This window comes from Sturnus vulgaris, chromosome 5 (assembly GCF_052056855.1).
Source record: "Sturnus vulgaris isolate bStuVul1 chromosome 5, bStuVul1.hap1, whole genome shotgun sequence".
NCBI classification, from domain to species: domain Eukaryota; kingdom Metazoa; phylum Chordata; class Aves; order Passeriformes; family Sturnidae; genus Sturnus; species Sturnus vulgaris.
Genome location: NC_142247.1, coordinates 28,947,475 through 29,017,425, shown reverse-complemented (window position 1 = coordinate 29,017,425; position 69,951 = coordinate 28,947,475). Strand labels below are relative to the sequence as shown.

The window sequence follows — 69,951 nt, the reverse complement described above, 5'->3', positions numbered from 1 at the left end:
ACTGCCCATGTTTCATACTGACCACAACTATCTGATGCCTCCACCTTTCACCAGCAAGGGATCCTAAGCTGCTACTGATAACTCATATACCATGAAATTCAGGAAGGCTTAAGCCTCATTCTGGAACCTGCTAAAAATCTGCTCTCACCCTACACAGCACATGGTGCACACTGAGCCAGCCACCAAGGTCCAAACAGATGTCAGGACTCTGCTCTTCTGCCTAAAGTGACATTCTTGGGCTGTTTCTCCTCTGACTGTTGAACAGTAGTATGCAACTCTATTGCAAATCCATTTGGTGGGTTTTTTCCCTTAAATCTCAGTGCTGAAGTTGATACTGATTTAATTCAGGAGACATATTGTTTCCATAGCCATTAAATACATTAAAAAAGCCAAAGCTGGTGGGTTGGTTCTATAGCTATAGTGGAAGTAACAATAAGTACAGGCAGTCAGTAAAAGCAGCTTCTTCAGTACTTATGCTCCACATTTAGTGATTTTTCTGAGAACTAACTTCGTTGCTGTCACAGTAGGGAGTTCCATTTAAAAGAAATTCAGTCTGCATTTTGCAGTTTTCATGTGCTGGCATTCAGTGTCACACAGCATGACAACTCTGGCAGAGCTCTGCTGACCTGCTTAACTCTGAAGGATGACTTGGAGGGCATTGCCAGACCCGCTGTACCCACAGCTCACTCAAGCAGTGGCCAGAAACTCAGCAGGTTTCCTTAAGCTCAAAACAGCTTTTCTGTGAGAGGCATTAGCAGTCTCTCCTCCAGAGACACTTCCTTGCTAAGCTAACTTCCCACTTTTCCCTCTTTAGGATGTTTTTAAACTCTGAACCTCACATACTGTAAACAAGATAAGAGGCCCATTAAGCTATTAATTCTCAATTTCAGAACAGACATTTGTGGGCTTTCACAACAGCTTACATGTAGCTATTAACCCTCAAACAGTTTCACAAGCTCCCACAGAGAAGTCTGTATGGCAAATACAATACTCACTTTGTAACAAAAGCTGAGAGAACTGGGGCCAGGGATTTAGGGAAATAATCCTGCTGGACCATATGGTTCAAGGTCATAAGAATACCATAAAGGCTTGGAACAGTTTTGATCTTCTCTTCACTCTGAGAAATGGACAAAAAAAAAATTAAAAAAAATCAGACATCAGACAATTGGTATTTGATCTAACCCACTGTAATTTACAGACAAGGAATTCTCTGCTGAATGAAGTGCTCCCACATAGTGCAGCAGCAAAAGCTGGTGACTAGATTAAGTACAAGACAAAGGTGAACAATTCCATGTCTCCCAGCACCTGAAATAGTGTCTCAAGAACATTCTAGTACTTATCAACTGACAGCAGTACTAATAGGGAAAGTAGTGAACCTGCAAGTGAAACAGCCAAATCTTCTCAGAGGCTCTGTGCCAAAGTGTTCCCCTGAGGAATTTCACCAGACTTCAGTCACCTTAATTTTTATTGTATTATTCTGTAGGTCATTTTCATACCACCACCAGCTCTTTGACAGGCTCCCTCCAGAACATGATGCAGTGTTCCCAGAACCAGTCTCACAGTTATGTACAAGATAAAGCCAACAGTCATCCCCTTGCTTACATCATGCATGAATTATTCTTATTCCTAATGTGATGCTATCCTACATGTCCCAGGTCTTACATTGTTTTCATTTATTTCTCTACCGGCATTTCAACAAGACTCCTCATTCTGCAGTCAGGACACAGATCTGTGTTCCTGCTCTATGACCTTGGAGTATTAAGAATCTGTTGCTCACATGCTTCCAGCTCCATAGGACTGAAAATGCAGTATTCTCCTTCTCCACATGTAGGGGACTGGTGATGAATTAGGCACATCACAGATGACAGTCAGCAGGTTGACCCTCCAGGGTTTTATCATCAGTGCCACTTCCTGGCCTGACAGAATTCTTCAGGAGCACAGGTTTGTGCTTTGCGCCTCATGCATATTGCTATTTTCCATAGGGGCAAGAGGTAAGTGTCAGTCCTCAAAACAGGCATTCTGCAGAGCCAAATGCCACCTTGGGTTCCATTGACCTTTCTGGGAAGTGGGAAGCTCAGTGTTGGACCAGTGTACAATGAACACAGGGAGAGGCTAAACTGATTTTTAGGGATTAAGTCATATCCATGCATGTCAACAAGGATCTGGACCCCAAGCTGGATATTACCAGAAGGACATTCATAAACCTGTTTAATAGCAGGCTGCTATAACAGATTATGGCTTTTCTGTAGTTCAGAATTGTCTTAGTCCAAGTGTGTATTGTCAGCTTCCAGTTCTTGAGGCAGTGAGAAACACTAACCCTTGTAGCACAAGCAGGCAAAGGCATTTAAGGCTCTGCAGACAGAACCTCTCCACAGTCACCTCACTGAAAATAAAGCTACTAATTCTATGAAAATCACAGGCTTCCTACTGACCCTCCATCTTCTCACAGTAAGTTTATTCCTTGCAACTAATTACTCAACAGTAGCATCTGGCAAAGTCTCCAAAGCATGAAGTTGAATGCTATTGATCTGGCATGAGTAGCTGATAGACAATTTTGAGACATGCTCTCAAGAAATGCCCTAAAGGACCCCAATAAGAGCCATGTCAGTGTTATTAGACATCATAGTCCAGCAGCAGCATTATTGCCCTACCTGACCCTCCCTACCTTCAGGAAATGACTGAGAATGCACATTAAGCAGGAGATGTGCAAGAAGGTGACATCCTTCATCCTAATGCAACCTTGCAATTTGCAGTTTCTGCTGGACCTGCAGACTTCCATTGTCCCTGGGCATCAAGCATGCACAGGCACCCAGCTGCTTCCATGGCAACCTAATTACCCAAAATCCTGCCAGTCTGGCCTTCAACAGCCTAAACAGACCACAACTTAACTCTTTCCTGCTTCCTCACCTTAAGTAGTCCCATGTGGACCAAGAGGTTTGTGATGAATGCATCTGAATTAAATGTGGCAGAACTGAAGGCTTTTTTCATCAAGGCATCTAAAAAGAGGCAAGCACATTAGTTTAAGCAATACAGAGAAAGGACATTAATTAATTTTAAGATTAAAATGGATCATACAGAAACTCAGCTGTTAAATCAATTTTGTGATATAGTATCTGTTAAGATTTCATTTGCCTCTGTAGCTATAAGCTCTGAAACACTAAGACAGGTAAAACCCCTTAAGTATAAAGGAGAAAAAAAATTTAAGAAATCCAGCAAAACACACAAAGCCCACACGAGAATTCCCACACTGCTAAGCTTCAGATGCAACACACCCCAGACCTATGCACCACCAGATGCTCTGCTCAGTGCATTTGAGCATGCATGCTATGTGTATACATGCATAAAAACATGAGCCAATGAACTAGAGCACCAAGTGGTAGAGCCTTGACTTAAAGGCCAGCAACAATTCACCTTTCATTTGAAGCCACAAGGAACGAGAGAACACAATGAGAAAGTTTGTTCAGCTGTTTTCTGGACTCCCTCAGGACCAATACAGTGCCACAAACAATGGGGAAACCACTGCTTTAACCTCTTATGTGTACAAGGTGGGCAAGGCAACCCATTTTTGACCTCTGACAATTCCCTTTTCCTAGAATGGGCAGAATTCACTAGAGTGGCTGTAGAACAGTGCCAGACATTAAGCAGGGTCCTCACTGATGACTGTCAGCTGGTGGCTGCTTTTACAGAAGAAAGTAATTGCCAGGTTCTACCTTTCCTGAAGAAGCAGGAACGTGTTTGTACACAAACACTTGGGACAACAGTAATAGCCTTTGGTCCATTTTTTACTGGAGAAAATTTGTAACAGGCATGAGCCAAAGTGCACTAGCTCAGTGAGGTGCCAACTGACTATTTTTCACTGACTGGACCCATACCAGCTGCAGAGAACCACTGTGTTACTGCTTGTAAAACAAGTTTCACCATGTCTACAAATTCCAAACAAAGAAATTCCAAGCTAGGGAAATTCCACAGTACACCACCTTAAGTGGTCTTCAAAATAATTGAACCAGTTCTTTTGCACAATAATGATAGGTACTTCATGTATGGGAGAACTGCACTGCTGGAGGATTAGAGAAATATGAAAGGCAGTGTCAAATGCCCAGGGTTGCTTGGAAATTCCTATTTCCAAGCAAAACCATGAAGGGATATACCATTAGTGTACCATTAGTCCACACACTAATCAGACCTAACCTGAACTACTACTCCAACACAGTGTGAGAAATGGTTTCTTGTTTGAACATTGGTTTCTGTGTCCTGCCCCATATGTTAGAAATCTCTGCTTCCTGAAGAAATTAAAGCTAAGAGACATCAACTAGGAGGTCTCTCTTTACAATCTCATAACACTACACTAGGGAGACCACCTCCTACAAAACGCTTTTTAAATCAATAGCCTTGGAAAGGCAACTGACCTTAAAACACAACTACTGGCTATGGACAGCCCAGCATCAAGGAGATGCAGTAAGGGCAGCACCAGCCCACTACAACAGCAGCTACAACAGAGAAAGGCTTTGGCAGCACAAAATATGCCAGGTTCACAATCTTCCACTTCCACAACAGCAGGGCACAGCCTGGTACTTCATCTGCCAGGGAAAAAAAGGCCCAGTGGCCTGGCTCACAGGGGCCTTGTCCCACCTTGCATATGTGTCTGTGGCACTGAACCAGGTCATACCTGTTGTTTCATGCACTGCTGTTTTCACTGGGGCTTCATCTTTGAAGACTGAGGATATCCTTAGGAGGGTTGCAACTACTTTCTCTACATCAGATGTATCTGTCTGAAAGAAAAAAAACCAGATCAGTTAACTGCACAAGCAACACAAACAAAATAACTTAATGTAGAAGCTCTGATGCCAGTTTAAGCATTAGCTGCATCATCTGCTTCCATAAGGTTCTTTGGGATCACTGGAGAAAAGAGACAAATCTAAGTCAAGTCATCACCTCTGGCAATTAAACAATTTTGAGAGAAAAATCAAGCCCAGACAAGCACCAGCTCACCTACCTGCTGAGCTATCAGCACAGAGCACTTTGGTCCTAGTCGCAGCAGCTTCTCTGGTGATGGGAAAGCAAGGAATGTAGCAACATCCACAGGAGGAGATGGCACTGGAGTTGAAGCCTGAAATGGGCAGAATCCATCTCAAGTTTATTCTTGGAAGTAAATAAATTGGTTCAGCAAAAGCAGACGGGACACCTCAAGGGCACAGCTATACCAGGCCAAAATGTGTTCTGTTTGAAAACAGCCTGAGGCTGATCAAAGCCCAGAGCTGGAATGGCCAGGATATGCCAGCATGAGGGCATGGAACTGCATGTACAAGGTCCCCACCACTTTCTGAACATGGAAGACTTTTGCTATCCATGTGTCACTACAAACACTACTCAGCCTTTCTCTCTACACATGTACTTTATGCACACTTTCACAAAACATTTTCCAACGAATCCATTTTATTTCCTGAATGTTACAATAGTGCCACCCCATGCAGGAATGTGACTGCCTGTCAGCACTTCAGACTCCAGAATCCCATTTCCTCCTTTACTCTTCTCCAACTGATGAAAGAAGAATCCATCTGGCAGTAAGCTTACCTGTGAATCAATTATCTTCTTAGGAGTCAGTGACTCCTGTTCTTCCACTCCCCTCTCCTTCAGCTGTTGCTGTTCCTCCTCTTCTTCATCTTCCTCATCTTCTTCCTCCTCATCATCATCCTCATCCCCTTCATCATCACTAAGGTTTGAATAGCACACATCCCATTAATTACACACTTGGAATGCCTGTACACCGGCAATCAAAACTTTTCAAGAACAAAAGAGCAGCCTCTCCTCAAAGTCCTACTGCAAGAAGCACATCTCACCTGCAACACACCAAGAGGACACTCAGACATCAGTCACACAGCTAAGAACAGCAAGAAAAGATCAACAAACAATCATTTACTTATGCTAAGGTAAGTCCATCAATGAAAACAAGACCAGCTTAAGACACATCCTTGGCTGTGCTCCACACTCAGATCAACATCCACCAGCAATGAGAGAACTCTTACTTTAAAATGAGAGAGGTCAATGAAAGTGTTGATGAAAATTGTCAGAAAATTTCTGATTTAACTCTGGTACCATACCTACCTCAAAGATGCCAGCACTGATGCCATGTTGAAGCCTTCAAGGATCTCATGGAGTTGCTCACACACCTCTTCTCCCAGACAGTTACCTAGGTTGATAGAGGAAAGGGAGCAGACTTGACAGATGCACACAAGTTTGTTCTTGAGGACTTAGCTGTATATTCTTGTCTAGCTCTTTTTTCTGAAATCAGTCACATGCCATTTCTGCACAGCACCTTAGAGGCAGCAACATAAGCCGCACTTAATAGACAGAATCAAACAGTTGTTAAACAAGTTTCAGTAGCATTACACAATGGCTGGAGATGAAAACCCCCTAATACTTCAGAATCTGTTATTTCTCTGAATAGCTCTTGTTCTTAGTGACTCTAAAACAAGGACACACAGCACAGCACCAATGAAATGTAGTGACCCAAGGTATGAACAGCAAAAGCCAACAATAGTCAAAGCTCTCACACTCTTCTGCAGAATTGCACACAAAAGGTTTCTGTTTCCAAGTATGAAGTATCTGAGATAGCACTGAATAATTAGTTTTACTGAAAACAGGTATAGATATTAGCTTATCTTTCCACCTTATCAAGTGTATCAAAAATGCTTACCAATTAACTGAGCTCATGGTTTAATAAAACTTTCAGGATCTAACCATTTCCTGTCTCAAGGTCATGCAGGGTTCAGCTACTGAGTAGTTTTTTATATGCTGACAATTGCAAGAATAGAATATATGGTTCTGTCAATATTCTTCCTAGTGGTTTCTCATTGGAATCAAACTAGACATACATGGATCTAACAACCTTACTTACCATTGAGATCCAATTTCTCCAACTCTGTCTTATCTTCAATAGCTTCAGCAATAGTCAGAGCAGCATCTCGTTTGATCTCACAGAAAGACAAATTCAGTTCCTAAAAATGCAGAATAACATTTTGTTTGCAGAATTCCTATTAACACTATCATATCCATAAATTTCATGTCCTCACAAGTGTCCAGGAAAAACTGTCATTTGAAGAGACTCCCAGCAAATAAAAAGTGTTATTAGTTGAAAATAAAGCCTGACATACTCCTACATAATATACTTGAAAGGGGAATTTTGAAATGTACTGGTGGTTAAGAGCAGCACTATTAAAGGTGATAATTTAAAAATATCTACAGATCACTGCTCACCTAAAAGGTAACAGAAATTTCAGTCCTCAGCAATCAGCTGACTGGAGATCTTCACTTATCAAGGGTCAAAAGAGCACTCCAAAACTCACACTCCAGTAAGTCTAACAGAAGGGCAGCTACTGTACTAAACAGATTGCACATTTCCTTTGATACCTCAGATGCAAATTAAGGCCTTCAAAAAACAAGCCATAAGTGGTACTACTTCTGACAGATCCAGTTAACAGAGAAACCATGTGGACTAGTAAAAGTACAGTAATTCAACAGCCAGACACCATCCCCCACCATTCGACATTGTGCTCAATCAATCCCTTCCTGAGAAGGGATTGAATATTAACTACAGAAGGGAAGCAGTCCTTGAACAGAATGAATCAGCTGCAATTGATTCACACTACCTTCCCTTAACCACTTCTGCTCTGGAAAAAATTCTTGAACTTCTGTCTGTTCATCTCAATACCCCATTACCTAAGTTTGCTTGGGAGATTCAGACAAGTTTCAGTGGAACCAGCAGAAGCCCAAGCAAGATATTACACACCACAAAGAATCTACTTCTTTCTGTACCAGGTTCATACACAAATAGATATTAGTTTAATTTTTGTCTCTGACTGCAAGACTAGGAATCATATGTTCAGCATCTGTCTCAGGGCAGTCATGACCCATGGCAGGTGTTTCTGGAGATCCTAGTTTGCTTATGTTATTAATTTGACTTCAGCCTGTCCAGAATATTGCCAGATTGAAGTCCTGTGCAGATACTGATGTAGAAGGCTGTGGTATCACCAAAAAACTAAAAATATTTGGACCTTTGACTGATGCTCTAACAAAGAAAAAGCATTAACTGTATAAGCTATGAAATGCTGAAGAGATACACTGTTCATGAAGTCCTCTTTGTGTCACTCCCCACTCTTGAAGCTCTGGCAAGTTCTAATAGCAGGTACTTCCATTATCAGATTTCTTGAGCAGCATATACTGAATTGAGCCACACAGCTACAAAAACATCAAGCAAAGACTAAACAGATCACTGGTACACCTCCACATAGCACAGCCCTAGCTGGATGGTGGGATGCCACTGATCTATAGCACAGCTTGTTGCTTTTCAGCTGTGAACACAGAGCCTGCATGGAACTGAATCCTATCTTAAAGTAATCAGTAGCAGTAGAAGAAGAAAAAAAATATGATATCGAAAACTTGGCATTTTTCAAGAGAGCTGAACAGCAAGAAGACAATACCTTTAATTTATGAAGCCCTTCTTTAACAGCATCAGCAATAGCAACAGCACCCTTGGAACGCACCAGGCAGTCCCCAAAGTTGATCACTTCAATCTGCCGAAGTGCCTTCAGAGTCTGCAGAGTAAGACAGCACAGATTTGAAAGTGGACATGCAAGTGAACTTCCTATTACTTCTGGAATATCATCTTTCCTATTGCAGCATGACATGGTTCTACCAACCCAACTAGACTTGAGACAAAACCCAAAACAACTCACCTCTGCCATGGCCACAGCTCCTTTCTCTGTGAAGGTATTGTCATTCAAGTTTATAACCTTAAGCAGTGGGTTGATAGCAAAGGCCTGTGCCAGTGCTGTTATGCCAGGATGGTTAATTCCATTCTGTGGCATATGGACCTCTTCTAGAGTCCCAATGATCTGGGAAAGAATGTAGAAAAAAAGGTTTTTAGAAGACATACTTCAGCTGAGGAGCATACTGCTTCACTCTTAGGATTTACTTAAAATTGTTTTGAATTTCAAAGAAGTTCTTCTACAGTGAATTATTTCCCAGCAATTCTGTCACCAATTTAAGTAAAATCACAGACACATAGCAAGTGTCAGATAAATACAAGGCCCTGATTCAAAGAGACAAATATAGTTGTCCTATATGCCTACTCTAAATAACTTAAAACAAGAGTTCTTCGCCTGTGGCTCAACAACACAAATAGACCATACGACATCACTTCAATTTTCTAATTAAAATCTACATTTTGCCCTGACCACAGAAGTCAACATGTAAGAAAGCCAATACATATACTGTTTATGGACTAAACAGCATGCCATATAGCACAGTAATTAACCCCATTTTGGTAATGCCATTCAATCCCAATTCTCCATGAATCACATTGTTATGCAACTCTTTTTTTTTCTCCATGATTACTGATTAATCAAAATCGCATCTAGGCAGTTCTTCATGAAAAAAGTCAACCTACAATATCATTGTCAATATACCTGACAATATGCATTATAATTCAGAAGTCACATCTAGCAGCAATTGGGGTATGAAAAAGGAATTAGGTGGCCCCAATCAGTGAATTCTCTTCGTGCCACAAAAGCACAAGTGGGCCAGTGACAGCTAGAGAAAGCCAGGCAACATTTCAAGCTCTGACCAGATGATCCTAGCAAAAACACCAGACTGCTTTTGCTAGATGACTGAGCAAAGCAGCACTCAAGAAAAAAAGCCGGGATACCTACCCCAGTGTCAGTCAACAGCCATGAGCATAGAGAGAGGAAAAGGAATAGGACTATTAAATTACTCAGGAGATGACTATTTCTCCCTCAGGTAAATACTTTGCATAGCTGCTAGTTATGTGTTTGGAAATTTAGGTCACATAAACACTCCGTCACCAACTCTAATTCCACTTGTTAAAGACTCCAGTTTCAGGAGCAAGAAACATCTCTGGTGAACAGACCATCAGCTCCTGCCTCCAAGTTTAGGCAAACTCTGTGTGCATCATCTTTAACACTAGCACTGAATCATACCTTGCTCCAATTGCTGTCAAAGCAGCTCTGGTTTGATACTCACCCCGAAGGCTTCAGCCAGGGCAGTGGCACCATCATTTTCCAGACGATTTCTGCCAGCCACAAATATTTTTAAAGCAAGAGGCTTGCCTTGGGCGCTTGATTTCCTGTGACATTCTTTCAGAGCAGCTGCCAATATCTAAAGATAAAACAAGCAGCTTATATTCCCCCAGCATATCACTCTACAGGAAATCCTAATGTGTTTTGTAGATCCACCTCTTGGGAACTACTTTGGGCATCACTGAAATATACCTGTTTCTACACCAGGGTATACAATAAAGCTGTCTCTACCTGCAACACTTGCACACTGTGGTCTCAGGCAAGAACTGATAATTTTGCAACACTAAAACTCACTGAGCCGTCAAGAACATTTTGCTTCTAATCAGGCAAGCATATATGGGTAGGAAGTTGACCATGAGCTACCAATACACACTTGAAGTAAAGATTCTACTGAGCTGCCTTGGGGCGGGGGGGAACAAAACAAAAAAAACCTCACAGCAGGTCAGATCCTTCTCTACTTAGCCCTGTGAAATGCATCCCAGCACAGTGTCCAATACCAGGCTTCTACATGGATTTACTGGGGTGAGTCCAGCAAAGGGTGCCAAGGACAACTGAAGAACTGGAGAGTTTTACTCACTAGAATAATACTGACCATCAAGATTATTAAGGCTGGAGAAGAAAAGGCTCTGGGGGAGGTATTAGCCATGTGCAAAAACAGCCAGCACTACAAGATGTGGGGAGAAGGTGGTATAAAGAAGGCAGAGTCAGACAACTGCACAAAGTGCAGAGAAAACACCATTTTAACACAAGCTCCCTTTTTTTACTGTGTGGGTTGTTCAACGCTGGGACACACTATTCCTAGAGCTTGTGAAGTCTCCATATTCAAAACCTGACTAGACCAAGCTTGAAGAACCTGGTATAGCTGCCTTGAGCCAGGGAGTTGGCAATCACCAAAGATTGCTTCCAACTTCATTCCTGAAAAAGAGATAGCCTTTACCTTGCCACCACCAATGCCCATGCCACAGTTATTGAGCTTGAGTTCTTGCAGAGTGTAGCATGCAGGGCTCTTCAGCAGAGCCTCAAAGCCACGCACACCGTCTGGCCCAAAGGCATTGTCACTCAGGTCCAACTCCACCAGCTGGGCTCCAGCAGCAATGAGCGCATCCCCCAAAGAGATCTGTAAGGAAACAGATGGCAGTAGGTGGGAGGGAATGGATTAACTTTTAGTGACAGCATCACTGCAGTGGCTAGGTATGACAGTGATACTGCAAAAAAACTTCAACACTGAAGACATTCTGTAAAGCTGCATGGAGAAATAAAACTTTACTGCTAAATCCAGAGAGGAAGTTGCGCAAATTAAGCTAAAGATAACCATAAAGCAGTTACCAAAACACTATCCCATCCCTTTAGGTCAAATACTTCTCAAAGTGAATTTTCTGCTCTAAGCTGCAGAAAGAAATACTGTTTTCATCAATGTTGAGCTTATGTTTTGGCTTCACAGGACTCAAGTAGATGGGGAGCTGTAATGGTCTTAGAGGACCTAGCCATATGATTTATTTAGAAAGCTTAGCTCTCACTTTATCTGTTGGGTCATGAAGATGTTTTTCCCAGTGAAAAGCTCCTTGACCAGCATGGACTCACATTTAACCTTTAATCAACTCCTCTCCACCTTATACAGGAAGAGGAAAAGAGAACCACACACCTATTCTGAGACATCAGCTCTGTACCAAAACACGGACTCATACAAAAAGCATGACAGTTGAGAAGAGGTTATATTAGTCAGAAGGCTCAGATCCAGTTTTTACTTACCAAAGCAGGAGGGATCTCAGACCTTAGCCTGCCTGTGAACATGTCACTCCAATGACACCTCTAAAATAAGAAGCATACAGATAAAACTCACTAAAATATGTAGGTCAACACAGCTGTAATAAACATTTACATACAAGCTGCTTTACATCACTGGGGACAGCTTAATGCTGTCTCCCTTCCTATGGGTTGTCATTTAATTGTACTGAAGAGCTGCAAGAAGTGTTATAATCACTTCCCTTGCAAGGACAAAGTAACTGAAATGCACACCATAAACATTACACAAGAATTCTTGCTTGTGTTCAAGTTGGAATTCTTTTCTGCTGAGAAAATTACCACAGGAAAAAAGCAACAGGAAACAGAAGAATATATTAGCAATGCAGATTTTACTAAGGTATGAAGTTCAACAATCTGAACTTGAAAAGCCACACTCAGCTGATTAATGTATATCAATGTCTCATACCACTCTCCTTCAGGGGACAGCATAGTGTCTCTAGCAGCACAGCATCCCCTTAACATTAGGCTAGAGCAATAGTAGAAAAACATAGCTTGGGCAAAGTTGCATTTCCTCTATTATTTCCTCCCTACTCAGACATTCTTTGAAGACTCGCTCTCCAGAAGATCCAACTCAGCTTTCCAGGGAACCTCGTGTTTTGTTGCCATGGCTTTGTGTTTACAAATGATGCCTTCAATTATAGGCTCTCCCTCACACAGCTTCTCAGCTTTAAGATTGGAAGCATTCTAAACAGGAAGTTAGGAATGCAGAAGGTGCTTCCATTATCCCAAAGCCTCCAAGTTATGCTGTATTTTCATAAGGTTGCTCTTCCTCCTGGAAGAGCCACCGAGCAATCTTTGGGGATAACTCAAAGCAGGTTCCTGCAGGAAGAGCCTAGACAGGCCTTAAGTATTTCCATATTATTTCTTCCCCTTGACTACTCCCCACCTGAGAATCTCACCTTGAGCTCACTTTTCTTCTCCAAAGCTTTGGCAATAACCTTTGCTGCCTCCACGCCCACCGTGTTGCCTTCCAGGCGCAAGGCTTCCAGGCCATCGAATTCCTCAATTTGCTTGATCACTTCTTCAGCTGCAAGAAGCAGATAATCTAGTTGGTCTTTTAACCATTGCCTTGGTTACTACAGTAACCTTCTGAGATCCAGTAATATCTGCTCAACCTCTAGCAAAAACAGCTGAGCAACACCTGAAACAGCAATGGGAACAGAGCTGAAGTGTCAGGTCACCAGAAGGAGCGCTCTCCATTCCCTAACCCGCTTTCTCCATTTTTTTCTTATTCTATTCTGATAGCCATGCTCCTATTTGCAAAAGTTAAGTTTCTTTACTTCCCAAATAAAATTTCTTTGCCATTCAGCACATGGTTTAAAAGCTAGAGTGCACGTTCCTAGAGAGATGCAGAAATTAAGTTGAAAGTTGATGGGAACTGGTGTCACATCAACAGGAAAAAGTTCCCACTGACTGGCAGAAGTAATGCTGGTTCAGCAAACATGTCAGGGTGGAACAATTTAACTTTACAGTAATCCTATGCAAGGCAAAGGAGCAAGCTGGAGTCTCTCCTGCCAATGGGCACTTGCTATTGCTCCCAAGCTCCAAGGCCTTTCCCCATAGTTCAGTGCCTTTGAACTACTAAACCAATCTATAAATAAGCTCCACTTTTGGCATTAGCAAAAAAAAAAAAAAAAAAAAAAAAAAAAAAAAAAAAAAAAAAAAAAAAGGCATTATAGCAAATAACCTCTCTGAAAAACATGCTGTCTTTCTCAGCATGGCAGAAACGTTGATCTAATACATACATTTTCTCCAGATATTTACATTAGCAGCCACCATAAGACTTACTGTGTAACACATATACAGCAAGAAGACAGGACGAATGTGAACTATCGTAGCAGGCTCACGTATCAGCCCATTCCTCTGTGCATGTCTTGTTCCAAGAGCTGTGATGCACTTGTTGACCGTTTTTAAAAGGAGCACTAACTTCTAATGCCCAGTGACTGTTAAAAGCACTTGGAATACCAAGAATACAACTGCAAACCAGGGACCCAAACGCCATTTACAGTGGCTGCAGAACTGCCAGGGCACCAGGTCAAAGCAGGGTACCAGAAGGGAAAGAAATGTCCCTATCAGAAGCAGCTGTAGCTGACAGTCCCCTGCATCACAGATATGACAACTTGTCCATGCAGGATTAGCAGAAGGTTTACCACAAGATTTTACAACTTCAGGGAGATGCTTCCAATTTTTCTCTTACCATCTTCGGCTGTGTTCAGTTTAAGGCTCTGGCCTTTGAAGCTCAATTGTCCACCACCCACTTTGGTTTTGGCAAGCGATTCTGCGAGCTTAGTGATGTCTTCTGATGCCATTTTCCTGCTTTTTCCAAAAGTTAAGAGCTGTCAATTAAAAGAAATCGTTATCATAAAAACTCTCTAACTACAATACATAATCTATAGTGATGCCTTCAGTTTTAGCTTTTATATTTCTCAGATTCTCTATTACATAGTCAGTGTGTGACTCTGAACTTTATATAAAGTGTTAGCAAGTTCTCTTCACAGGGTAGTTAGACAAAACAATCCTTTTCCAGTCCAAGAACCAAGGACACCATAGCAGCTTCAGGCCCAAAAAGTGTAAACAATGACAAAGCAATCTCAGAGGATGGGGCTTCATAACCTGAAGCTGTAATTGGACAATTAACCCCAACATGTAAATAGACCAAAATTTATAGAAGTGTGAAAACTTGTGAGAGGTCATCCATGCTGTGTCTGTCTTGGGTGGAGCCACAGCCAGGCTCTTGTACTGTCCAAGGTGTGTCCTTTGAAGGCCTTTTAATAAACACCTACTTTTTTCCTTTAACACTGTCTAGCATCTGTTCCAGGGAGTCTCTCACAGGCATCAATGCAAATAACCACATTTATCTGAACACTAATGTGTTTTTTGTTACTCAGATATCTAATGGAGTTTTCAGCATCATTACTACATTTCCCCAGAACTCATTTAAGACAGCTAGGCTAGATTAATATTCCAAAATAAACCAGTCAGATGGTGATGATTCTTCCAACACTGACAAGACTTGGGTTTTGATGGAGTTGCTATACTTCATAAATAAACAGTAGGCAAAACCATGGATTAAGGCCACATTAAGACATTACTCTTTGTGCAAGATTAACAATTACAGTGCAATATTCCTCTCATTTCAAACCCCATCCTTTAATTATATGTGCTGCACGCTTCCCCTGCTCTCCAAAGCAAGCCAGAATGAACACAGTTGCTTTCTCTTTTCAGTGATATTCCCAGTAGTGCCCTTGTCAGCACAGTTCCGGAAACATCGAGTTGCTGAAAACATTGTGTGTGCTGCATACAAAACTCTCTCAGCTTCCTGGGTGCTCTTTCCTTTCAGATGTTCCACAGAAATTCATCTCATATTTAACAGGATGATCTTACACTTACAATAAATTAGTGAACATTTAGCCTTGAGGCACAAGTTTGAAGCTAGCTGTGCCTTGTAGCATCTGCATAGCATTATTAATGAATATTAATCACTGTCTGAAGGAACTGGCCTCCATCCATTGAGCAGGATGAACAGAATACATTTCTTATCCCACTACTTCTGCTGGGATAAAAGACTACACATAACTAATGCTTAGAAACCACACACTTAGACTTCAGCTGTCAAAAGGGATGAAGTTTCATTCACACAACAGAAAACTGGTTCTCTTCCATTCTTGTCTGATTAGAAGTAACCCCACACTCCTGTAGCTGTTTGAGGTCAACAGTGCTGGTTTTAAAATATGCCTTATACAAAAGCTGCAAACATGTACTTTCCTCCTGATACCTATCTGTGAGGCCTCCAGCTTCCCCAGAGTATGACTTCTCTTCGGGGGTCTTAATTTTAATACCACTTTTGGAAACAAGGGGTGAAAATCTCCAAGGCTGAAGAACTTCATTTTTCTAGGATGACTATCCTCTCAAATAGGTGCTGCCAGTAGAAAGAAACTCCACTCCTACCAGACCACACAGATGCCAAACTCACAGACACTCCCAACCTCTGCCAATCCAACACTGAGAAGGAAGAAAAAGAGGACATCCTCCAAACCATGAAGGCTTTACCAGACAGGAAGAGAAGTTAATATCTGCAGAAGTCATTCTATCCATCTAGTTTAATTAACAATTCTACTCTTAAAAACCAGTTCCATTCTACTATGATCACCTTCCTTACAGATTAACTCATCCTCCTGGCTCCTCTTTTCCTTGAATCTCTTTTGTCGTTCTTCACCTCACACACAGACTACCTCCTGATCTCAACATACAAATCCAGCATCACATCCTGAAGCATGTTTTATAGCACCCATCAGCCACACCGAACTGTCAACCTACCAGAAGTCTCTTCACTGATAATTCTTCCGCGGAGAAAGCTTTGGGGGGGGGGGGGGGGGGGGGGGAAGAGTCTGTTTAGCAAACACAACCAGGATCTGGCAATGCCAGGTTTCCTTTTCACCTAAAGGCTGTACGAAACTTTACTCTTCCTAATGATCAAAAAAGTTAATTCAGACGAATACTTCAATTACAACACTTCGTCCATCCCAACAGCCAACATAGCGGCTACCTGCAGCTCGCCGCGCACGGGGGGCCGGGTAGCGCGGGGGGACAGCCCGAGGTCCCCGCCCCGCCAGCTCCTGACAGCGCCCGCGCATCGCTCTCCCCAGGGGCGGCCGAAGGCTCCTCTCTGCGCCCGCGGGAGCTGCCGAACCCCGGCCGCACGCTCCCCGCCCGCCTCATGTAACGGGGCCCAAAGCACGGCAGAACGCCCCTTCCCGCCCCGCGCGGGGAGAGACCCGCGGACGGACACGCGAGACGCGCGCCCACGAGGGGAACCCCCGCCAGCGCGTGGGAAAGGCGCGCGTGAGAGCGCCCCCCGCAGGCGGGGCGGAGGAGCGCGCCAGCCCGCGGGATCGCCTCATCTCTCGCACGGCCCCCTCCGCCAGCCGCTAACGGCGGCGGCTGCCGCCTCTGCCCTCACCTCTTCGGGAACTCCGCCGCCGGTGGCTGCCGGGGAAGGCGCGGGAGGCTCACGCCGCCGCGCCGGGGCCGCTGGGTCAGGGGCGGGCGGGGGAGGCGGAGGATTTGAACACCGGCAGTTCTGCTCCCCGCTCCGCGATTGGCTGCTGCGTCGTGACGTCACGGGACGCGCTCTACCGCCGCGCAATAGCCCCGCCGGTGTCGCCACTCCGAGCGTAGGCGGGGCTGCGGGGGCGCGCGCGGTGGGGGCCGCGGGGCACGCCGGGAGCTGTAGTCTTGTCCGTGCTCTCGGCTGCGGGTGCGGCCGGCGGCCTGAACGGGCTGCGCGGGGCTGTTCCCAGGCCCCGCTCACAACCCGAGTTCGCGGAAGTGTCGCTAGGGGAGCTCCTGCAAGCCCGCAGGTCGGACATGAGCACCTAGGGATGTGAAGCCTCACCTAGATAACATCCGTAGGATCTCCTGTTCGTACTTGGCACGTTACTGTCAGATCGTTCTGCTAAGGAAGGCCTTTCACAGAATCTGTTAGCTTGTAAAAGACCTCTGAGATTATTGAGTCCAACCTGTGACTAAATAACACGTTGTCAACTAGACCATGACACTGAGTGCCATATCCAGTCTTGAACACCTGCAGGGGCGGTGACACCACCACTTCCCTGGGCAGCCCATCCCAATGCCCAGTTGCCCTTTCTGTGATGAAATTTTTCCTAATGGCCAACCTAAACCTTCCTTGGCACAAGATAAGACTCTGTCCTCTCACCCTGTCACTTTCACCCTGGACTTCAAAGTCATTCCTGCTTAAGGATGTAAAAAAGCCTTGGTTTGCGTGACAGACTTGTGTGCCCATTGTGCATGACATTTTCTTCCGGGTATAGAAACAAAAATATATTGGATGAGGCCAGGGTGAGCTGTGCACAGACCTGCCTGCTGCTGCAGTGGGTTTGCACAGCACCTCAGTCCCTTCTCTGCAACCTGCAACCTACAGGCACCAATGGAAGTACCTTTCTAGGTGCCAGATGGCTGGTGAGATCGCTATTGAGGTGGGCCGTAGGTAGGATTTATTCTGCTATTTAGTCCCAAAACGTAAGAGGCATTTTCTAGTCTCTCACGAATTTCCCAACTGTGGTTTTAATAAGCAACAGCAAATGCTTATATGAAGCCAAGAAAAGAATGTCAGTAGTTGATGGTACTGGGTGACCAGCCTCATAAATAGTAAGAGGAGTTTCTTTTGCAACTGAAGAAAATTAAGAACTACTTAGACACTAGACTATAGCTTTATGTGAGAAGCATAAAGCTGCCAGCATACATAGAGCTGATGAGGAACTAAATTAGTGTGGTCTCGAGAAGGAGTTTGAATCTGGAAAATACAAGCAAGAAATTTGGCACTAGATGTTAGTTCGTCACAATTTTTAGTAATAAAAAGGATCTTATCAAATACATCCGATTCCCTTCCCTGTCATTCTTCCAAATATTGGTTGTGCCAGAGGGGCAAGAATAAAGGCATTTACTATAGGTAGAGCTATATTGGAATGTAGATGTACCATGCCAGTGTAGGATAGATCCATACATTCATTCTTCCGAAAAAAATTGCTTAACAAATTAAAGTAACTTCTATGACACTGTATCTGGTTTTTAGCAGGGGTTTGCAGAATTTGACTCTTGCTGACTACCTGCACATGAGACTGAGACCTCAATAACTGCACTTGCAGACTGTGAAAATACTCATTTTAACTGCTAAGGAAAGATTTTACTTCATGAGAGGAGTGGTACATGCCAAATCATGACCTTGCAGGACACCTCTCAGTCTTACAGACAAAGGAAATTGGGATGGAGGAAAGCACAATATGACTTTCAGTTGAGAAATGCAGTCTTGAAAATGAATGTTCTTAAATTAAAAACTAGTGTTTATTCCAGCATAACTCTCGATTGTGTGTACCTTTTGGTTTTGTTCCTCTTTTTTCTTATCTCCTCTTAACCTTTTTTCTCATTCAGCAGTAATGTCTTTTCCTTTCACAGGTGCTGCAGGGTTGGAGGTGTCCTGGGCTCTGTGACTCATTTGGTGATGGCTCTCTAAGGCTGCCCTCCCATTGTGATCTGGCATATCTGCTCTCTTTCTGTTTGCTTTCTGCCTCCAGACCTGCTCCACCTTTCTTCTGCCCAAAACCACTCCATCAACAGTGTTTCTCATTCAATGTACATTTTGCCCAGCAGCTTCTGCACCAGAGGCCCAGCTTAGTTTAGTTCTACCCATTGTCACAGTGTCAACACTTTAAATTAAGAAATAACAAATCTTCTAAAGAGTTAATAAAAATAAACATTGTCTTATCCATGGATAGTAGCAATCTTTGGATCAAAACCAATACCTAAAAATGTGCATTGTAATAAAATATTGTGAAGAGCATTAGACAATGTTCTCCAGTATCCATAAGGTGCACTACACAAGTCACAGCCTGTATTTCATAAATTATCAGTTTATTGTGTTGACAATGCTGTCAGAAGCCAATCATACTCAGTATAATAAAGTCTTTCCTTTTCTGTTCAACACATTTTAAATATCTAGCAAGTTTAGTACACTTCAGATGTTACCTTCTATCTGCCTTTGAATCTTGCCAGAGTACAGCAAAGCACAAGCTGACATTCTTGTGGGTCACTGTAAATAGACAAGTGAGACGCACAGGAGTAAATATGTCACTGATTACATTGGGAAAAGGCTGGTAATTTAAGCCAGTGTCAGTCTGGAAATTGTTAATCTAATGGTAGACAGAATATTTTAGGGAGAGGGAAACTATTCTACCAGGGAGGCTGTACGACCATAAAACTCATTCTGGAGGGTAATTTGAAGTCAGCAGTACTGCACCTGGGAGGGGATGGGTGACCCCGACCTAAGATGGTCTGGGTGTCTGGATCTGCACAACCACTGCCCATGGTGGAACATGTCCCACTCAGTCTCCCTTTCCCACCAGCAGTTCTCTTCCTGAGGCTCTGCCAGCATGGATTGCTGGAAATATTGAGGAATTTGGGATGAAAACAAGCCAAAAATCCGATTCCAAAAAGTGTCTAAATTCACATGTGTATACACAAATATAAAAATATATATAATATGCATAATATATTCTTATATAATATACAATATATAACTAATATAACTAATATAACTAATATAACTAATATATATAATATATATAATATATATAATATGCATCCACATACATATATATGTACATATTAAAAATATAAATATATATGTAATATAAAAATATTAATGTTTTACATAAATATACATGCTGCATATATGCATCTATATATTATAACATATATATACACATTTTTGTGCATATATGTAATATATATATATATATAGATTATATAATACCCAGTTGTATAAAATATAATATTAATTTATATATATATATATTTATTTGTTTTATTTTTGTGTTTAGTTTGGGGGGTTGTTTGGAGGTTTTTTGCTTGTTTGGGTTGGGGGGTTTTTTGTTTGTTTGTTTGGTTTTTTCTTTGTTGTTTTTGTTTGTTTGTTTGTTTATTGAATATTCTTTTCAACCCAAAGATTTATGTTTTCAGACGATTTTATTTTCAGGAAACCCCCTCAGCAGTGCAGGGTGGAGTAAGTAAGGTCTGGCTGGAGCAGATAATTGCTCAGCCATCAGCGATGGTTTTGGCCCCCGTCCAGCGAGCAGAAATGGGTGGGCACAAGGGTCACTGCTTCAGTATGTGATAATCCCGGGGGGGGGTCTCACAATTCAGCTCCTTGTCGCGTTTGTATGCATGCAATCCCTCTGCAGAAGCAGCTTTGCTTTCTCTTGGATATTTTTTTGTATCAGCAAAGACAACCAGGAAGAAAAAAAAATGTTGCATTAAAATTAGAACGGAGAGTCGACTGCTGAAGCGCTTTATTTTTTAGATTTTTTGATTTTTTTAAGCCTAATTCACCTTAAAGAATCTCAAAACCAGCCACTAGGGAAAGATTTGTGAATTTTTGTAATGGAAAGCGGTAGCCTCTAGGGCCCAGAGGATATGCAGGGAGGCATTTTCTCTTGCTGGTGCCGCTGAGAGCGAGCGAGAGAGAGCGAGACCTGGAAATGAAAGTAAAGAGATCAGGAGGCACATGGAGGGAGCTGCAGGGGCAGCCGATCCAGAAGCAGAATGCTGCCTTCTATAATTAAATAGCACTTAACTATTATTATTACTTCTAGTAATAATACATTAATAATATCTCTAGTAATACAATACCATTTATCAAGGAAAGTTTATACGTAGTGTGGGGGGGAAAACCCGAGGAGAGGTGAGTTCTTTATTATTATTTTGGGGGGATTATTTTTGTCTTAAATCAATTCTGTGTGTGTTTGTGTATGTAGAAAGGGGTGGACTTGAGAAACAAATTCTGGATTTTGCTTCATTAGAAAGTAAAGGTTTCAGATAGTAACTGCATAGATGAAAGGTTGTGTAATTGGAATTTTTTTTTAATGTGAAAAATAATACGGGTGAGATTTTGAAGCTAAACCCTCTTCCTCCAAAAATGTGGGGTTTGCAGAAAAAAAAAAAAAATTGTCAAAGATCCTAATCCCACCCCCTGGAAAAAAATGTGGTAGTAGTCTAAAATTGCATAGCTAGGGGGAAAGACCCTGGGTTTACATAGAAAACTTAGTATTAATTGCGTTTGTGCCTGTTTGTGTTTTGTAGTTTCGGGATGTATGTTCTGGTCTGTATTTAGGCTGCAGTTTACCTCTCTTGTTTGGTACAAACCCCATGAAACGGCAGAGAAGCCCTTTGGAATTGCTTTTTAGATAGACCTTCCGTAGGATCTTTTAAAGTTTATCAAATACGAAGGCTGTGTTTTGGTTTTGTTTGGGTTTTGTTTGTTTGTTTTGGTTTTAATTCTTCAATGTTTTAGACAGTTTCCGGGTGGCAGGGACGTTATGTGTTGTTTTTTGGGTGATTTTTCTTCTTTTTTTCCTCTTAAAGCCGTCTCCCAGACTCTCGGAGATGCGTGATTTTTATTTAAGCGGATGGGGGGTGGGGAAGGAGGAAGAGCATGTTTTGGTTTGTTTTTCCTTTTCCCGGGGAAGCCTGGATGTCTCTTGCCGCGGGAGACCCCTCCACGCAGGGCCGAGGTGTTGGGAGTGCCGGGGTGCCGGCGTTCGGCAGAGCCCCGGGCTGCGGGAGGTGCCCCCGGCCCACTCCGCTCCGGCGGCCGAGGTGGCGCCTCTCCCAGCGGCGGCCTCTACGCAAGGCCGGGGATCGGCGGCCTAGTGCCGGCGGTGGGGGGAGGAGGCGAGCGACGATTCCCGCGCCATCCGTGTGGGAACCAGCCCCGGGGTTTAGTTTTGCAAATGAGGCACAGGAATGCGAGCTGGGTGGGCAGGAAACCAAGAGCAAGTGGCATAGGGATAGGCAGCATCACCCCACAGTTCTCTCCTTGCTCCTTGGTTGTGCTGCAGTGGGGGCAGGAGGGATGGAGGCCTGTGGTACGTGAAGGTTTTACATGTGGAACACAAGGCTGAAAGGAGTGGAAAATGAGATCATGGGGACTGATGTAGTCAACTGTGGCTTTTAGCCCCCAACACCATCCCCCTTGCAGGGAAACTTAAGAGTCTCTGCTTTTATTTTCACCGGGGGGTGAGTTGGTTGTTGCTGCCTTGCTCTGCATACACTGGGTGCAGTGAATATTGCTGGGTGCAGCTGGTGGCACCCCAATGACCCCAGTGATGCTGCAGAGTGGGCTGCTGGGGTGTGACACAGTGGCCATGAAAGTACCTTGGGGCCAGCCAGTGCAGGGAGGGACAGAGGAGTCAGCCCTGGTGGGCACAACATCGTGGTGGGGAATCCAAGAGTGGTTGGCTGTCAGAAGCAGTGAAACCCAGGGAGCGGGGCATGGCAGAAAGCAGCTGCAGGAGTGAGCAAGAGCCCAAGTTTGTAGTGGGCTCTGCAGTTTGTCCTTTGCTTGATGTGTGCCCAGTTAAATATTCTGCTGCACCACTAAGGTGGCCAAACTGCAGGCAGTGAAAGACTCGCATGTTTCAGGTCAGTATATCCTGGAGCCTTTTTCCTTGGTAGCTCTAGTCTCAGCTTTACAACCTGCCACTTACGTCTGAGTGTACTTATTTCTAGCTGAAATGTTACATTCAATGCCTGGAAGTCAGTCAAAGTGTCAGTTCATTGCCATCTCAGAAATACAGTATGAAAAACTTTGCCCAAATTCAGCTCTGGCAGGGTTACGAATAACAGCTGTGTCCTTGATGAATTCAAGTCTTTCCGTTCATCTCATGTTTCTACCATCTACCCATCTAGAGGACATCCACCCAGTTTGTGATTCAGTCACCCAGTTCACTGGCTCATGCTTCCTTTTGAAGGAAAGAAAAACATTTTGTTTGTCTGTAGCATTTTATTCCTGTGTGGCAAATGGTTTGTAATTTATTGATGAACTGTGAATAAAGTTCTCTCTAGATGCTGGACCAGAGAGGATAAATGTCTCTGGACTGAAAGGGTGAGAGCTTTGTAGTAGAGATAGAAATACTCGGTATTTGAATTTTGCTGGTGATTTGAGTGGAAAAATCTGGACAGAGAGATTTGGTAGCGGGGAGAGAAAAGGGACGCTTATACATGATGCTTCATAAAATGTTTTCTACTGTGTTTCTAAAAATATTTGAAAGACCAAGAAAACAAAAGCTAAACAAGCTTTCCACTTAAAATTAATTATGCAGTAGCTGTGGTATGGTGTGCAGCAGAAGTGAAGTGTTGCTCATGTGGCTCACTGTGTGTTGGGTTTGCTGGTATAACAAGTGCATGGCTTGGTCTGAATGTTAAATTAAATATGGTGAAGAGGCTGGAACGATGAGGGGAGACAGAAGTGACTGAGTTTGCTGGTGAGGTAGTGGGGGAGGAGGTGTGAGGAGCAAAAAGTGGAGTCTGGCAGCCTCCTGCAGTGGTTGGGGCAGGCAGGACAGATGAGGGGTCTGCCACACGTGAAGGAGATTGCTGGTGTGGAGTCGTATCGTATCAAAGGGGAAAGAAAGGTAGTTGGTTGTGAGAGATGTGCAAGAAGTTGTTGGGCAGCAGCACATGGTGTGTGCTTTGAAGGTGTTGCCATGAGAGGATGAGTCTTACGTGCAAAGTCATGACATAAGCCTGGAGGTGTGACAGCTAAGGGTCAAACCTTTAGCAGAGAAAGCTGGTCACCCACTTGCAAGGAGGGAGGAATGTGAGGCAGTACCAGGGAGCAGCAGTCTAGAGGGGAGATCAGGCCTGTGGTTTATGTCTGAAGAAGGCAATGGAGGGTTTTGGGTTGAAGAATATTCACTCTGGAAGATGAGGGTAGAACTGCAGAGCATAAAAAATGTTCAGGGCACAGAAGGTTGCCTTTTACGAGGGTTTTGTAGCACGGATCAAACTGTAGCTGTGTATTGTGGGACTTAGAGAGGTGCAATAAGCTGGTCAGCCTTCCACATGCAGCAAGGGTGGGGATATTTATGCTGGATGCAGTGGCAATAGTGATGAGGACAGAAAAAACAGAAGGGGAAATTCGGAATGCAAGAAAAGTTGGATAACTCTGGAAAAGAGACATTCTGTAGCCGTTCCCAGTAGTCCTGGGAATCCCTGCCCTCCAGGTTTGGGTCAGTAATGTTTGAATGCCCTTCTCTCTGGGCGAGCAACAGTAATCAGTTCTTTCTGTAACACATTCACGTCCTGCTATGTTTTAGCAGCAGGATCAGAGTAGCTGTGAGGACAGTTACTGATCTCTTCACTCCTTGCAGAGTATTCTAAAGGCTGAGCTCAGAAACTGAGGTAGACCATGTGTATCAGAAGCTTTTCAAGGTGGTGATCTGTTTTGTGGATATACACAATTGTAAAGGTGTGCCATGGAATTTTTGGAATGTGGCCATTTACTTGGTGATGACCAGCCAGTGTTCAACTGCCCTCTCCACATTTCATCAGATCCGTGGGCTGCTGCTTCACTTCCCTGACTTTTGTTCCTTAATGACTCAGGGAGCAGCAAGAGCAGGGCTGCACCTCCAGGCAGGACAAGAGAGTAGCTGAAGGTGATGGCAGTCACCAGCAATGCCTTCACTCATAGGATACAATCCCACCACACCTAAGCAGTGTAGGCAGAACTAGATGCCAATATCAGTGGTCCATCAGCAGTCCCAAAGAAGATGAGGTAGTGCATCTGGTCCAGGTCCACCCAGCAAGTCCAGCAATAGGAGATTGTTCCTGAGACAGGGCTGGAGACAAGCTGCCTGCAGTGGAGGCCTGTGGTTTCTCCCAGAGATAGAACTAAGGATGAGTTCAGCTACAGCATAGGTCAGTCAAAGCAGGACCTGGACCTCAGCTGAAATGGAGCTCCTAGACCATGGACACTGGGGCATAGGTGGGGGCCCAAGGTGAGGCTGTTTGGAGTACTTCAAGCCTTTTAGTGTATTCAGGGGCCAGACAGGTAGAAATTCTTCCTTCCTTCCTGTGCTCTCCCCATGAGCCTTTCGGAGGGTCCACTTGACTCTTTTGCATCCTCTTCTCCCCCACAGTTTCTCTCTTGTGGTTTCCTGTGGAGACTCTTTCCTCATTCTTGTCTCTGATGGCCCTCACAGTTTCCTACAGTGCTCTGGGGTGGCACTGTCCTCTTTCATGTCTTTCACTGCTGCCTTTGTAGAAATGGTTCCTACTGCTCCTCTTCCACTTTGTTCTCTCTTACTTCCTCTGTCTTTGCAGAAATTCACACAAGAAGAAATATTTAATTAATTACCTCCCTCTCCTTGTCTTCCTCTTGTCTGCCTGTATTGTTAGTGATCGTTTTAACCTTACAATCTCCTTGTTAAATTTCCTTATTTCTTCCTGAGTGCTCATTATCCAGGCTATTTATGAATCAATGCAGGCCTTCTGTTGGTTTTGTAGTGAGGTATATCAGCTCTTCTCCATTACTTCTGTTAAAAGCCTTTGTAGAGAAGCTCATGATCCCTCACCTTGTCTGTTGGCTTTCCCTTTCTTGCTACACTGCCCATCCTATTCCAAGTTCAGCTGCTTAAAATCTCCTACCTGCTGCTTGAACCAGATTGCTCCCAGATTTACTGTCTGATGACTTAGAAACTGCACAGTGTCACTGTTAAGCTCCTGCTTCCTTCTGCTGCCACTTTATCTCACTCCAGTCTTTCCCCCTTCCTCCAATTCTTCTTCTTGGTAAAGGGCAGGTATCAGTTCTACATTTTGCATGGCACAGAGCACAATCAATAAGGGCTTGCTGAGTTGTCAGGATTGATTTTTATGTACTTTAAAGGCTCCTTCACCCTGTTCAGACTGAGTATGTCGTTGATACTGCCAGATATCTTAGAATGATAGGGATAGTCTTAATGTAAAAGGGAGCTGTATGATAATGCTCTTCAAGTTGTTGTAGTGTAGAGGTGGAGAAATTACTTTAGTATCTTTGCAGAGGCAGTCCTGGGTTGGGAAGGTAGGATCTTCATCTCATTTCAGTGTTTCTGTACTTGCAGCCTTTGTCCCCAAGTTCCTATTCCTCAAATGCTGAGCATTATTTGTGGTCACAGCTCATTGATACGAAATTTGCTGTCACTAGCAACGCAGTTTTGCCACCAAGTGCCATCCTTTCTCTCCTTCATTATTGTTTTCTTGTGTGACACCCCTGTGTACCTTAGAGAAAGGTCACTGGGGAGCCCTTCCAAAATTTACTTACAAACTGCAGAGGATGAAGTGCAGATAACTCTTGAGCCTTCGTAAGGTGCTGCTCACCCCAGTTGAAAACACTGCAGGATAGGGCTCTGTTCCCTCTCCAAAGAAGTGTTCCCCAGTCTGTGCTGCTCTTGCCTGCTGATTTTCAGTGTGAAATCCCCATTGCATGGATTCATGCAGTCCTTTTATGTGGACCACATCAAGGAATTCCATCTTCTTCTTTTGCATCTCCCTTTGAGCTGTACCTCCATAAACTTTATCTAGGTAAGGTATGTTTCACATGCTGTGCAGTAAACCAGTTTAAATCTGTCCCAGATAAATAGTGGTCAACATTACTTATCATGGGAGGGTCTCAGCACAAATTCCTGAAATGACTGCCAGTGCAGGCAAAGATGGTGTTGGGTTTCTTCCCTTTCCTAGAAGGCAGTCATGATAGCAGTTGGTTCCCATTGCTTTATTTACTGGCAGCCTAAGCAGAGAGCTCAAATTGAAGTAATTCCTTTTTGCCCATGTATCCTGTCAGTGGCATGTGAGAAAAAGCAGATACTTGGTAGTGAGCAGCTTGCCGTGCTGTATCTGCAGTGTGGATAAATCATGGGCTTCGCTGTTCAGGGCATCTGGTCTGGAACATTTTGTTAGTAGTAAATTCAGGCACGAACAAAATACTGTGCTGTTTAATTGCCAGCAAGACCTAAAATGACTCACTTTGTGTTCTTTCTTTTTCTTCTTCTTCCACAGCAACTATAATGGAGAGGCAGAAGAGAAAACAAGAAATAGAGAAAGGACTGCAGTTCATTCAGTAAGTGGACAACCTCAGTGTTCCCTGTGGATTTGGAGGCGGTTGTCTTTCTGTTGAGGATTGCAGGAGCTGACTTTTTCCTATTCATGCTTTGGGTTTGCTACATGGGAAAGAGATGCTGTCCTGAGGATTTTGACTGTGATTTTTCAGAGTGTTTCTTGACCTGTTATCTCCCTGAACTTGAAATTCTGTCATTTTAATATCCTTTGGTTTTACCCTCCACTGCAATTCCAGGATGATCTTTACAGTCAGCATAATGCTAATAGTACTTGGACCTTCTACATCATCTTCAGCATTAAGATCTCGAAGTGCTCTCTCAGCAAAGTTATCCCACCTTTTTTAGGAAGGGAGATAGTGTTTCAGTTCTGTAGGTGGGGAAACAAGGTACATGATTTGTTGGGCACGCTATATGGTGCCTATAGGAAAAGTAGATGACCTGGGGTCTTTTACAGTTGCCAACCTGGTAGATGTCTCAGATCACTCTTCTATGAATATCATGTGGCCTTGTAGAGCTTGAAGTGGTTGCTTATGTTGTAGTTACAAATCCTAGTACTTCCTTATGAGATACAGTAGTATCTTAGTAAGTATTTCTCCCTCCAATGTTTGAGTTAACAGAGGCCTCAAACTCAGGCCCAGGTTCCATGGTGAGTAAGGAAGTAGTAAGATTATAATCAGATTGTTTTAGGGGTTTTTAAGGTCTGCTTTGAGTCCTGCAATTATTATGCCTGAAATCTGTGCCTCTACAGTAGGAAACACCCTCAGATCTTCCATGTTACATACTTGTATCCTGTAAGGTGGCCATGATATTTTCATCCCAGTCTGAGACTAAATAGGGCTGATAACCCAGTTTTGGAGAGGTAATTTTGAGATTTATATTGGTAGCACTTACAAAAATGCACAAGATTCTGGGGAAGAAAGTAATTTAGAAATATGAGGTGTAGTTCACGCATCTGGAGTGTATCTTGCACTCTGAACCAGGAGTGCCATATGTTGGTTTGTTTGATGCAAAAGAGGGAGTCCATGTTTGTAAGCAGCATGAATGTTTCTTACAAAGCCATAATATTTCCTATAGTTAATTTTAGGGAGTGATTAGATGAAATCTAAAACACGTTTATTCTGTAACCAGTAAGTAAGATCATGTATGCACTGTAGGTGAGAAAAGCTATGAAAGGTGCTAAGGTTTACTCTAGAACCTATTGATTTGTCCTTGAAGAGAAAAAATAAATATATGTGGACCAAGCCTGGATGAATTGGGTCGTTCAGTTTGAAGAACAGAACCTTTCTCTTAAGTCTCAGTGCTGTTGTGGGGTAGGTGTTACTCTCACAAGCACTGCCAGTGTTTGTGGCTCAGCCTTGGCCAAGAAAGTTGGAGTTAAATGGTCTCCTGAACCTGCATTGTTTTCTCCCCTCCTTTTGTGGGATAGGCCTAAAGGCATGTGGCTAAGTTAAGGCAGAGAAAAGTGATTGCATTTATCTCTGCCTGTCTCTGGTCTCACAAAGGATTTGAGGAGGTCTTGGAATGCCGCTCTGGTGCCTCTCATTAGAGCCAGATGAATATAAAATACACTTGTATTCTTCTTGGCAGTCTCTCATGGGACTTGATTAAAGATGGGTTTTTTAGGTGACTGTCAGAAGCACATTACAGAGGATAGTGTATGCACAGAAAATAAATGAGAATAAGACTCCTCTAGTCTCCAGTCCCTCTTAGACATGACCGTCACTCGACACCACTGTGACTGTCACTGAACATAATGCTCCCTAACTGTGTTCTCTTTGCTTCAGCTGCCTTTGCAGTGGTAAAATGTTCAGTAACACTGAGATCACCAACACAGAACCAGAAAAATGATCTCTTCATCAGACAAAAGCCCTTGTTTGCACGGATGCCTGTTTCATGAGTATTTTCTCTTATTTTTGTTCAGGTCCACGTTACCCCTAAGCCAAGAAGATTATGAGGTAATGGAGATTTTGTTTGTTGAAGTTGGGAGCCCTGTGGTTAGCAAGATTTGTTCTATTGCACAGCCATTAGTTTACACGCCAAAAGTGAAGAATGTGGGATGGTCTGTCACAATTTGCCTGTGACTTAAAAGTTTTAAGGTTCTGATGATGACAACTTTGAGGGAAAGGAGAAGACACTTGAGTGTCAAGAAGAATGGGGATTTGACTGCATTATTATCCTCTACCAAAAAAACCTGATGTTTTACAGTAGGGTAGGGATGCAGGAGTATCTTAGTGGGCGAGCAATTTGCTAAAAGATATGGAAAGGAATGGGAAATTGTGAAGTCTCTCCTGTCTCTGAATGTCCAATTGAGTGTATTTGTTCTCTTCCTGCTGCCCAGGCCTTTTTACAGAAGCTAGTGAGAAACTTGTTTGCAGAGGGCAATGATTTGTTCCGAGAGAAGGATTTCAAGCTTTCCCTGGTACAGTACGTAGAAGGGCTGAACGTGGCGGATTATGCAGCCTCCGACGAGGTGACCATCCCAAAGGATCTCCTCTGCAAGCTCCATGTCAACCGAGCTGCCTGCTACTTTGCCATGGTGAGTGCTTTCCTAAGTCATCCCCAGGAGCCAGGGTTGCAATGCTGTGCAGTTGGAAAAGATGTCAAGAGGCATTTCAGCTGTTTTTGTCCACTCCCTGTTAAAGCACTGGAGGAGACAACACACAGAAAAGTCTGCAATATCCTCACAGTTGCACTGTGTCTTGTGAGACCAGGGGAAGGATGTGAGGAGAGGGGGCCAGGCCTAAGGTACTGACAGTGCAGTTCTGGTCTTCAGTGGTGAGGAATTAGTACCATCCAGTGTCTTCCAGTATCGAGCAAGTATTTTTCTGGAATATTGTTTATTACTTTGGAGGCTCTTACCTCCTCCTTTGAGACACTGGAAGATAGTAGGAAGTCTTTGGATCTTGAAGGAACTTGCAGTATACACAAGGAAAAGGATTCTGTAATACCCAGGCTCTAAAAGGCTGCATGCTTCCATTTTACTAAGGTGTGTAACAGCTTTCCTTTATGGCACAACCCCAGAGCAGGCCCATCCTGTTTGTAAGGACACTGAGTCCCTTGAAAACTAGCAAGCAGTCACATTAGTAAAGACTTTCAAGTATATGCTCAGGGTAAAGAGGGAGACAAGATAAGGTTGCTCAAGCAGCAGTTCTGTCATTCCTTGACTTTAAAGTGTTTCGAGTTTTGCAAGATTCAACAAAACGTTCTGTTAATGTAGGTGTGTTTGCACACTGGTGTGTGAATGAGGTAACGTATGTACTTCCACTTGCTAATTGTATTCCTGTTTTCTGCTGAGAGATAGAACATTTGCATTCACAAAGAAGGACAAGTTAGTCTGCTGTGCCTCAGCTGACTCCAGGTGGTCTGTTCCATGCAGGGGTTGTATGAGAAAGCGCTGGAAGACAGCGAGAAAGCTTTAAGTCTCGACAAGGAAAACATCCGAGCACTATTCCGGAAAGCCCGTTCCTTAAATGAACTTGGAAGACACAAAGAAGCATATGAGTGCAACAGCCGATGCTTGCTGTCCCTCCCACATGTAAGTTTTTGACATAGAACTCATCTTGGTTTTTGTGCCTCATGACCTTCCTCTCCTCAACATGCTTAGTGTGAGGCCAGAGGATAGTGGAAGAGAAATCCTGGCTGTTCCCAAGAACATATTTATGCCCAGAAATTCTGTCTCTCTGACTTCGAGATGTTTGTCCTCACATGTTTCTTCAGGTCAAGTCACCTCTTACAGATAGTGCCAGCCAGGGATGCCAGTTAGTGACAGCAGGCTCATGGTCTGTTTTGTGAAGAGCAAGCCCCTACTTCAACAAGAGGTGAACTAAAGCCATGAGAATGCTTTAGTTAGCTGCTTTTGTATCTCTAATGGAAGTGACTAAGAACATGGGATAAATGGAAACTGGAGCTCTGAAAGGAAAACATGTATGGTTTTCCTGTGTTGGATACAAATGTCTCACATTTTACTTACTGATTGTTAAGGCAAAGTAATCGAGCTTTTTATTTCTTGAGGAACATGCAAAGGTGTCCTTGATATCACATGGCATAGTTATTTTTGTGTTCAGGGGTATGTAAATTTTTGCATGCGGAGAGGACTATCTGTATATACTAGGAACTAAATATTTTCCTGATAGTGCTTTTGAGCATCCTCTTAGGCCAGGTATTGATCAGGAAAGGAAACTGATTACATGGATTCAAGTGAGCACTGGTGCTGATCTTGGTTCTGATCCATCACAGTAATGTTACTACAAGAAAAATGCATCCACCTCAACAGGAGTTAACTTTCCTTTATTATTAATGTTATAGAAGCAATCTTTGAAAACCTTGTTAGCAGTTAGTTATTCCTTTTGTACAGCTTGTAAATTCTATCTTCTTTGTCTTAGCAGAACAGGGTGACCAAAACATATTACAGATATCATGTTTGGGGAGTCCCAAGGAGCTGTTTTATAAACAAATCCTTTGATTAAGAAAAGTATCTAATGTAGGTGTTCTTGTAAAGCTGTATGTGGCTATATTTTACATTGCAGTTTATCCACTTAATTTAATTTATATTTTAATTATATAGTTATGTTTACATAGCTCTCATTATTATCATTACTTTATCAAACTTCTCTGTGCCAGGAAAGTTCAGCCTAAAAACCTCCATATTGAATGACCTGCATTTCCTACTCTAAACAATTCAGCCTTGTAAATTAACATACCCCATTGTCTTATTACCTGCTTAACAGAAATCATAGCCTTTTCTTCATCAAAGGCAAGTCATGTGATCCATAATTTTACTCTTGTTTCCATTACCCTCTGAAGTACACAGGTATTTCCATTTTTTCAGTGGTGTAATTGCTGAGAACTGTGTTGTGATCAAAACAGAGCTTTTCTTAAAACTTCTGGTGATAAAGGATCTGCCACTCATTTGGCTCACTGTTTATCAATTAACTTATTTCTGGGTTCAGATACTCAGTGCTGCTAGTTTGAAAAGTTCTCAGTATGATGAAGTTAATGACTTCTCTGTGGAACGCTTGCATTTGGTACGGCATGGGGTATTTTAGAAGAGGAAATGGACATGCTAGATTTGTTTTCACTGAGTTCAGTGAAGATGATGCCAAGACTAACGTTGAGGGTGTGGGGAAGTGAGTACAATCAAAAAATGGCACTCCAGATTGAAAGGAAAAGTTACTGGTGGTGGCCTGGAAGAACCAGAGGCTTCTCAGCTGTTGAAAGGGAAAGGACACAACCTGTAGGGAGAAGGAGATCGGAAAGACCAGCATGGCAAGTAGAGAGAAGAGGGCAAGCTTCAAGGTTGGAGATGAGGGGGGAAGTGTTGGAAGATCAAGGAGGGCTATCACAACAGGTTGGGCAGATCCTTTTTTTCTTCTTTGAAAAAGCTTTTAAAGTACTCTGATATTTTTGCAAACAGGGAGAAAGAGAAAAATAGAAGGAAACAGCTGCTGGTGATATATAAGTGTAGAAGACTGTGGCAGGTTGTTAGTCTGGGCAGAAAGCCCATGGTGTGGTGTGTGAGTGGGCATGGACACTGGGCAGGGAGGATGGTAAAATGTCACACAATGGGCAAAGCTGAAGGATCTGCTTAACTAAGCTGAGGCAGTTTCACTGGAGCTGGAGACAGTCAAAATGCCTTCTAGCTAGTAGGTTGAAAACTGAGACTTGGTTTCAGCTTTAAAAACAAACAAGCAAAACAGGCTAGTGTGTGTACTGTCTGCATATCAAAACTGATTATTAACTCTGCAGTTGGCAGAGAGGGAAGACATGCAGGTTCCTTCCCAAGCATGGAGACCTTGTGGAAACTACCAGCAGCCAGCCTTGGCAGCTCCTTCAGACAACTTGCCAGCAGGACTTCTGAACCCTGTTTTCACAGAGTGGGTACTTTGCTGGAAGCAGATATTTGATTCTGATTTTCTGCAGCATTGAATGAGTAAGGCAAAACTCCTGGTGCAACTGCAGCATCTTGGCAGGACTGAATGATAAGAATGCTGAAGTCTGAACTCTCCTGGGACTGTTCTGGAAATTATCTACCTGCTGCTGTCTGAAGTTGAGGCTTCTTGGTGCAGCCCAATGTGCATAACTGCATTCCTCTTTATTTCAATTCTGTGTGCCACAAAGGCAAAACTGAAAGTGTCCCATCAATGGTTTTGTCCCCAGGATGAAAGCGTCACACAACTGGGACAGGAGCTTGCCCAGAAGCTGGGACTGAGGGTTCGAAAAGCATACAAAAGACCTCAGGTATGGCTTACTTTGTCTTAGAGGCTGTCCTTTGCTTGTACAAGTATACTTCTGCAGAAGTGGTAGGTGCTGCTCTGCAGTTACAGACATGTGTACACAACCCTGCAAATTCCAGCAGGCTGCTGGCAACCCTCCTTGTCCTGATCCTCTGACTCACTTTGCCTTGATCCATTTCTAGCCCCCTTGCTGCTCTGTGTCTACTGCCAGGATGTTTTATGTGTCCTCAGCTGGTGCTGCAGGAGAAACTTCTGATGCAGTAGATGCCTACTGTATTTTTTGCAGGAGAGGAACATGTGGCCTGATCTCAAAGCAGGTTTTGCATCACAATCCTCTCCCTGTTATGCGATGAGAAGGATGAGTTCCTCTGCTGGATTGGAGGCATGGCTGGTTTTGTAGTGCAGTGGATCATGAAGGGTTCCTGCCCCATTTCTAGGCCTACACTTCTTTGTGGTGGGGGAAAGGCTTGGCTTTGGGAGAACAATGGGTGTACACGTGGTCAGAAGCTAATTGACACCAATGGCTGGATCAGTAACTTGGCTCTACAAGGAAGTGCTGTAGGTGTTTAAATGTGTACCCTGGGATGGAGATAGAGGGCGTTAGGCCACTGCTTGCCATAAAGCTGCTCTCCCATAAAGCTGCCTCAGGGATTTTGTTCTCAGGAGCAGAGAACATGAGCTGGCAGCCGAGGCTGACGTTTGTGTTTGCATCCTCGGCCCCAGGCACGGGGGTGTGTTAAACAGCGTGTTCCGTCTGCAGAGGGGCACCTTTGTAGCACGAGGTGGAGTGATTGGTGGGATCCGGTTTGCAGAGAGCTTTTAGGATAAATCTGGCTGTAACATGTTAATCCTCTCCCCAGCAAACCTCACGTGTGATTTGCCTACTCTAAGAAAATGCCTTGATCTTGTAGCAGCTTTCCACACTCCCAAACAAAGGGAAGTTTATGTGGAAATACTTTTTGTAGTTGTTCCTGCGTTGGCCTTGCCACCTTTTTTGCTGCTGTCATGTTACTCAGCTGAGATGGGCTTAAACCACCTGTATGTTAGAAATATAAAAATTAAACACGCCAGAATGCTTTTCATTATTTTAAATTCTGTGATTGGTATTTTGTTAACACTTTGCAATCTCTTATGTTGAGTTCCAGCTTTCAATCTAGCGTGGTAATGCCTTCCCAAAGTAGTAACTTTTTAATGAAAAGCAAATCCATCTGTTGCTCAAGGAAATTTTTTGCCTCCTGGTTGTGGGTCAGATGTTCTGAGGTGTACAAAACAATTAAATGTCCCTTTTCAGTGTTGACAAACGTCAATAAACAGGCACTCTTGTGTCATAGTGGGGTAACTTTTTGGGGTGGCTTTTCTTTTTGGGCAGTGCTTGGAAAGAAACCATATTGTAACCCAGCTTTGCCTAGCTTATGGGCATTCACGGGCTGAATTCTATTCTAAGACCTCTCTCTTCCTTGCAGCAGGAATTGGAAACATTCTCACTACTCAGTAATGGCACGTCAATCAATTCATCAAACCAGGTAAAGTTTGCATCCTGTGGTTGTTATTGTTTATGAATTGTGCTGCTAGAATGCTTTTAAGTTTTATTTATATGCAAATTTGTAACTGTCTTTTAGGTTTGAAATGTTTTAATTAGTGTTTTCTGCTTTTAAGGGATACTGCCAAGAAATTAATTTCTTTGAAAATATTTCTACTGACATTATTTTTTATGTCGGTAATTAGATCACCAAAGGTGGGGTTTTTTCTTAGTTATTGTGAATATTTGCTTTCTCTTGCATTTTAAATAAATTTTTGTTTTCAAGTTTTGCATATCTAACAACAATGCTAAGTAAAAATCAGAAAGTGCAACTGCTGAAGAAACATATAAAATTAAATCCTGTGCTGTACTGAGCAAGGTACATACACAGTTTATGTATTGTTCATATTGTCCTGGGAGATCCAGCTGGGCAGGGCAGTGTACAAATACTAAGGTAAAAGATAAGAAATTGCTGGTTTCCTTGTTCTACCACTGGGCAAAAAACCGTCACAACAAACAAGCACTTGCTGTTTTTACAGGCTGTTTGGTACTCCACAATGCTCCTTAAAGCAAATAAACAATAAAACCGTAAACATTGTAATTTTCTGCAACAAGATGAAATACTAAAGAACTAGTTTACCTCTCACTTCTTTCATCTTCACATCTTTCTAGGAAGGCTAGTCAGTTTTTATAATAGTTATGCCTAGTTTTTAATTTGAAAATATTTTCCTTTTATAAGAATTGAAAATAACGCAAAACCCACTGTAGCAGAGGCTGTATCATAAGACAAATGCTTTACTTGTGTCTTTTTAAGCTTAAGCTAAAGGCACACGTACTTACCTCTATTTATGTTTCTGTAAAATATGGACTCAATTTATTCCTTGCCTTGAGCTCCAAGTCAGCAGTTGTCTTGGCAGAAACATTTTCCTGTTTTGAATTTGCTGTAGAAGTTTGTGGTTGTTAGATTGCAAAATATGTGAACTAAGAAAAGGAACATTGTGTAAGATCAGGCTAATCAGATCTCCCATACAGTGTGCTGACCATTTATGTGTCCTGTGAGTGGGGACACAGTGTTCTCATCCACACATGAAATACCCTGTTCTATGTATGGAATTTCTCACATGGTTGGATGTTGTGCAGGCATGGTTATCCTTTGCAGCAAAAGGGTTTGTCAGCTGCTGAAGGTAAACATGAATAGGTCCCTTGGATCAATGGCCTCCTGAAGTTCATTGGTTTTACTGTTCTGGCACAGAAAGAGGCCATAAAGGAAAAGAAAGGATCATATACATAGTAAAGTGTGGATGTCTATTTAAAGATTAATTTCTCACAATATTTTTCCTCTCCCTTTTCCTACATCCTCTTTGCAGACTACTTCCAATGGATTGGGCTCAATAGATGACATTGAAACAGGTAAAGATATCTCTCTCTTCAGATTTTTGTGGCTTCATTATGGTATGTGACCAGGCCGGCAGGCTTGAGAGGTTCATCACCTGCATTTGTGTCTCTTCTGCACACTCCCAACTTTGGTAACTAGGAGAAGGAAAAAGTGGGGCAATGCAGGAGTGTTTCTCTGGTTTTGTTCAGGCCCAGTGAGAGGCGTGTCTGGGAGTTAAAAGTGTGTGCTGAGGTACACAGCTCTCTCCAGTTATGCTTTCTTAAAGCTGCTGTTGGCAAAGCTTCTGAAACTCTGCTCCAAGGCAAAAAAGTGCAGATAAAGTGAAGGTTGGTTGTGCTCTTAGTGCATATGGTCCTCCAAGACATTGAAGTGGAGGAATTGAAAACAAAGGAGTTGGGAGGGACCCAGGGAAAGTTGAGTTCAGGTTTAAGCACTCAGGAGGAGAAGAAGGAAAATTAACAGGGTTGCTTTTCTAATGCTGGGAAACAAGTGACCTTAACTCTGCCCCTGTAGAAAGGCTCGCTACCTTGTGTGCTGGAGCACTGAACTTCTGCCTCTGAGCACATCAGTATTTGTTCCTTTATAAGGTAGCTCTGTGTGTGAGAAGGAAAGTGTGAGGACTTACAGCACAAATAGCAATTCTCTTTTTAATTTCATGATTAGGGTGCTTTGGAAAGCATGTTAGTTTTCTGTTGAATGCAAATTTAGTATCTGCTTGCTACATGAGATCATGAGACCCAGTTCTGTGAATTAAGGAGAGTTTTTCACATTATCTTGCTGTGCTAAAATTAACTGGACTCCTACTACAGACTAACGAATGACTGCATCCAGTAAGCTCTTTGTCTAATCTGGATTTGGTGTAAGAGTGGCATGCCACCTTTGCTGCGTGTCAGGCAGACAGAGCCTTTACTGCTAGGAAGTCTTTGCAAAAGCACTGGAATTATGTGTTATCCAATTGCCCTGAGAGTGGTGTGCCACTACGACGGCTGTGGGTGCTGGGTACCCTGAGAGTTTCAGATTCAAAGCTTTTTTTAGCAGGGGTTCTTGTTCTGTTTTAAGATGCAGACTCTTGAAGCCCTTTCCTCCATGTTTTGCTTGAAGTTGTCTGATTAACTCAGCCCAGTCCTGCAGAGAGATGATGGCACAGATCTAGCCCAGTATGGCCATTGGCCAGCTAATGCACCAGGGATCACTGCTGTTTTGGAGAGCAGAGCTAGAAACAGTGCTTTTAAAAGCTCTGTACTTGCCCTTTGGTGACAGGCAGGTGTATGGCCAGAGAAGCTACCAGCTGAGGGGGCTTGGTATGAGAGACTTGGTTCATGGGAGTGTATGGACAAGCCCGTCATTGAGCTTTTATAATACTTGGGGCTGAGTGTGATGGCAGGGGCAGGAATCAGCAGGTGTGGATGTGCCTGTGAGCTACTCATCAAAGAAAGCTGTTTTATTCTTTTAAGATGGAGCAAACATTAGGGGAATGCAGAGGATACATGAGCATTCTCTAAGGAGAGTATGTGAGATATGGGTATCATAGCTGGTGAGTGAGGTCAGCAGATCTGGTGTCCTGAGGAAAGCAGGAATAGGAAAGGAGAGATAGGAAAAAAGATTGGACAGAGTAGAGTGGGAGGAAGTGGCTGAAGAAATGACAGGGTTTAGGTGGTCAGGGAGAGGAGAGTGGACATCTTCCCTCTTCCACTTGCAAGTAGTGGAACCTGTTGGTCCTTGCTCTTTTCCTTGCCCTTCACATGCACTGAGCTGTGTGGGTCTCATGTTATTGTCTGCATTTTGGTCATGCATTCAGTGTTTCTGGGTTTGGGGCCTCTTGGCATGTATGAGGGCCTCTTAGGGTGTGTGAGGGCCTCTTTTCTTTGCTTCCCAGTCTGAGTGGAAAATGCAGGGCCTCATTCATTCCTCAGAGAAGGTCTAAACTGCTGGATCCTTTGGGGCCCTGTCATTGTGCACCCTTTTGCTCTCCGCTGCATTTGTCCCCATCCCTTCCGGCATGTTCTGAATTTCTTGGTGGCCTCTGTAGGGATCCTGACAGTACTCCAGATTTAAACATCTGAAAAATGGGAAGGCACTAGTCATCCCTTTGTACTGCAGGGAATCTGGCCAAGCTTTCCAGCCATGAGAAAAACTGGATAGTTGGCTCCCTGGTGGCTGGGGGTTCTGGACCAAAGAGAGATGAGATGAGAAAAGTCATTGCAAGGGAGGCATGGGTTTGAAGACAAGCCTGATTGGTGAGGTGGCTGCAAAACTAAGGACATGCACACCCTTCCTTTGATTTGCTGTCTGTGGGAAATGCATTCAGCTGCAGCACCGAAATCCTGTGTTGGATCCCATAAGGTACAAGATGTGTTTGCCTTCAGTGGCATGCTTGAGGATGTGGAGAGGGACCTGTGTCTGTTCCTTGCCACTTCCCCTGCTTCCCTGTCTTTTGTCATGGCTCAGCCTCCAGTGTTTTCCACATTGACTTTTGCTGTGGTCCATCCACGTGCACCATTCACAACAAGTACTGGAGGAAAGGTTGCAGGGGTTGATGCTGTGCTCTGGTGGGGTTAGAGGTAAGGGGGCATGCTTGTGTTTGTCATCTCTGCTGTTGTTTTGTTCAGGACTAGGGGGTTTCCTGAGCAAATTTGCTGAGCTCTCTAAGAAGACACCAGCACGTTCCCAGGCCAGCAAAGGAACAATTTGCAGCCGTAACAGGGCTCACTCGCCCAGTCCCTGATGCAGAGGGATGGCCAAGTTCTCATGGGGGCTGAGTGAACAGATCTGGTACAGACAGGATGCAGCATTTCTAGCTGGATCAAGTTTTGTGTCTCCGAAACTTGTCTAGTTTCTTTCCCAATTTTATCAGTCTTTCTAGTAAAAGCTATTGTCTCTTCTTCCAAACTTTGCCTTGCTTTTATAGCCTTAGTCTGTTGCAGTTACAGTGCAGCCAATGGGATGTGGATGGAGAAGGTAGCATCTTTGTCTTATTTCTTTTCTTTTATTCCAGGACATCTCCACAGGGGCAGAATTAAGGTAGTTTGGGTGCTTGGTTTGAGAACTGCAAATGTAATGCTGCATTTTCCAAATTTCTAACATTTGAACTTCTTTTTTAACCATTAATTTTTTTGAGAATAAAATGCTCTTCTGTGAAGAACATGTGCTTGCAACCTTAACTTCACTTAACAGAGGTTTATATTGCATGATGGGAACATCTTACTACTTCAGTAATGTACTGGAGAGGGGAAGAAACCTTAGGGAAAACCACCGCCTCTTTCCTGCCTCGACCACATCTCACACGAGTTCCCAAGGGCATGTTTGCTGATCAGATATTGAGGGGGAAAATGGGTAGCAACCTACCACTTTTGGACATCACAAAGGACTCAAGGGCAGGGAATTTACATGAGTAAAGACAGATGAGTGAGTCTGATGGGGATTTTTGGGACATACTGTTAGCATAGCAGTATCTCGGACTCACTCAATCTTGGACTCTCCTCCCTACAGGGCCTTGTGTTTTTATCTTCTTCCGTTTAGGATGCCTGGGTTTTTAGAAAGGATGTGCATGTAAGCAAGCTTTCAGCTGGGATATCAAAGCTCCAAGGAAGAGAGAAGGCAGCGATCTCTGCCAAGTCCATTAGTGAGGAACATTAAAGAAAACACCAGGTGGTGGGTTATAGAGAAATTGTATTATGTACCCCTGGCCTTTAGTCCTGGCCATAGTGAATTTGGTAACTACTCAGCCACAGGTTTTGTGTTGCTCCTGGCTGCTGTGTGTGCTTGCCAAATCCTGACAGTCAGACTGGGCACTGGCCCTTAGAATGTATTTCAGCTATTGGTGAGTCACTGGAGAGTGGGAACAAAAATGAAAGGACAAGTACTCTTCAGACTAGAGCCTCTCCTCTCAGAAAATTGGCATACTTGGTTTTTGTGATTTGATGGAGTTGTACAATATTGGTTTTGCCTTACTGTGCTCTATTTGCCTCCTGCAAGAGGCTCTCCTGCTGACTGGCTCTGTTTCTCTCTCATCACAGACTGCTCTATGGACCTGCAGTGCCTCCCAGCTCCTGTGGCCACCTCCATCCCTGTGAGCGAGGGGCTGGCCCCTTTGCCCTCTGACGCAGATGCAAAGGGCTTGCCCACCTCGCTTCCTGCTGCCAGCTTGCTCCCGTCTCCAGACTGTGTACCCTTGCCAGTGCCTGAGAACACGGAGGACTTCACAGATGGGGACATCATTGGGGAAGAACTAGATTCCCTCCTGGATTCCCTTGCTGAAGGGTCACCATACCCTCTAGTAAGAGTGGGCACTGCTTCTTTCTTCCAAAAAGGTCCTTGGAGGTCGTTGGAGCAGGAGGGTGTGCATGGTGCCTCTCATTCTCTCTCTGTAATTCTTTTGTCCTATCTCTTCCTCTGGCAAAAGTCTTTCCTTTATTCTTTCCTTTATTTTTGCTACTGTCCGTATGTAGAGTTCTCCTCCAAGCCTGCTTTGCTGTATGCAGCTTCAAGGAGCTGCCTCTCAAAATATACCCAAGCTAGCCCTCCCCTGACATCTCCTTCCATCTTGCCTCTCATGTCCGTGAAGTTGAAGCAAGTCTGAGAGTAGAAATGAGTGTGGTGAAGCAGGAATGATGAATGTATTTTATACAGTGGGCATGCTGTAATCTCCTTGTATTCTGTGCACTCAGCCTAAGTTCGTTGAACAGGTCTGGGAGCTGCATAGACAATCTGTATTCATACTTATGTTGGATTTTAGTTGCCAGTGTTGATTATGTGAGTCACCTTGGGTCTGGAAGCAGTATAGTGATTTTCATGTTGGAAAAGCCCCGATGAGAGATGCCATAGGTTGTTATCATTATCCTGACCTTTGCACTGTGTGTACTCGGCTGCCTTGTTTCTCAATCTGAGCTGGTTTAAGTGCCCAGCGCAGGGTACTGCCTTGCAGACTGATCAACTCAGGTATACCAACACCTCCTCAGGGATCCTGGTCCAGATTGTTTGCAGTACAGAAAAATTGGAAGGTCTGTGGGAAGTCTGCAGTTGGATTGAGCTGCCAGGTATCTTTTTGCTCCAGCTAATACAACACGCCCTTCACTGGGAGCCTATTGCTCTCTGTTGTTATGGTTTGACCCCTGTCAGCAGCTAAGTACCAGATAGCTGCTGACTCATTTTCTTCCTGCCCCTTCTCTAGTGAGGAGGATAATTGAAAAAAACCCACAAACTTGTGGCTTAAGATAAGAACAGTTTAACAATTGAAACAAAATAAAATACAACATTAACAACAATAATAATAATAGGAAAGGAGATTCGGAGGAATAAAACCCAAGAGAAACAAGTGATGCACAGTACAATTGCTCACCAGTTGCTGACCAATGTCCAGCCTTCCCTGAGCAGCAGTCAGTGACCCTGACCAACTTCCCCCAGTTTATATCCCGGGTATGATGTTCTGTGGTGTGGAATATCCCCTTGGCTTGTTCAGATCAGCTGTCCTGGCTGTGGTCTCCCCCGTTTTCTTGTCTACCTGCTCACTGGCAGAGCATGGGAAATGAAAAGTCCTTGATTTAGAGTAAGCACGATTTAGCAATAACCAAAACATCAGTGTGTTACCAACATTATTCTCATGCTAAATCCAAAACACAGCACTGTACCAGTTACTAAGAAGAAAATTAACTCTCTGCTGGCCAAAACCAGGACATCTCTTTTCAGTCTTTGCTCCTCAATACTAATTCGCTATTTATCCTCCTTCCTACTCCCCTGAAGTCTCTGGTCCAGGGCACCATTCCTACCAACCTGCCAACAGAGATGCCCCAGCTGATTCCTGTGTTTCCGGGGGGAACTCCGCTGCTGCCTCCAGTCGTGACAGCCAGCATCCCTGTCTCCACCCCTCTGCCACCTGCCTCCTTTGGCCTGGTGATGGATCCCACCAAGCAGCTCTCCTCTTCCTCTGTCCTGGATGCCTTCGAGGCCCCACCAGGAGGAAGTGGCGGCTCCACTTTAGATTCTCTGGATTCCCTGGATCTGCTTCCATACACAGATACACGGCTTGATGCCCTGGACTCCTTTGGGACAAGCAGGGGGTCGCTGGATACCTTGGATTCCTTTGCCGTTGGTAGGTGCGGGGTGATGTGGTTTGTGTTGCTTTAGCTGTGAATGCATGCCAAAATTTTTTCCTTCAATGCTGAGAACATCTGTCCTGTAGCTTTCTCTGCTAGTGTGGCAGAACAGGAATATAATTGTAGAAGAGAGCAGGGAATTGTCTTGGACAGAGTAGCTGATTATGTTTAGCTCAAAAATAATGAGAAAAGCTGTAGGTATGTAATCCCAGGTAACCAGTACCTGCATGGAGTGAAATCTAAAGAGGAGAAAGGAACACAAAGGGTTATAATGATGAGTGATGAGATTTAAATTTGGCTTGGTTTACAGAACACCTCCCTTGGCACAATTTGCTGGACTATAGCATGATTCCTTCACCTTCCTCCTGAATGACTCTTTGACATTTTGTACAAAGTGAGCAGAATGGTGATGACTGCTTTAGATGATACAGGACCTTGTTGAGCTGGGCAGAGTGATAGGGGCCAAGATAGGTCTTTCCCATCTCTGGATTCAGGACAATGAGTGTCCTCTGGAGTGCGGCTCTGAACTCATGCCACAAGGAGGAAAGCTGTGGAGGATGGTGGGCAAAGACTAAGTCCCGTCCAGTTCAGGAGGGAAGTGGGCTTCTTCTTGGTTCACTTGTTCCCAGTATTGCAGTATATTGGCAGCAAGAGTATTTTGAGAATAGCAGAGATTGGCCAGTCAGCACTTGAACACTCACATTCACCTCAGCTTTGGGTTGCCACCTTAGAAATGCCAGTTCTCAGCAGCTTAGTGTTGGGTTCAGTAAGATTTCTGGGACAAGAAGGCCTTTCCTGGAGTTTTTCTGAGTCTAGGCAGATGCTTTGGGAAGAAAGTATTAAAACATTGTGAAATAAATGAAGCAAATTAATTTAGTAAGCTGTTGTTTGTCCTTTTGTGTGTAGAACTGCCTCTGAGAGTGAAATGATTGTTTTTGTTTTGTGGGGCTCTTTTCCCCTTCTTTTGCCCAGAAGAAACTAGCTCTCAGGAACTGCGACAACCACCTGGCAGCCAGAAACCAGCCCCAGTGGTGAGTGAGCTACTGCCCTGTGCTGAGGTCCCAGGGTGCTCTGGAGCCAAGGTAGTAGTGGTGGTGGTAGTGGTCACTTGGGTGATGTAGGAGATTTGGGTCCCTCTTCTTACCCTGCCCTGGTAAGTGTTGCCTCCCGTGTTGTGGCAAGGCAGATAAAGATTCCCACTGAGTCAGTAGGAAAACATTTGTTCCATCTTTGTTTTTAACTGTAACTCCATATTGCCAAGATAAACGTGGTGTGACCAAGGTTGTAGGTTCAGCAGGGGATCATGGAGGCCAGGATCCCACAGTATCTGGCAGCCACATAATGCTTAAGGATGGGGCAGAGTAAGCCAACTTTGACTTCAGGTTACTGAAGTTCTTTGCTGCTCTCTGCCCCTGTCAGGAGGCTTCTCCAGATGTTCTACCTCTGTCCTATTTCTCCAGTCTTTGAGAAAAAGGGGAGGATTAGTAAGCTTGAAAAAAGTTTTTCTTGAATTCCTGTAACCTGCTGGCCCTATTAACATCAATGTGAATATCCCTGAAGATCGACTGATAAGCAGTTTGGGGTTTTTCTTAGGTTGGAATAAGGTTGATTTAAAAGTCTTTCATTGCAGAGTAGATTGTGATGGAAGGAATGGGAAGGAGTGAGGAGGGCATTTTGTCCTGTGGCTCATGATAGAAAACTGAAGTCTCTTACCAGTAGGAAAGAGGCCTGTCTTTGAAGTAAACACACCACAGTGTTCACTCTCTTTGAAAAAGTTGCATTCATCTCTTCTAGAAATGTCATTTCAGATGTGAACATTTTGATGAGAGAGGAAATGAGAAGGGTTTTGAGACTGGAGTGGAGCAGGGGGTTAGAGAGGTTTCTTACTCACAGTTGCCGAGCTGAACAGAGAGGTGTGTGTGTTTTCACTCAGGTCAGCCTTGGTGGAGTGAATCACCCAGCTGTGCCCAAGGCCACTGAGCACCTGCTATCCCAGCCAGAACCGGTAATGCCCAACACAGCTCTGCTGGTGAAGAACCCTTTGGCATCTACTCATGTTTTCAAGCAAGCCTGTCATATCTGCTACCCCAAAACAGGTGATGCATTTGCTCTGCCACCAGAGCATTGGCACGGACTAGGAATTGGCTTTCCCCAGGCTGATGGGGTTATCCTCTCTGGCAGGGCCCAAGGCTGGCGATTACACCTATCGGGAAGGCTTGGAGCACAAGTGCAAGCGGGACATCCTGCTGGGCAGGCTGAAGAACTCAGAAGACAAGACCTGGAAGAGGATCCGTCCTCGCCCAACCAAAACCAACTTTGTAGGATCCTATTATCTGTGCAAAGGTGATCTGCAGCTGTTGGTTGCTGGGAGGGGGCTGTGCCAGGGGACACTGAGAGGGGAGTTCTGTTTGATATTGCCTGCTGGCTCTAGGGTCTCCTGTTCCATCAGTAGCCTATGGACTGGATGTCTCAGTACAGTGAAGGGCAATGAGCTGCCATGCTGTGGAGAGCAGGCAGCTTCTAAAGTGGTGGAGCAGAAGAGTTCCAAAGGCTCAGTGAGCTGCTGTGCACAGAGTGCTCAGAGCTGCTCTGCTGACATGGGCTTTACTGAGAACCTGCCTCCTGTGCTCACATGTGCTCACATTAGTCCCACTCAGCCCAACTGCCCCTCAGCAGGGCTGGGGCTGTGCCTAGGGAAGAGCATTCTCTGCCTGCTCCTTTGCTCCAGTCCATCCCATAGTACATGCAGACAGTGTGACCAGACTGGTATCCCGAGGCAGTGTCATTACAAAGTACCTAATGAGGTGAGGAGATTGCAAGAGCCAAGCTAAAATGGCTCCTTATTTCTGGGCCTATGGGAGAACTTAATCTGTATTGGCTTTAAAACGGGTTAGTTAAGTCGTGATCTGTCCCTGGCCAGGCACTGAATTAAAGCTGGCCTCTTGTTTTGAGATAGTTTCTCCCATAGCAGCATTACTGGAGATTGTCACCATTCAGTAGTTTGTATTAACTCCTGAATGTCTTGATATAGGTGAACTTGGGAGGAGATGTCTTTTTCTTTTTCTTTTAGCTCTCTGTTTTCTTGCTTTCAGTTCCATGTGAGGCGTGGGCAGTGGGAGAAGACAAGAGAGAGTTTAGTTTCTGACTGGGCCGCCCTGCCTGTGTGGTGGTGTGTGCTGTTTGTTGCTTTGTAGATATGCTTAACAAGCAGGACTGTAAGTACGGGGATAACTGCACCTTCGCGTACCACCAGGAAGAAATTGACGTGTGGACGGAGGAGAGGAAGGGGACTCTCAACCGTGACCTCCTCTTTGACCCACTAGGTGGGATCAAGCAGAGCAGCCTCACAATTGCCAAGCTCCTCAAGGAACATCAGGGCATCTTCACCTTCCTCTGTGAGGTACAGAACTGGTAGGAGGGGGCAGGCATCCATCATCTCTTCAGAATGTATCTGAACCACTGATATGTTGATAGCCGCCACCACGAAAACATGGTGGTATGGCTCGCACAACTGGAGTGCTTGCAATGGATGTCTGTAAACTCTTCAGGAGGGACAGGTGAGGAAGGAGAGGTAGGGAGGGAGCCCTGTGTGTTAGGGAGTGTTTTGACTGTTTGGAGTTTAATGATGATGATGATGATAGGGTTGAGTGGTTATGGTAGGAATTAGGAAAGGTCAGTAAGGTGGGAGTCTGTTACAGACCACCCAACCAGGGTGAAAAGGCAGACAAAATATTCTGTAGGCAGATGGGATAAGTCTCGTAGTTGTTGGCCCTTTTTCTTGTGGGGGACTTCAATTTACCAGGTGTCTGCTCTAAGTACAACACAGCAGAGGAAATAGTCCAGGAGATTCCTGGAGTGTGTGGAAGATAACTCCTGACACAGCTGATGAGGGAGACATCCACTGGATCTGGTGTTTGTGAACAGAGAAGGACTGGTGGGTGAAATGATGGTTGGAAGCCATCCTGGGCACAATGATCATGCAATGGTAGGGTTTTCGGTTCTTGGAGAAATAAAGAGAAGGGTCAACAGACCTGCCACCTTTCCACTTCACCTTCTGAATGGCAGACTTTAGCCTCTTTAGCAGCCTGGTTGAGAGAGTACCTTGGGAGGCAATCCTGAAGGGAAAAGAAGTCCAGGAATGTTGGACATTCTTCAAGACAGAAATCTGTAACTCTGTGTGTCCCAGCCAGTGCCCTGCTCCCAGGACAGTGAGCATTGTATGCAGAGGTGCAGGAGAAAGTAGTTTTTCTCCTTTGCCCTGCAGCTGAACCAGGTGCTCAGAGCCTCATGGGATCACCTGTCTCTTCCTCCATCTTGACATGTTGCTTTGAATTGTAATTCAGCCCCATTTACTTTAGAAATCGGAATTCCATAATGCAACAAATTCCCACTTGATGTCTGTGCAGAGCTATTTAGTTGGTCAGTTGAGAATTGCCTCATATCATCTTAATCGTCTGCAGCACAGAGATCCCCATGTTGGCAGTGCATGTAAAGGGATGTGTTCTTTGCTGTGAAGTGGCTTTTCTTTTATTTCTCCCTTGTTCTTTTTCTGTTGGCTAACAGGGAATGAATATGCGGCTCTGACCAAAATTTTTCCAACCACAATGGAAAATACTGTTGAGAATAAGCCAAAAAATGTTGTCCAGAAACTTTTCCAGAGATTGACTTGCTTTATTTTAAAGCCCTACCCCAAAGTTTTCACCACATTTCTTTCTAACTTTGAACATTAGAATAGACTGGCTCTGGTTCTTCTTCCTCCTTAAGCGAAGTCGCTCTGGTTCACTGCTCTCTAAGATTTTCCCAGTATGCTAATTCTTCTCTTCTCAGATTTGCTTTGACAGCAAACCCCGGATTATCAGCAAAGGGACCAAGGACACACCATCTGTCTGCTCCAACCTTTCTGCAAAACACATTTTCCATGACAACAAGTGAGTGAACAATTTTTTCTCTGATGAGAACCATCTTTTACAAGTCCAGCCAGTTTAACTCCAGGGCTCTCATCTCTTTCTTCCTTTCCTCCCTACGGGTTCTAATCATAGGACAGCTCAAATCATGATAAATAGCACTATGGGCTTTACCCTGCATGTTTGCTCCTGGTGTTGAGGGATTTCAGGCATCAGCAAAGCCCTTTGGAGTCAGTCTGTTAAGTTTTCCATTGACTTAATTTGCCTTTCAATTTGGCCTTTACAAAAAGGTCAAAACAAAGATCCTCTAGCTGAGAATCCTGCCTCTGACTGTCTGGTAATGAATGTTTAGGTAAACAAGTATAACAAACACTTCAAGTACACAGTCTTGTAATTCCTTCTGATTCCTGGCAATCTGAGACGTGGGGAGATGCTGAACCAGAGGAGTTGGTATCTTTGCTGTGTATTTTGAAACATGTCTGATCTCTGAACTTAGGCAGAGCATCACCCATGTGCTGAGGGTGAAAATAACTACTCAAGTTTGATAGGGTGGGAGGGCAGGGGTTTGATTTTCCCAGAGGGAATCTGCCTCTCCCAGAGTCGATTTGCTTGTGTCCTTTGCCTGCCCAGTCAAATGTTTGGATGTCATATGTAAGTAGGAGGTGGGGAGGATTTGATCCTCTGGTGCTTTGTATTTCTCTGCAGGTGTCTGGTCCATATTGTGCGTTCCACCTCTCTGAAATATTCCAAGATCCGTCAGTTCCAGGAGCACTTCCAGTTTGATGTGTGCCGACATGAGGTGCGTTATGGCTGCCTGCGTGAGGACAGCTGCCACTTTGCTCACAGTTTCATTGAGCTCAAGGTCTGGCTGCTGCAGCAATATTCAGGTGAGTGTGACTTGGCTGGTGTTGTGTATACCTGAGTTTCTTCCAGTGTGTACCCAGGGCCAGTTAAGAGGGGAAGAAGGTGTCTCTCACTTGTTCATATTACTTACTCTTCCTCCTCAGGCACACAAAAGAGAGGACCAAGGTGTTCTGTGAGGGGACTTGGCCCATGTCCATCTACAGGAACAGGGCTTATCATTTGCAGACTAGAAAGCCTTTCCCTTGGGACCAGCTGAATAAATTCAAATGATAATTAGGTAGAACTGAATCCCAAGAGGTGTTTGGTGCTTAGATCTTGTGCAAATAGTAGTTGGACCCCTGAGTGAACATGTCTTGCAGTGAGAATGGCAGCATGCATAGCTGACAAAGCAGTTGGTTATATAAAGAAGGCTATGGATCTCCAGTTTCTCAAAACAAATTCACCAACAGCAGGAAATTGCAAGATACTTGGTGTTTCGCAGAAGGCCTTTGATGACATGCCTCAGGAGAGGGTTTTACAGAGATTATACTCAGGGAAATCATATAGTGACACTGCCACATATAGCACTTTCAGTCCTGTCTCTTTGTCTCTGTCTGATACATTGGAGGTTTTCTCTGGCTGTTGTCCTCTGCACAGCTGTTGGCTGTGTAGATATTAATCGACCCACAGTGCTACCTACATATTTTTTCACCACAGGGTCTTATTTAGTGCAACACCCAGCCTGGAAATGAGAGTATTTCAGAGAGGAAACACATTATGGATGTTTCTCACCATTCTTTGATGTTATAATTGATGTTCAGTGCGGTCCTTGGCCTTGGCTTCAGCTCATGAGGGACAGTGATGAACAAGTAGCACACTGTGGCAAATGCCATCTTTAATCTCTCCGTTTGCCCTCATTTACTTGTTGCCTCAGGAGATGAAAAAATTACAGCTATGGAGTCTTTAAGATAGCACATTACCTGTGAGTCATGGGCCACCATTGCTGCCCTATTTACTTGTGGTACTGCTCATTTTATTCTGAGTACTCTAATATTCAAGGACCTTGGTTTTCTCCCCATCCCATGGTTGGTTTATTTTTGTTGTTTTGGTCTGTTTTCGTTATTTGAAAAGTTTATTTGCTCCCATCTTCCTTCCCTCTGTGTTCCTTCCTCTTCATCCTGTGGAAGAAATAAACTGATCCTTTTTGTTCTTCCCTTCTTTACTTGCAGAAATTATTTCAAAGGGAAAGCTGAGGAGATGAAACATGCCATGGGTTAAGCTGCAGAGCTGATCATTAAGCCTTGTGCTTACTTCCACCTTTTCCAGCAATAGGAGAGACATCATCTTGTGGGTTTTTTTTCTGCAGGGCTGTATATATATGAGCCTGCTTTTATTGTGAATTTGCCTCTCCCAAGTATAGCCTTCATTATGGAAACCGAGATTAAAGGTAGTTCTTGCCATTCTCTGGGAATGCTTTAGCTTTGGAGCAGGATGTTTCATTTGGGCACTATTTGCTAAGCAAGAATAGGAAGAGGGCAGCTTACATTTGAAACACTTCACAGCCATTTGTGCATTTACAGAGCTTTTGGCTTTGTTCATGGGGATAAAGGATTGTATTAGTGGAGTAAAGGTTCCCAAGATCTGAAAATTGGACAGGCAAGACTGTTTCCTTGTTCACTGTGGCTTTTCACAGACAACTCTTGCGATCTTCTTCCACCAGTGGTAATAACAGACTCTTTGTCTTCACTAATGATGTTGCAAAAGATGCTGAAATATTATAAGTAATCAACACATGGGCCTTTTGGTTCCCAGCTCATTTCTTTGTGATGCTTCATGCTTTGAAAAGACGGTAGATTGGAAACCATTCTTTTACATTTGGGAGGGTTTTTCTTTCCCAACTACCACATTTCTAGACAGTATTGTTGAGATAGTTCAGAATTCTGGAACTGGAAGAAGGCAGTCACAAGAACTATGTTTGAAATTCAGTCCTCTGATGAGAGCTGTATATGCTTCTCCCTTTGGCTCTGTACCCCAAGGATCACAGGTGTGCAGAATGGAGAAGGTGAGAGCTGCTTCAGCTCTTTCCCTGCCACATCCAGTGCAGCATGTTAACTTTTTGCTGTGATTTTCCCAGCTTTAGAGTTTTTGTCCCCAAAATAGAAACTATAATTGTGTCCAACCCTGAAATACTTGGACATGGAAGAGAGAGTTGCAATTTTTCTAACTCTACACCATTTCTTCTGGGATTAATGGTTTAGAGATAGAATTTTCACCAACAGCCCTGATCTGTAAGCAGTACCAGTTATGCAGTAGCTGCCATTTTAAGGACCTGAACAAATGTTCTTGAAGAACGGTGAAGTTTTCTGAGTGCTTTTCATCCTGTTCAAGCCCTATGCAAATGGCAGTAGTGTTGCCTGATGGGGACATGAACAGCCGAAATCACAGACAGGAAAACGGAGGTCAGGAATGCTATACACAGCCTAAGCTGAGATTAAAACTTTGTTTGGTGGCCCTTGACTTCTGGAACGTGCTGTCTCCCAGATCCATGATTTTGTCTATGTAATACTCATGGGGAACACCTCAGTTCAGTAATAAAAGCTAATAAAATTAATAAAAGTAGTCATCAGCAAAGCAATCAAATTTGCAACGTCTGTGTCCTGGGGATGCTGCATCAAGGCCATCCTTAGCTCCCCCCTTGTTGCAATCAGCTGCCTGTGCAAGATATTTGCTTCCATTTGTTTTGGCAGCTGTCTTAGGTCTTTAGAGCACTTAATAACTTGAATGCCCGTCTAGCTGGCTGGTGCTAACAGAGGCTGTTCCCTCATCACTTGAGCTGGTCAGGAGCTAATTCCTTAGATAAGGTCCGACCAATCCTTTTTCTTGTTGTCTGATGCTATATTTATGATATATGAGACCTTGCAGATCTTTCCTCTCTGGTTATTTACTGGCAGCTGTTCCTTGGTTGGTTTTGCACTGCTGGTCTTTCTTTACTGCTTTGGTTGTGCTTGGTGTCTTTATGTGTTGAGTTTAAACTTTCTTCTTTGCCTATTGATTGATGGGGAGCCCTCTCAACTTGAAGGTGTAACAGGCTAATTAATCTCAGCAGGTAATAGGTGGGACTTCTGGGGTCTTGGAGATGCTTGATGTCTTGGTGGGTATCTGTGATCTTCCAAGATAGAAGCAAAAACTCCATATCCAGTAGATCAATAGTAACAAAGCATTGCCTTAGGACCTTGGTAGAATCTTTTGATATGGGGTTGGGGGACAGCCTTGGTCAAGCTCTTGACCCTTGTGAAGAATTATTCGCTTGGAAGCAGTGTCTGGGTCCTTTGCAGACTGCCTGAGCAGAAAGCCAGGTCTGAACGAGCCCAGGAAGCTGAACTCTTCTCCTTTTGTTTGGCTTGTGTAGAGAGGAGCTTCTTTAGAAAAAGATTAGACATGTTCTGTGGTGAGTGGTGTCACAACTTAGTCCTGACATTACCAGGGGGACTGCTGGGAGTTGTCAGCTACTCAGGGGTTACTAAGCCCAAACTAAAACGTCCTACAACTCCTCCCTCTCTCCTCTTGGCCAAGGAGTGTAGCTCTGTTCTGTCTCCTTTTTGTTCCCAGGAATGACTCACGAAGATATCGTTCAAGAGTCTAAGAAGTACTGGCAGCAGATGGAAGCACATGCCAGCAAACCAGCCAACAGCGTGGTAAGTGAGGTCCATCTCAGGCTTGGAGCCAGATTTTGCTCCCAGTGGTTCCAGCCCTTTCTCTCTTTTCCTCCCGCTATTGTGTCTGACAGATCCCAGGCAGACCAGGTTGGCCATTGAGGTGGAGGAGAGCTGAGAGCTTTCCAGTTGCAGTGCTGGTGTTGAGCTTTGTGCATTGTTTTGCAGTGTTATTATCTGCTCTGTTCCCTGCTAGGGTGGAGCCTCCAGGTCACCGAGGGCAACACACATGAGAATGGTGTTTCCTGGGACACCTTGCTGGTGAAACTGGGAGATTTTGGGGGAATTGGCCACACAGTGGGGACCAAATGTGTCCTGCTGCCCTTTAGTGGCCAAGGGACGGTAGAGCAGTTTGAAGGACTTCTAAGAAATGACTCATACCCTATAGGACCGATCTAAATGCAGGAGTGGGTGGAACTGGCAGCCCAGGTGCTGTTGAGGCTGACAGAGACCTTAGTGGTGCTTTACCCGGAGGAGGCTGGGAGCTTTCCCTTTTTGTTGCCACCAGTCTCTCAGTGTGGAGGGCTGCACCCTCCAACACTGCCAAGAGCATACCAGGGTAGTGTGAGAGGGGTTACAAGCAAAGGGCTCTTCTTTGTTTACTTTCTTCTGTCTTGTTGGCTATGGGCAGTGCTGTATTCTTCTTTTTTACCCCAGAGGGGATTTCTGTACTGTAGGAGCAAAGCCCACCTAGTGAGGACAATTCTCAGCCCAGTCCTGAGGTTGAACTAAAGCAGTTTTTGCAATTAGTACAGGAGAATGGTGGGGCAAGTGGTGTAAATCTTTCTTTGTTACCACTTGACAGCTTTCTTTAACCTTAGTGAACCTGAGCTTGACATCTCTTGGCCTGTGCCTTACTGTTCAAGGAAGAGTGTTTCACCTTCATGTGGGATCTGTCATCCAGGAGTTCCTCTGCAGAGACCAGTGCCGAGTGCAGTCTGTGAGCACCCTGTGCAGGAAGTGTTTTATAGGAGAGGAATTTGAGTCACTCATGTGATGTTTAGCCACTGTTTTTTGTCTTGGTTGTGTGCCAACAGACGTGTTCTGAAGGCTGTAGGGCACTGGTGCTGGGGAAGCATATGTGGGAAGGTCTGGTGGGCATAGCTTAGCCTAACAGAAAAGATGCAGGTGACTGCACTGACACTTGCAGTGGGCTCTGTGTCCACCTATGCACTGGTTGTGCTTCATGAGATGGATTCATCTTTGAGGGGATGCTCAGCAATAAACCTATGCAGCTGTTGTGGTGTGAAACGGTTGGAGGAGAGGAATGGGAAGCAGCAGTCCAGAATAACCAAGGTCTCTAGTTCCCAGAACTGTCTGACTTGCTTAACGAATGTGTTCTAGCCTCTCAGGAAGCTGAATAGGACAATTTTATACATCCTGTGTTATATGAGAAGTGGATGATCTGAACGGTCCCTGCAACCAGAGCTGGCTGTGATCTCTTTCTGCCTGGTGTGGGGACAGAGGCAGTGGCCTGCATGTCCACATGGGAGGAAACTAAATGTGAATTTGCAGAAGTTTGTGACAGCAGTTGGATTTATATCAGCAATCCCTGGGGCAATGCCTTGCCCCAAGAGCACAATCCAGAGATTGGTTCTGTCCTGCCTGCTGTGAATTTACCTGCATTTTCAAGAAAGCTCTGTCTTGCCATTCTCTGTGTGTAATGAGGGGATTCAAAAAATGATAAATGGTCAGCTGTTCTCCTGCAAGTCTTGCAGCTTCAAATTCACCTTTGTGTGGAGGTCCTGCTGCTGGAACACTAATCTGTACAGCAGGCATGGTCAGAGTATGGGATCTGGATGCTAAGTGAGGGTTCCATTTCTGGCTGCTAGGGCTTGCAGGGGGCAGAGGATCAGGAAATGAAACGCCAGAGCCTGCTACATCAAGGGATGGGCAGGGAGATACAGTTTCTGGGCCCTGTGGGCAGTGCTAGGGCTAATGACCAGTGGCAAAGTCTGTCTGTGCCCCACAAATGCCTTTCACAGAGCTGCACTGCACCCATCACCCTTCCAGGGTGCAGAGGCAAAGCAGCAGCCATGTTGGTACAGTGAGAAGGTGCCTACCAGCAGCACCACCAGCTGTCTGTAAGGATTGGCAGCCTGGCACTGCTGCTGGCACTGTGCAAGGAGACAGGCAAGTCAGTCAGATGTATGTGTTTGCAGTAGCACACCATGGCTTTGGCAACAGCACGTCCTCAGCCAAAGGGCTGTGCTTTGGGATGAGACTCTGGCTTGCTGCCAAAGACCCTGCAGGCAGGACTAGCTATCTGTTGAGAGATGTTTACTTTTGCCATTGTTTTCTCCTGTCCAAGCAGGCTAATGTGACTCAGAGTTTTCTCAGTCTCCTTCCAACTTTCAAAGTTGGCTGCCTGGCAAAGACAACTTCCCAGGAGTGCTGTAAAAACAGACCCCTCCTTCCCACCATCCTGTGTGATCCACTCTCACTCCAGTGCCCCTCTGGTCAGCGGAAGCAAAGTCGCTCTGGGGGATTTTGCTGCCGTTTTGTCACAGCTGCCAGCTGGACTCAGCTCCCAGGGCTGTCCAGTTGTGGAGAAAAGAGGCAGGCAGCATGCAGGGGCCCAGTAGCTGTGATAGTGAAGATCAGGACCCTTAGCAAGAAATGAAAAATGAAGAAGCACCTGCCAGGAACCTTGCACTTGGCCCCACAAATTTGGCCTCACAGCAGCTTCTATAGGAGTAAACCCAGTGGCCACAGATTGAAGAGCGAGTCAGCAGGAGGGGCTGCTGTAGGGAGCTGACCTCCCATCACATCCCTGCAAACTGAGGGGTTGTAGCCCTCATTTTTTCTGATTTTCAAGAGCTGTTTTGTTTTTATTCCCCTAGCCAGCACCAGAACCCCCATGAAAGCTGACCCCAGAATTATCAATTTAAGCATGGAGAGGAAAAAAAATCTTCATTAAGGAGTACTTGCACCTAAGTACTGTTCCCTCAGGTGGCTGAATAACCTGGGCTCCTCATATAGTCCCCTGAGGCATGTGGCTCCTCCAGAGAACATTTCAGTGTTGCTGAGAGGAGTTCCTGAAGCTGGGAGATATGAGTGGCCATGCGAGGTCTGTTGCTTTCTGCAGAGCCTGAAGTGGAGAGCTGTCGTGCCAGAGACTTGTATTTATTTGGTTGCCATGGTGGCAGCACTATAGTGTCTGGCTTCATAGCAAGGGGTGGTGCCACAGCCCATGGCACTTTTGCCTGGCTTCGTCTGCTAGAGCCTCATGTGATATAATTTCCACGCTGTTGGTTATCAGCAGCTTGCCAGGTATGTGTCTTGCCTTTACAAATACTGTCATGTAGCATTAACAGCAGCTGCTTTGATTTTTTGCTTGGCTCCTAATCCCCTGGGAGCATACATGCCCACTGGATTGACCAGCAGTTTGCATTACTCAGATGAAGAAATGCATGGGGCTTCTTTTGGTTAACAATTTGTGGAAAAAGCAGCCTAGATTACCAGAACTACCTGAGAGATATTTTCTTTCTCTCTTGTCCCTTCTGGAGACACTCAGTATTTAGTTTTGCTGGGTCAGTAGGTTTGAACAAAGCTTCCTGGCTGTGCTGAGAGTTGTGTCACCAGGAGGATAGCATGGCATTGATAAGGGAATATGCCAGCAATGCCATTTTGTTACCATAGGCCTATAGGTTTGATGGGTCAGTAGTGAGCTGTAGTGGAATTTCCTTTGGAGACCAAGTGGAGATTAAAGCTACTGTTCAAAGGTATATCTGAGAGGGAGGCACCTTACTGCCTTCCATGGTAGCCCAGATCTAAACTCCACTCATCCCACAGCCAGCCACTTTGATGTGTTCTTGGTGGTCACCAGCACAGGTGACAGCTGACAGCAAGTGATGAACGAGTCATGTGCTGGGAGCCACCAGAAAAGTCATTCTCACAGACAAGTAGGCCAGAATTGCTGCTACTTTTCAAAAGAGATGCTGGTTCTCTCAGAGGGTCCTTTCGCTGGGACATCAGAGAACTGATGGCCTCGCGTGGGCAGCACAGGCAAGGTCAGCTCCCCAGTCAGCTTTTCATAGTGACAGAGGACCCTTTATATGCCAGCTCTAGTTCTCCAAAAGACTAGGTCTGGAGGATGCAAAGCGCTAGTTGATAGCTGATGTGGCATCTCCTGGGAAAGGCTTTGATCCTGTGTTGCCTGTGCTTGCTGTTTTCCCTTCACCAAGGGATGCAGCTAGGCTCCATGCTGCTGTTAATCAGTTGCTGGCAGAAACCTGCTCTTCAGGGACACAGCTTGCATGTCTGGTTATTGTGAGATGCTTGGGGTTAAAGACAAGGCATGGCAGGTGGGACGGGCTGCTGATGTGGCTGACAGTCAGAGAATTGTTTTACTGGTGCACGACCTTTGTGCTTCCTGGACAGCTCAATGACCAGGGTGTTCTCTTGTAGTCTCACATACTCCCATGCCCAGGGCATCCAGTCGGGTTTGTTTTTCAGTTTGGAAATGAACTGGAGACACCAGCCTCATGTTCTTCCAGTGGTGATCCTCTGGTTTTCCAGAGATTTGTTCAGAAAACATGAGGCATCAGTGATATGAGATTGGCTCCTCTTTTTTTTCCTTCTCCCCAATCATTTAGTCATAATCCCAAACCAGCCTTCTCGGGGGGGTGGGGGCAATAAGTGCAATGGCTGGGAAGATACGAAATTTGTGCATTGTACCACTGTCCAGAGACTGTGATTTAACTTGTGAAACCTGGTACAGAGGAACTGTGAGAGATGGAAACTTGCCCAGAAAAGGCTTGGAAGGATATCAACAAGAGGACCCAGCTCTGACTTCATTGTGTCAAATGTTAGGTGTGATACGAGGTTCTTGGTCCAAAGGCAGGAGTTTTGGGTCCTGCATTGTGATATGGTCCAGCTTCCTCCCAAGGGGGCTTTCTTGGCTGTGTGACCAAGCGCTCTCCACAGGCAGAGTGGGACATGGATTGCCCCCCATGCAGGGAAGTGGGGATTAAGCTTTGGGGCAGGTCTCACAGAGCTTGACTGTACACGAAGATACACTGCAGGCGTTTCACAGCCAGGCCTGGTCATTGCTGGAAGCTGCCAAGGCTGCCTGTGCTTTTGGCCAGATGTCAAAGCCCAGGAAATCATGCTGAAGCAAGCAGTGGTTTTGCTCCTGTCTGGTATCTCATCGGGCTGCCAGCTAACAGTGGCAAAGGAGAGCTGATTTAATCTGGCTTGTCGCTGGCACACAGGCGTGCGGGGAGCTGCCAGCATCTCTGTGCAGGTTTGGGGGGTGCATTTTGCCTCTGTTCGCCTGAGGCTGTGGTTCTTTTCCCCAGGCTTCTCCCCGGACTCCCACATCAAGCACCTTTGACCTCCAGATGAAATTTGTGTGTGGCCAGTGCTGGAGGAACGGGCAGCTGGTGGAACCAGATAAAGACCTCAAGTACTGTAGTGCCAAAGCCCCCCACTGGTGAGCAATTCAACCTTCTCTTTCCTCTACCCCTTTTCAAGGGCAGGAATTTTTCATCCTTCTCCAGCGCTTCATTTAGCATCCTCAGAAGAGGCTGTAAGGTTTCCTAGGAGCCTCTCACTGCTCCGGGTGTTTGTCACTATAGCAAGCATTGCAGATAGCTGTTTTCCAGCTTCCTTCTCTCTTTACTGTGTGTATTTGCTGCCAGCATCGTGCAGACTGTTACTCCTGGCACAGGCAGTCCAGCTCCCACAATTCCCTTTTCTCCCAGTTTCTATCATTTCTTCTTACCAAGGGCACTAACAGAGTTCTCCTCTGCATGTGTTTATACTCTTAGTTGTTTGCAGATGTCTGTCAAGTCACAGTTAGCAATGATTCAAGATATTCTGCTTCCTTTTAAATTAGTTTCCCTTGGCTCTTTCATTGTTTTGATTGCTCCTCTGTGATGCATGTCATGTCTGTTCACACCTCTTGACTCCTTGGGGCCCACAAGAATGTTTGGTGTGATAGAAGCATCGAATCATAGAGCAGTTTGGATTGGGAGAGACCTTTAAAGGTCATCTAATCCAGCTGTCCTGCAATGAGCAGGCACATCTTCAACTAGATCAGGTTGCTCAGCCTGACCTTGAATGTTTTCAGGGATGGGGCATCCACCACTTCTCTGGGTCGTTGCCAGTGTTTCAACGTCCTCATCATAAGATATTCCTTCCTTATATCTTGTCTGAATCTACCTTCTTTTAGTTTCAAAACACTACCCCTTGTCGTAACACTACAGGCCTTACTAAAAAAATTTGTCCCCGTCTGTCTTATAAGCCCCCCAAAAGAGAAACATCGTCTGGGAGGTCACTGGGCATGGAAACTGTGGCCTGTCTCACCCAGGCAGCCTGCAGGGATAGATGGCAGGGTTTACAGAACTTCTCTTTCCATAACACAAGCCAAGAAGGCACAGTCCAGCTTCCTATTATAAGTGTAAGACTTTTGTTGAAGAAGAGACAGAAGCAGCAATTTCTGGAGGAAGTAAGCAGGTGAGGATTGCTTCCTGGGATGGGAAAAATAACACCTCTTTGTGCAGCTGCTGAATAGAGCTGGGGTTTTTGCTCAGGGTATCTCCTGGTGATCCCTTGCTGGAGCTGCAGGAGAATAAATACTTCCTGGCACTGTTCATAAGGCAGTGCTTGTAATGACTTGCATTTCTATTGCACCTTTCAAGCAGAAAATATTCCCAAGTGTTTTTCATGGATCTGATTGCACAAGATTTGGCTGTGTCAAAGGGTGGAATGCAGCTGTTTAATAATCCGTGGTGATGCCATGTGAGATTTGGGGGAGATTTTTGTGGCTTCATGAAAAGAGATATCCCAGGAAATAGGTAATATGTACAGGGAGAAGTCCTCATAAAACAGCCTTCTTGTGGCTTCTCCATCACAGATGTAGAATGTCTCGGAACAGCCAGATAGTGCAGGGACAAGCTGGACAGGAGGATCTGCTCATCTCTCAATATTTAAGCATCTCTGAGGTAAAGAATCCTTGTTCTGCTCTTCCTTATGCCTCTCTTGATTTATTCTCTCTTCTTCAGTTGGACGAAGGAACGCCGTGTCCTGCTGGTGATGTCCAAAGCTAAGAAGAAGTGGGTGTCAGTCCGACCACTGCCTTCCATCCGTAACTTCCCACAGCAATATGATGTAAGTCCTGTGCCTGGCACAGCCAGGTGCCCCATCCCTTTCCTTTCCACCATGGTGCAATGCTTTGAGAGCTGTTCCCTTGAAGACCTGTCAGGGAGGCAAGCACATGATGGCTGAAATGGGAGATAAGGACAGACTGATGGCAGCAAAACATCCAGCAAAAAGATGGAGCAGAAGAAGGAGCAGCACCCATTTAAACCACTCTATGCACAAATGCGAGTTTCCAGTGGTGTGCTAATGTGTAACAAGAGCTGTTCATGCATCTCTGGCTGGCGAAGGGCTTGGGAATGAAATTTAAGACTCCCCTTAGGTCAGGGTTTCTCAATGTGGGTGAGAGGCAAGATGCTTAGGAGAAGCCTATCCCTGCCTTTGCTGTGACTGTGCCACTGTAGATTGTGAAACCTGCTCACAATGGGTTTTGAAAGCAAAACTAAGAACTCAGCTCTAAAGCCACGTGCTGTGAGGAAAATTACAGATATCCAGCCTCCAACCCCAGCCCCAAATGTGATGATAGAGAGTTTCTCTCTCCCTCTCTTTTCCTTTTTCCCTGAAAGGAGAAAACTCCTTCCCCCTACCCTATGGTAGGTCCTCTTTTTGTGCCAGGACAGGGGAGAAGAGATGATCAGTAAATATGATGCTTAGAAAGCTGCTCATTTTCTCTGGCAATGATGCTCTTGGTAGCTGTGTGTGCACCAGTGTGGTCTAAGCAATCCATAAGGCCACTCTTCAGCCACTCAGAGATGGCTGGAGAATGAGTCATCTTTGGGGACCAGCAGCTTGATCAGCAGGAGACACTATTGGGTCAATCCAGAATGCTCCCTGCTGTTGCTGTGTACCTGCACTTGGTCACCTATGGAAATGGCAGCAGGTGCTCAACTGCCTGTGTGTTTATGTCATCAAGAGACTGAGGAAAAGAATCATAAGTGATGATAAAGTGTCCTGTTTGCAACCTCTTCCGTGCGATTTAATGCCCCAGCTGGTTATCAAACCCACTTTCCCCTCTAGCAAGGACTGATTGTGCAGATGCTACATTTTTCTCTCTGTCTTTTAACAGTTATGTATCCATGCACAGAATGGCAGGAAATGCCAATATGTGGGCAACTGCTCCTTTGCCCACAGCCCTGAGGAGAGAGACATGTGGACCTTCATGAAGGAAAATAAAAGTGAGTGGGGAAAATGTGGGCCAAAGAGTTTGGGGAGAGGGAAGAGGACATTTGGGCATCTGGAGTGTCTGTTAAGACATATTCTTGACAACAGAGATGAAGCTGGACAAGGCTGCTGCCATGAGTTAGGTGGGATTATTGGTCAGGTCTGTCTACAGCTGCTCTTTTCTTAAATGTGCATGTATCTCTTGAGTCCCTTGTTGTGGGACTAGTGCCCAATAGTTTTATGTCTTACATTGCTTCACTGCTGTCCTCTCTGCATCACTTTTGAATCCACCCTTTCCTGTCCCTCCAATTGCCTGTGGTGTCCCAGGCCTGGCTGTGGTATGGAGCTCTGCCAAAGCACCAGTCCTGGCCTGTAGCTGCTCCTGTATCTTTCTTGTCTGTCTTATATCTGCCTTGGCTATCTTACCTATTTCTGTTCATATCCCTTGGTCCTGGGCTGTGGCACTCCCAGCTCATGACATTGTATTCAAAGGGGTGGAGTTGAGATCCTGAATGAGAACGTCGTTGGGTGGTGCCTTTGTGGAGGTGCTTGTCTATATTTAATTCTGCAGGCTTACCTTTTGGGTGATAATGGGGGGGTTGCCCATATCCTGAACAGCCAGCTCTGTGGCAGAAATCCTTGTTTATTCAGATCAACAGGAAGCTGGGAAAAAAGGGCCAATTGTCCAGGTGCTCACCTACCTCTGTTGGAGCTGCTGGAAAGCCTGAAGAATGTCAGGCCTGCCCTGAGTTTTTTTGGTTCATATGGTTCTGTGGAGGGTCCTTCTCTCTGCTGAGCCGAACTGTTACTTGTTGCAGTTCAAAGTATTTCATTGCTGGGGCCTTTAAAGCATATCAGACCAGTCTGGGTGTGTTTGCTCAAGCACAAAGGTGAATTTTCCAACGACAGAGTTGTCTCGGTTTGGGGAAATTTGCATTCATTATCCCCAGTTGCCTCAAGTTCCTCAATTACTCATTTAGCAAGGAGTAAATCACTAATGCATCACACTTAGAGCATCATATTGATGTCTCCAAACATGTTTCCATAGCCTCTCTCAGGAGCTGATCTTACAAAGGCAGATGTCTAGTTAAAGCTTCCACCTCAAATTTCCCTTACCAAAAGTATGCTGAGTGGCTTTTAAATCAAAAGCCATGAGAGACATTGACTGCAGTTCTCTGGGCAGGTTTGGAACTTAGAGCAAGCTATCGTTAGGTCTTCCTCCCCTCTGCAGTGCTTCCTGTGGCCAGCTTGCTTAGGGGCTCTCCTCCCTCTCTGGTGCTGAGGGTGAAGCTTGAGCTTAGAGGGAAGAGATGGATCTGAAACCAGCTCTGCCTTAGCTTCTTGGCTGGATGAGATGTCTTCTGAGGTCAAGCAAAATCAGGCCTGTAGGAGAATCATCTTGTGGGGTGAATTCCAAGGAGATCTTGTGGCATTTTGCCACACTTCAGAAAAGTTTGTGTGGCTGTTGTCACAGTTGCCTCTCAACTGATGAAAGACACCCCCCGTGCCAGGTGCTGTGGTGTGAATTTGGCTCCTCTCCCCAGGGGTCTCATCTAAGGAGGTGACGTGGAGCACAGGCCTTCAGTCTGGTGCTGCTGCACAGGCGAGGGGAGGAAGGGCTGCCCCCAGCATTTGTCCTTTTCTCATAGTTTGTGCACAGGGTGGGAGGTTGTCTGAGTGGCTTCACGTGTTGCCTTTGTTCAGTACTAGATATGCAGCAGACCTATGACATGTGGCTAAAGAAGCACAATCCTGGGAAGCCTGGAGAGGGAACACCACTCACCTCGCGAGAAGGGGAGAAACAGATCCAGATGCCCACTGACTATGCGGACATCATGGTAATAAGCTGATCTCTTGTACTTTACTCCTCCTCTTCCTCCTCAGTGCTGCCAGCCTGCCTCTCTCCTGTGCTCCAGGTGTGGCTAGCAGGGACTACATTGCTCTAGTGGAACAGAGCCAGTATTAACATAGGTTAAATGGATAGCTTGAAGCAGCACAGCAGGGGCAGCACAGCTGAAGTGGGAAGAGATCGACCTGGGGTCAGCAAGGCTCTACAACGGCTTTTCTGTTAATCCTCACGTCATTAGGAGTCTACCTTAGGTTCCCTTTTGCGTGGGCTCAGCCTCTCTACAGGGTTCTTGCCTGCTCCTGGGCAAGCTGGCAAAACCACTGCAGACCTGTTAGAAGAGGGAGAAGCTTGGAGAAGAGCTGGCACAGAAGCCTTGGGAAACTGGAGGCAGATGTGTCTCCTTATGCCAGGAGTAAGGGTCTGTTCTGCTGAAGAGTCTTGCATTGCCTGTGAACCTGGGGACCTTGCAGTGAGGCCCTGCTGGGGCCATCAGCAGGGGCAGGGGGACCATGTCAATGAACTTGAGCTGCCCTGTCCCTTAAGCATCTTTGAGCCATAGATAAACTCTGACAGAGCATCTCCACTGTTCCCCTTTAATGTCAGCATAATTCCCTAAAGATGATATGGCAGAGAAGTGTGGGTAGTCATAGACTGAGTGGAGCTTCTGGAAGTGAAGCTCTGGAAGGAGATGGGGAGAGGCAGTGCCAGCATAGGGAAGGCCACTGGATATGAATATTATTGCACTGATCAGCCCTTTTCCCTGTCTGCACCGGTTAGATGGGCTACCACTGCTGGCTCTGTGGGAAAAACAGCAACAGCAAGAAGCAATGGCAGCAGCACATCCAGTCGGAGAAGCACAAGGAGAAGGTCTTCACCTCAGACAGTGACTCCAGCTGCTGGAGCTACCGCTTCCCCATGGGTGAATTCCGGCTCTGTGAGAGGTACCATTGTCTCACTTCCCTCCTGTGCTGCTGCTGCAGGGCTGGGGTAACAAGCCCAGGACCTCTGTCATCCCTCCTCACCCTCTCACAGAGTTCTCAGAGATTTCTGCATGGAGAAGTGGGATGAGGTGACAGGTTTGGGTGACAGTGAGGCTGCTGTTGGGTCACAGAGGTGCTCAGCCACAATACTGAGGGGTAAAATCCACATTCCTGAGCATGTGTCTTTAGAGAGCTTCCTGTCTGCACCTGTCCCCTTATAGCAAGGGTGCTCTCAGCTCTCAGGCTGCTGAACAGTCTCCTTGGTCCAGTGCTTAGGGGAATCCCAAGTGCCTTATTAAATGGTTTGAATGTCTCATGCCCTCTGAATCAGCACCTTAAGGTGCCTTCAGAAAGCTTGTGATGGCTAAAAATGCCAGTTTGGTTAGCAAGAAGGTTCTTGTCTTTCATGCTGGTTACCTGGTATTTCCTCTCTTGTGCATTGATTTTTTCTCATCCCTGCTGGTCCAGTTCCAGCTCACATTTTTTTGTGCTCTTGACTAAATCCCCTTGTAGCCATTGCTCTTTTTGCTGCTCTCTTCTTTTCCCAGCCTTTCCCACTTGCACCTGGGTTTGTAGGAGAATCAGCTCACCCTTAAGAAGGAGAGTTCGCAGCATGTTTCAGTGGGTCCTGATCAAGTATCCCAGACAGGGAGTTCAAACCCCTGTACTGGGGGTGTCCTCCTGACTTTGCTCTTTGTGCTGGCAGATTCCAGAAGAACAAGGCCTGTCCTGAGGGAGAGGAGTGTCGCTATGCCCACGGGCAGGATGAGCTGACGGAGTGGCTAGACCGGAGGGAAGTGCTGAAACAGAAACTGGCCAAAGCTCGCAAGGACATGCTGCTCTGCCCCAGGGATGACGACTTCGGGAAATACAACTTCCTATTGCGGGATGACGTCTAGTATGAGCTGGGGGGAGTCTGTCGGCTGCAGAAACACCGGGTGGGTTTTCCAAGTGGCAGTAGCAGGGAGAGCGAGATCTGTGTCTCGCAAAGAGAACTTTTTCATTTGTTTTGTTTTAAGATTATGAGACAATGATTTATTAGTGGTGAATGAATTTGTGAATTTGATTCTCATTGGCCAGCGACGCCACACTCATTGAGTTTGATCCATCTTTTCTTCTTTCCCCCAAATTCTCCTTCCACTTCATCTCTTTGTTTTCACTGTCCTTCATTCAAAGGAATTAATTTAATCTATATTGGGCTGCAAATCAGAGAATTTTTCCTTGTGTCATTTTTCTGTTTTTCAATTCAGAGCATGACTGCAGAGGTCTGGAGGACAAAGCTGAGAGAGAGGGATAGAAAAGTTTTGGATGCCCCATCCCTGGAACTGTTCAAGGCCAGGTTGGATAGAGCTCTGAGTGGTGTGGTCTAGTGGAAGGTGTCCTTCTGAGTGACAGGGGAATTGAAACTAGATGATGTTAAGGTCCCTTCCAGCCCAGACCATTCTATGATTTTATGAAATCTGGTGAAAAGATGACCATGAATTTCCTATGTTCCTTTTCTCAGTGCTACAGACTAAGCCCCACTTACTCTGCTGCTGCCCTCCTGCTCTTCTGGGAGTTTGGTAGCAGAAGAAATAGGAATTGTGGTACAAAGAAGGAAAACCACTAGATTTGGCTTAAAATATCTAGGTTTATGCTCCAGCTGTCTGTATTGTCCTGAGGCATCAACTAGTGCTGAGGATAACAGCTGTGTGTTATAAGGAGTGCAAGGTAAAAGCAGCAAAATAATGAAACTGCTTGCAGCAGCAAGACCCGGGTTGTAGGTGACTTCAAACTTCAGCTGACTGAAGCAAGCTGGTGACTTCTCATTAGATGTCTTCTTCAATGTGTGGCAGGTATTCAGGGCAGATAGTTTGGATTTGTTTTTTTGGCTGGTGTGACTGGTGCAAGTAAAACAGAACCCATCTAGGAGGTGTAGTGGAGTCTATGACACACCATGTATCACTGAAGTCCACACAGCAGTAGCGGTCAGGAGGGAGGTGGTCACCAAAAGGAGCCTGTGTTTCTGTGTTGCCTTGTGTCCTGAAGAGAGGGAGGGAGGGAGCTAATGGTGTTCTTTCTTGCTCTTTAAATGGCATGTGTTTCTAGTTACTTAGAGCTGCATTTTTCCCTGCACTGCCAGAAGAACTGGGTGGAGACTCATTTAAAAGGACACCATTGCGCAGCATGGGCAACGTTTAGCTAAGGGAATCCAGCTGGAAGTGCTTACCAGTACCAGAGGTCCAGCCCCCTCCTCCTCAGAGCCAGGGCAGGGAGCTTGTGGATGCACAGTGCAACCAGGATGCGATCCAGAGCAGGGAGAGTGAGTGGCACAGCAGGACCCAGCCATGGCCTGCTCTTGTGCTGCCTGATGTGTGCTTTGATGAGATAACCAGTAATGCTGAACTCTGGGACTGGAGTTTTGCTTTTATAACGGGCAGTAGTGAGAAGTGGTACTGCTATGAATGCCAGCCTTGTCCTTTCTGGCAGTCTCATCCTGTAAGCAGTAAATGTGTCTCATGACCTGAGCTTCCCTCTTCTCTCTTCTGCAGTTCAGTTGTGCTCTGCAGTTTTGCATGCATGGATGGCACCATCCACTCAAACACAAACATGTCTTCCTCCCCGTTTTTGTCAGGGATGTCTTTTTCATACAGAGTCTCCTGGGACAGCAGTCTTGGAGCTCTTGGGGCTGGTAGGGCTGTATCCATGGTAAATACAATCTGGCCATGAACTGCTTGGTGCTTTGGCATTGCTGCATCCTCCCATTCCTCTCTGCTCCCATATCCTTGGGGTTCAGAGCTTCAGGAGAGAAGCTATGGTACCTTCTCTTGGTCATCCTTGTGCTCAAGTGGTCAGCTTTAGAGATGGGAGGAGACAGGCATCAGCTCCTGGGTTCTTGTTCTGCTCTTCTTGGGCAGAGACGCCAAGGAAGGAAATCTGGACTGGGGACACTGGAATGTGTTGGTTTTTTTTTTAAACAAACCTGCATCTCAAGTGTGACTCTAGCGTTCGCTGAGCCGTGATTTCTCATGCATTGACTTGTTTAGGTTACAGAGTTGGTCACTGTCCCCTCTTCCACTCTGCACTGAGAGCTGAAATGCTCAGTGGTACTTCAGAGGTTTGGGCTGGGGCCGAGATGGGGAGAGGGTAAGAATGAGGTGAGGTGGGGTGAGGAAAGGTGAGGTAGGCCCACAGTCATGGGGGTTGCTTCAGTGTCTCTTTGTTTTCCCTGATATGATAACCTGGTCTGTGGTGTTGCAGTACTTCGTCACCAGACTTGTTTTAGTGTGTATATATGTGACCCCTCCCATGAAGCATATATACACAGGTATTAAATATATCGCTCTATATAATATTATATATGTGTGTGGTATCGAAGGAATCTTTTAAATGAGGGTAAAGGAAAAGGACTCAGGCCAGGAAACGCAGCATCTCTAGTTTAAATATGAAGCCTTTTATTTGGGATAGGGAAAGGGAAATAAAAAAAGACAGGGAGGGGGTTATATAGATAGATATAAACTTTGAGATGGGACAGGTTTCCCTGTTCACATTTTTTAAACCCTTTAGGATGTCCTTGCAGTCCCATCTCAGTGAGAGAGTATTATACTGCTAACTAGTGAGTAAAGTTTTAATATAAGGCTTTGCTTATATTATTTAAAGGGACATTGTGAAAGGCAGGAAGTTTCACACTTGACTTGCTTTATCAAGCCAAGAGGGTTTTCTTCAGCACATTATGTGCTCTCAGCAGAAATGCTCAGTGCTCACAGCTCTACAGCAGATAAACCACAAGTTGTAGGGGCTGCTGTAGTGGTGTGTTCCAAGACCCTGTGATAACTCTCTCATCTTCATTTGTGTGAGAGAAGAAGAAAATTCTGCAGCAGAGAACCAAATTTGAGGGTTATTAACAAAGGAAGTGATGTTTTAATTTTATAACATTAGAAGAAAATCTCATATCCGGTAAAATAACTACAGACATTCACAAAGAGCAGAAACTTACTAAATGCTGAAGACTTAGTGAAAATCTTTTCACGAATTTTTGGTAGGCACGGGGATTTAGGTGGCACTGGCATTGGAGTTAACTTGGCCTTTACAGGAAGAAGTAAAAAAAAAAAACCAAAAAAGTACCCTACTTAGCTTGTATGAAACTGTATGTCAAAAATGGATGGGTTTTAGCATGTGAAAGGAAAAGATAGTAAGGGGATGCTGCAGTTCTGAGCTTGGTAGTAATGATTTTGAGTCCTTTAATATGTCTTTGTATTAATATAATTTAAGAATACCACGCTTTACTATTAAAAAAGAACTTAGTATCTTTCATAAGGTCTAGTATCAGGATAAATATGTAGATGTTTTAACAACATTTTTGTTTTTGTTCTTAAATAAATAAAGAGAAAACAAACTTGCTTCTTTTAGCCTTTTTAATAGAAAATAAAAGTGTGCACTTTAAACCCTCTCCTGATCCAGAGTGTGTTTGTGTTTTTCGAATAGCCTGCAAAGGATTTTATCTTGCTTTCAGGTTTCCCTGCTGTGAGGACGCAGGCAAAGGGAACACGTCAAGCATTGGACCACTGGGTTTCTCCCATCTTTAAGTATAATCTGCTGCTTTTCCTGCTGCGTGGAAGATTTCTTATGTGCATATTAACAGTTGATGCAGTTCTTCATCATATACACAGTTCTTGTGAACTTTAGGTATATTTAAGATGTTTTTCCTTCCCCCTAGTGCCAAGAATCCATGCACTCTGCAGTGTTTGGGTAACCTGTGTTTTGAAACATCCAGTTATCAGGTCTTGTAAACACCTTCATTTAAAGATTCTTTTGTGTAGGTTGCTCTGTTCAACTGGGCTGGCCAGTTCTTTTGCCTGGCAGCGTGCACCCTTCTAGGGGATGTGTCCTTAGCCCTACCCACTGAGTCGCACACAGCTTGGGCCATGGGAAGTGTCTGTGTACTTAGTTTCCTCCTGGAGAGGATGCTGTGTGAGGAAACTGCACTGGGGGAAGAGGTCAGTGTGAAAACATTTATTAATAAACCCAGCTTCTTTATTTTTTTAATCCATTATGATGCAGATTAATCTAGATTCTTGATAAAATCAAAACTGGAGATACGTGAAGACAGGGGAGTTCCATGGATTTGCCATGTTAACTGCTATATAAACTGGTAGTGACCAGAAGGTCATATCCAGTGAGGCCTGATGAGACAAGGTTTGTCACACATCTCCTTGATGTGCCTTCATACAGACATAAGAACTCATGTCCTTCTGGTCAAAGAAGAGGCCTGGACACATTCTTGTAGTGTAGGGGGAATGACAAGCCGTGTGCACTTCCAAGGTACATCAATTGAGTACATACAGTGTGAGAGACATTAGTTTTACATTCCAAAGGTTGTTGAGGCCATGCTGGCAAGAGTTGAGGGTGGCTTTTCCAGTACAGTTAAAACCAAAATTGTCAAATTGTGAGACAGACGAAGCATCAGGAGAAAAACACCTGTTTTCCTTGCAGGTTTGAGGCTCAGCTGTAAACTGGTGTTTCTTCACTGAAATAAACTTGTCTTTTGGAGAGGAAGAAAAGGAGTGGTGGTCTGAGTAACCAGATCTTCCTAGGAACGTCAGCAGATACAAAGACAAGGCAGAGAGACCCAGGTCAGCCAGGAAAAATCCAGGTTCTATGGGAGATTGAGAGGAGCAGGGTAGAAGCCCCTGAGAGGTGGGAGGAAGGATTCATATTGAAGATGGTTAATGCCATCACACAGCAGCCTGGCGGAGGTAGTTTGCTGCAGATGAGAATCCTAAGCAATCCTGTAACTGAGTCTGCCTACCCACACTACAGAGAAACATTTCTGGACAGTGACAGCAGATGATGCAAATGCTGTCATCCTCTTCATTGCATTTGCTGCTGCCACTGCAACCAGGAACAGGGTCATGTTGTGTTTTGTCCTGTGCATAGTGAGCAGCAGAGAGTTCCTGACATGTATGTGTTGAGGAGGTGTGTTGGTCACTGGCTGGGCACAGAGGACATAACCATGTAGGGCAGGTGGGGGGAAAAACATGGGGCAGAAAGCAACAAGCTAAATAGCAAAAGAGGCCTTGATGGGAGGGAAGTGGAGGAGGAAAGGCTGTGGGCACACTGGCTGAAGCACAACTGTTTGATATGCGGTGGAGGAAGGCACTGAACAGACTTGGTTGGGTGCTATGGGCTGGCTCTGGGCAGAGATCCTGTGAGCTCTTGGGGCTTCCTGGAAAGCTGCAGGCTCCGGTCAGGAGCTGAGCCATGTCTCATTCAGCCTCTCACCCCTTTCTCTTCAGGATGGGAGTGGACAGGACAGGACCTGTCCATTCCACATAACCTCTCTCCCTTCCCAGATTGATTGTCACCTTCTGTTTCTTTGTGGTTCCCCCTCCAGGCAAGAGCAGTGTGTCCTGATGCTGCTGGGACAGGAGTGGTGTTTCCTGAAAATAGATCCAGGTGCAGCAAAGACAAGAGCAGGGACCAGACCAGATGACATCTCCAGCTGACTCATTTCCCACAACAGTCCTGTCCCTGGCAGGTCCCAAAATTGCCCCTTTCAGGAATGCTTATCTCTGCAGTTTATCTTATGGATGGCAGTGCCCCAGAAAATTACGACTTTTTCCAGAGAGCCTTAGGAGGCACAGACATAGTAGAAGCCCAGTAAATAGGGTCATTCATAACCATCTGGATTAATCCTCAAAAAAATTACATTTACCCAGAGGTGGGATAGAAGTCTCTAAACCTAGATTCCAGAATAGATTTGGCTTGCTTTGAACTGGAAAAACACTCGGCTCTGGAGGTGCTCTTTGGCATATTTCCTTTGTTTTCAATGGAT

At 44.9% G+C, this 69,951-nt stretch overlaps 2 protein-coding genes across 9 annotated transcripts in view; one reads left to right on the top strand and one right to left on the bottom strand.

The window, feature by feature from the left end:
* RANGAP1 (Ran GTPase activating protein 1) overlaps positions 1-17,372 on the bottom strand; it is a 21,660-nt gene extending 4,288 nt beyond the window's left edge. Inside the window, exons 1-16 of one of the 2 annotated variants that reach the window (XM_014882660.2) lie at positions 16,858-17,031; positions 16,215-16,252; positions 14,095-14,233; positions 12,797-12,924; positions 11,844-11,903; positions 11,032-11,211; positions 10,039-10,173; positions 8,733-8,891; positions 8,478-8,591; positions 6,896-6,995; positions 6,103-6,187; positions 5,572-5,710; positions 4,994-5,107; positions 4,667-4,769; positions 2,908-2,996; positions 996-1,117 (exon numbers count right to left, since the gene is read on the bottom strand). In XM_014882660.2, the coding sequence (XP_014738146.2) occupies positions 996-1,117; positions 2,908-2,996; positions 4,667-4,769; positions 4,994-5,107; positions 5,572-5,710; positions 6,103-6,187; positions 6,896-6,995; positions 8,478-8,591; positions 8,733-8,891; positions 10,039-10,173; positions 11,032-11,211; positions 11,844-11,903; positions 12,797-12,924; positions 14,095-14,206 (1,640 nt within the window). In that variant the 5' untranslated portion in view covers positions 14,207-14,233; positions 16,215-16,252; positions 16,858-17,031. Of the gene's footprint in view, positions 1-995; positions 1,118-2,907; positions 2,997-4,666; positions 4,770-4,993; positions 5,108-5,571; positions 5,711-6,102; positions 6,188-6,895; positions 6,996-8,477; positions 8,592-8,732; positions 8,892-10,038; positions 10,174-11,031; positions 11,212-11,843; positions 11,904-12,796; positions 12,925-14,094; positions 14,234-16,214; positions 16,253-16,857 lie in introns of both variants that reach the window. The other variant, XM_088165249.1, reaches the window with a different exon arrangement.
* A 3,280-nt stretch (positions 17,373-20,652) lies between these two features.
* On the top strand, positions 20,653-68,162 carry ZC3H7B (zinc finger CCCH-type containing 7B). 7 transcript variants are annotated; one of them, XM_088165258.1, is made up of 24 exons: positions 20,653-21,153; positions 27,285-27,345; positions 29,265-29,298; positions 29,682-29,879; positions 30,720-30,878; positions 33,500-33,580; positions 35,040-35,099; positions 36,463-36,505; positions 40,508-40,767; positions 42,231-42,579; positions 43,556-43,614; positions 44,517-44,679; positions 44,765-44,926; positions 45,778-45,983; positions 47,411-47,511; positions 48,193-48,374; positions 51,940-52,025; positions 57,347-57,480; positions 59,054-59,159; positions 60,214-60,322; positions 62,013-62,146; positions 62,935-63,098; positions 63,844-64,075; positions 67,630-68,162. In XM_088165258.1, exons 2-23 carry the CDS (start codon positions 27,293-27,295, stop codon positions 64,034-64,036), a joined length of 3,036 nt encoding a protein of 1,011 aa, XP_088021384.1. In that variant the 5' UTR covers positions 20,653-21,153; positions 27,285-27,292; the 3' UTR covers positions 64,037-64,075; positions 67,630-68,162. The 7 variants fall into 7 exon arrangements, with proteins under 7 accessions (XP_088021384.1, XP_014738131.2, XP_014738132.2 ...); XM_014882645.2 differs by lacking the exon at positions 67,630-68,162 and having other exon boundaries at positions 43,559-43,614; positions 63,844-67,566; XM_014882646.2 differs by lacking the exon at positions 67,630-68,162 and having other exon boundaries at positions 20,654-21,153; positions 35,043-35,099; positions 43,559-43,614; positions 63,844-67,566.
* The last annotated feature ends 1,789 nt before the right edge of the window (positions 68,163-69,951 follow it).

What these genes read in the sequence shown, in the direction of transcription:
- ZC3H7B (XM_088165258.1), top strand. Translation starts at nt 27,293, where the DNA reads ATGGAGAGGCAGAAGAGAAAACAAGAAATAGAGAAAGGACTGCAGTTC. An exon ending in AAGCATACAAAAGACCTCAG is followed by an intron (nt 33,581 to 35,039) that starts GTATGGCTTACT and finishes TCTTCCTTGCAG; the next exon opens with CAGGAATTGGAAACATTCTC. An exon ending in CAATCAATTCATCAAACCAG is followed by an intron (nt 35,100 to 36,462) that starts GTAAAGTTTGCA and finishes TCCTCTTTGCAG; the next exon opens with ACTACTTCCAATGGATTGGG.